The sequence below is a fragment of the Balaenoptera ricei genome, chromosome 10 (genome assembly GCF_028023285.1).
Source record: "Balaenoptera ricei isolate mBalRic1 chromosome 10, mBalRic1.hap2, whole genome shotgun sequence".
Taxonomy (NCBI): domain Eukaryota; kingdom Metazoa; phylum Chordata; class Mammalia; order Artiodactyla; family Balaenopteridae; genus Balaenoptera; species Balaenoptera ricei.
This window is the reverse complement of record NC_082648.1, coordinates 95,465,299-95,537,106: the sequence shown is the minus strand read 5'-3', so window position 1 is coordinate 95,537,106 and position 71,808 is coordinate 95,465,299. Positions and strand designations below refer to the sequence as shown.

Sequence of the window (71,808 nt, the reverse complement as noted above, 5' to 3'; positions counted from 1 at the left end):
AATTAAAAAAAAAAAAATTCTTTACTGTATTTGCATTTTTGTTTGTTTTCATTTTTTTATTATTTTTATTTATTTATTTATTTATTTATTTATGGCTGTGTTGGGTCTTTGTTGCTGAGCTGGGCTTTCTCTAGTTGCAGCGAGCGGGGGCTACTCTTCGTTGCGGTGCGCGGGCTTCTCGTTGCGGTGGCTTCTCTTGTTGCGGAGCACGGACTCTAGGTGCAACGGCTTCAGTAGTTGTGGCACTTGGGCTCAGTAGTGGCTCGCGGGCTCTAGAGCGTAGGCTCAGTAGTTGTGGTGCACGGGCTTAGTTGCTCCACAACATGTGGGATCTTCCCGGACCAGGGCTTGAACCCATGTCCCCTGCATTGGCAGGCGGATTCTTAACCACTTCACCACCAGGGAAGTTCCTGAATTTAAAATATTTTAAAGTTCTGTACTCTAAAATGCAGAAATCCTGAACGTACAGTTTAGGGATTATTAATAAATCTATACACTCTTATAACCATCACTAGATCAAATACAGAACATTCCCAGACCCCAGAAGGCTCCTTTGTGCCTCCACCCCGCCACTCTCTCTCAAAGATAACCATTACTCTGATTTCTCTCACTGTAAATTAGTTGTCTTTTTTTTCTTAATTGGAGTGAAATATACATAGCATAAAATTTGCCATTTTTACCACTTTGCACAGTTCAGTGGTATTAAGTGCATTCACATGGCTGGGCAACCATCACCACCATCCGTCTCCAGAACTTTTTCATCATCCCGAATTGAAAGTCTGTCCCCATTAATCAATAACTCCCCATTCCCACCTCCCCGTAGTCCCTGGCAACCATCATTCTACTTTCTGTCTCTAGGAAATTGACCATTCTTGGTACCTCATATAAGTGGAATCATACAATATTTATCCTTTTGTGACTGGCTTATTTCACTTACCATAATGTCTTCATGGTTCATCCACATTGTAGCATGTGTCAGAATTCCTTTTTTTTTAAGGCTGAATAACATTCCATAGTATGGATAGACTATGTTTTGTTTATCCAATCATCTGTCAGTGGACATCTGGGTTGTTTCTACCTTTCAGATTATTGTGAATAATGTTGCTATGAACACTGATGTACGCATATGTGTTCAAGCCCCTGCTTTCACCTCTTTTGAGAATATTCCCAGAAGTGGAATTGATGAGCATATAGTACTTTTGTTTAAATGACTGAGGAGCTACCATTCTGAATTGTGCCTGTTTTTGAACTTCACTTGTATGGGATCACTTTATGCTTAGTTGCATCTTACTTGCTTCAATTAAACAAAGTGATAGGCAAAAGCTTTCTGACTCCAGAATCGTCCACAGCCTGCTCTGTTCTGCTTATTCATTTTAACTCGCTCATGCCATGGGTAACCCCTGACTCTCAAATTCTGGTCTAAAGACCACCTGCAACTTCTGAGGTGCTGTGAAAAATGTAGATATCAGACCTCCAGATAAAATAAGAGCAAAGCAAAACCACAGATTATATCTCCCAGATACTAATCAAAATGAACATGAAAATCAGACAGAAATGTACCAGTAGCAACCAATCGAGGATGTGGAAGTGACCTTCTGCTCTGGATTTTATGACACAGAAGCAAGGAAATCTCGAAGAGGCCAGCAACCCAGCACAGGAAGCTCCTCTGGCCCTTCAGTCAGAAGCAATACTGAGAAAGAGGGTGAATCAGCAAATCTGAACAGAAATGCCCTTCAAAGTGGAGAGGAGCTGGTCAAGGGGCAAAGTAGACACCCTGCAAAAATCTGGGGAACGGCCCCCAAGGCTCCTGCATACCACCTGCACAGGATCAAAAAGAAAAATCAGGCCAGCCTCTGCTGCTCCAGTGTGACATTCCACAGTGAGTCAAACAGCCAAAGACAACACAAGATCTATGACTTCAGTTGGTGTGATGCTCTAGATATGACGAGGGTCCCTTTCACAACGAAACCCCTAGATCCTGGGTCCACTTAGTCTTTAAGAGCACTGCTGGACTCCTGAGGGGAGAAGGAATTCTCTAAGGCACCCCTTCTTTTCAAACAAAAACCAAAACAACAACAAAAATCAACAAAAATAGTGAGCTGAAACCCGAGTATTAAGCAAACTGGAAATGTGGTGTTGAATTTGCGATCAGTGCAAATGCTGATTAACTGCTCTGACCATTTGGAATGGATGCCTTGGGCTCCCAACAACAGGGGAGGCTGAACTCAAGATTCTCACCTTAAACTCAGAGCCCTGGAGGAGACCGCAATCCATTCTAGGGTAGGATAGCCTCTGCCTCCTGGCGGGAACAAATGCAAATCCCTCTGGAGGAAAGCATTCTCGGTTTCCCATCTATAAGCTCACAATCAACAATCACCAAGCTCACCAAAAGAAGCTGCAGAAGGTAAGTAGAAACAACAACAGATATAGACCCCCTAAGAAACAAAGACTTTGGAATAATCAGATATTGGACATAAAATATATGTGTAAGAAAGAGATAAAATCTGTAGTCACACACTCTCTCTCCTAACTTCCCTCCCTCTCTCTTTTCTTTCTTTTTTCATTATCCTTATTCGCTCACCGGCCCACGTGTAGCCCACCTCTGTGCTGGGCTGTTACCCTGCTCTGACATCCACTGTTACAGGGTAGAATTGGGCCCTTCAAAAAAGATATGTTGCTGTCTTAACCCCTAGTACTTCAGAATGCGACCTTCCTTGGAAATAGGGTCTTTACAGAAGTAATCAAGTGCAAACGAGGTCATTAGGGTGGACTCTCATTCAATATGACTGGCTTGCTTATAAAAGGGAAATGTGGACATAGAGATACGTGCAGAGGGAAGACGTATAGACACACAGGGAGCAGACGGCCATGTGACCGCTGTGATGCATCTCCAAGCAAAGGAACGTCAAGGATTGTCAGCCAACACTGGAAATTCGGACGAGGCAAGGAAGCATTCTCCCCCAGAGCCGTCTGAGTAAGCTCAGCCTCGCTGACACCTTGATTTTGGACTTCAAGTCTCCAGAACGGTGAGACAATAAATGTCTGTTGTTTTGAGCTACCCAGTTTTGTTACTTTGTTACTGCAGCCCTAAGAAAGGAATTCACCCTCCTTGCATGAGTCCTGGCTGCCTTCCCACCCTCATCAGGCCACCTAGTAACTTTGACTGAAAAGAAAGGAAGGGAGGGAGGGAGTCTGGAATCAGAATTTGAATACAGGCCCATCTGTCTCCAGAGGCCATGTTCTTAATTATTCCACTCTTTTTGTGCTCCAGTAGGAAAGCTAAGTAGTTGAAACAGAGATTGTGTGGCCTGCAAAGCCATATTTACTATCTGGTCCTTTATAAAAAAAAAACTTTGCCAGCCCCTTTTCTGTAGTAGATGGTCAAAGAGCATCTGATGAGAGTATGAGGGATGGAGTGGTGACTTCTGCCCAGTGAGGCAAGGGAAGGCTTCCAGGGGCAGTGACAACGGAGTGAAGGAGGATGTAAAATTTTGACATTCATTCACATATCCATCCATTCAAATAGCACTGAGCACCTGCCATGGGCTAGGTATTGAAGATGAGTAAAAGCTGTTGCCTAGCCCCATGGAGTTCAGAGTCCAGGGAGGGTCATGTGCAAACCTCTCCCTCCTATGCATTGTGAGGACCTCCCACTCACAGCGGAAGCACGTGGAAACCGGAGACGCATCTCCTAAGAGATCAGAAAAGGCTCCACAGAGGAGGTGCCCGCAGAGCTAGATCTTGGAGTTTATGGAGGCTCTTGCCAGGCAGGTTTCTTGGAGGTGAAGGCTTTTACTGATTGTCTCTGGGGTCTACTCATTGACCTGGCTCACTTAGGAGGGCACCAAGCAGTCAAAAGGGCTTCCACAAAGGACTGGGTCCACACCCGCACTTCCAAGCTCCCCGGCAATGAGTGGCACCCCAAGGTCAGAGCTAGTTAGAGGTTGAGTGGAGGCCAACACTACCTCTGATGACTTTGAGGAGAGTCAGGGATCCCAGGAGCAAACGTGAAATCCTGAACTTTCTATACCCTTTCCTCCCGCTGCACACTCCAGCTCCTGGGGCCTCGGGAAGAAAGATGACCAAGGAAAACTCAACATCGCCCCATCTCTTCACTAGGAAACTCAGTGAGAGGAGGAACCATAATGCTCCCGACCTTCTCCTGCCTCTGCCCTCCCCCAATGCCTGCAGAATATTCATTTTAGCATTGTCCACGGTCTACAGCAGTTGCTTGCATTTCTGTCTTCTTTGGAAGCCTGACAGCCAATCAGGAGCAGGGACCATACCATTTATTTCTTACCATTTATTTCTTATTCTGATGCCAAGGACTGGTAGATACCCAATTAACATCTATTGAATGGACTAGAGTGTAGTTAAATCAAACAGAGGGGACAGGATGGGATTGAATCAAATAAGAAGAGTAAAGGCACCAAAAGACGATCTCAGGAGGACATAGGTGGCCTCCCTACATCAGTCTCAAAGGTCACAGGCTCTTCCAATCGTCCTTTTTTGGGTAAGTTCTAAATTCCCTTTGTGGGTTTTGTCTGGGAATTTATCTACCACCATACTTTTAACAAAACATGTTATGGTATCTAAGTGACTTCCTTCTTCTTTCTTGAGCAACTGCAACTACCAAAACCTCAGTTCATTATCTCCTCAGTCCAGCCAGCCCCTGTCCTGAAGGTCTTTCCATAAACAATTTACATTCAGTACTTCTGACCCTCTTGCCTTCCCACCTGCTAGTAGATCTGAATTTGTGTTGTTCATTCTGCTCTGGCAAAAACTCAGCCTTCTGGAACTTTCTACCTGCCTCTCTGCCACACCCTAGTCAGGCCTTATTATGTCTCCGAGAGTTTCCCATCAGACAGTCCTGCCTTGCACCACTCTCAGTGCCAGCCCTTCCTCACAGGGCTGCCATGTTGTACAACTCCAGAAGGCACCATTCACTTGTGCTGTATGGGATTTGGAATGGTATGTCCTGAGACATTGCAACACTGTGACCCCGAGTGGTCACCAGAGTGATCTGTCACCTCCTTGCTCAAAAAAAGCATCAACCCCGGGATTTCCATTACCCAGGGCATTAACTCTGAGTCCATCGGAGTAATTTAAAACACTCCATGGATCTACCCTTCCAGACTTACATGTCACCACTTGCAACTTCCCCCCAACCAGACCGTCCTCTCTAAGTGTACTCTGAAACTCATCATTTCTAAGACCTTGAGTCATTATTTCTCACTTCTCTCTTCTGTGTTTTCAAACTGGTCCTCTAAGCCATAAACATAAACAGGCTGCTGCCAGCTTTAAAAACAACCTCCTCCTTTGCCCCAGCATCCCTCTCAATCACCATCCTTCTCTTCATTCATTTAACCAATATTTTTGAACACCCTCTGGGTGCCGACCCTTTGTTCTAGGCGCTTGGGATGTATCAGTGAACACGGCTGACAAGGGTCTCTGTCTTCGGGACCATTTTGGTCTCACAGGGGAGAGATACACTCACCAAAGATCATAAGTTAGTGAAGGATAAAGGCACGTAATATTTTTGAAGGGGATAAATGCTACCATGGGAAAAATAGGTGGAGCAGGGTAAGGGGATTGGGTGGGTGAGGGAAGAGCGGTTTGCAGCATTAAATGGGATGGTCGGGTCCACCTCCTTGGGCAGAAGAGACACTTGCCATTTCTAAAAATCTTGTCTACAATCTCCACCATCACTTCTCACCTCCCACTTACTCCTCAGCCCAGGGAAATCTGCTCCATAAACACTGCTTCTGACAAGGCCAGCAAGGCCCTCCACATTGCCAAATCCATGGTCACCTCACTGTGGAAACAGAGCTTGGACACTGTTGAACACTCAGTACCTGATGCATGTCTGTGCCTTGGCCTTGGAACACTACGCTTTTCTATTTTCTTCTATTTCTCCTTCATCATCTCTTCTTTCTCTGCCCACCCCTTAAGTGATAGCGTTTCCAAGGCCCATCCATGCCCTCGGCTCAGCTCAAGCTGCTTTCCCAAGACAGTTTCATCCATATAACATGCTGAGAAACCCAAATCTGTTTTATCCCTGAACTCTGGAGAAATCTACAGGCTCCTTTCTGTTTAGGAAAGGTGAAGCCCTTGCCCTCTTGCCGGAAACTTGCTCAGCATAACTAAGTTGCAGGAATCTGAAGCGTCCCTGGCAGAGCAGGAAGAAGGCAGTGGAGGATTTAGGTTAGAGCCCATGGTCTAGGGTAAGAGGAGGAATAGGAGAAGGCTTGTGGTGGGCTGCAGAGACCCTGTAAATATGGTCACAAGTGAAGCCCAAGTAGAGAGACCACCAGTGAGAGCTCCTTGGGGTCTGAATGGCCATTTTTGGTGGTGTGTTCTGTTCCAACCCTGGAGTCATGGTAAAGGCAGGTTGCCTAGATTGCTGTGAACCCCAGCACAGGGTGTTAGAAGAAAGAACATCCTGCTCTGTCCGCCCTTGGTTTTTGCTTTCTGTGGTTTCCCTCCGGGCAGCCATAATGAAAGAGGGAGCAGGTGTGGCAGTGTGGATATGGAACCATGTGACTTATTACGACACCAACTTGACCAGGAGGAGCAATGGGACAGTTGAACCCCAAATGCCTCTCAGACACCAAGCTCTAGTTGACTGTTTGTAGAAGACACCATTTTTTTTTGCCAAACCATGTTGACTTTCCACCTAGCCACATAAGCCCGTAATTAACAATCACCATATTCACAGAGAAATGAGCCAGAAACAAACAATAGATACTGACCCTCAAGAACCAAAGATATTGGAATAATCAGATCTTGGATATGATATATTCTTGTCCCCAGTCCCAAGTCCCAAGGAGGCAGAACTTGATTAGTCTGAGCTATGTATGGTAATTCTCCTCTTGCCAGAGATTGGCTTAGGGAAGAGGCATGTGCACTCAATCCGGCCAAAGAGTCATGAAGGGTAACCTTGCCTCCTGAGGAAAGACATCGTTCCTACCTCCTGACATTGTCCTCTGCCTGTGACGTCTGGAGCCACCCCAGCCATCATCACCCACATTCTGAGCTGTCAGAGCAGAAGCAGGGAAAGCACATGGGTTCCTGATGAGGTCGAGACCCTGCACTGACTCACATGGTACTGTCCCCCCTCCAGGCACCATGTCTTACTGCTCAGCTACTTTCAGTGGTTTTTTGGTTGCTTGCACCTGAGGGGGCCCTCTTCGCTGCACCCTTTTATATACTATATATTCTTCCCCCATTCATGGCATCCTTCTTCGCTCCACAAACCCTCCCAGATCTTCCCCCAAAGTGATGCCAACCAAGTCCTTGTGACTCAAAGTGTGGTCCCTCGACCACCAGCAGCATCACCTGGCATCTTATCAGAAAAGCAGAATCTCAAGCCTCACTGCAGATCCAGTGAACCAGAATCCATATTTTAACGAGATTCTCCAGGTGATGTGTAAGCGCATCAAAGCTTGAGGAGTAAAGAATGACTCCAGATGGTGCCTCACCTTGACTGCTTGTCTCTTTCATGTATATTTAACTTTTCTCCTTGTAATGCCGCTGTTACCACTGGCAGGGCAGCCAGAGTGGAGCTTGTTCAGGGTGGCCCTGAGTTCCTTGACTCTACCAGGCTAGGCTGGAGCTCTGTTCCAGGGCCCCTCACTCACGAGGGTAGAAGAACGTAAGCTGATCCTCAGTGATTGCTTGTTTTCTGGCCTCATTTTTTTTTTTTTTTTTTTTCCACACAAGATCTGACTGCAGAGCAAAAGCATGACTTAAACTCCTTAACTTAAGCCTGTTTAACTTACACCACTGAATTTACCTATTTAACTTGATGCTTTTCCTTGCTTTCTATCATAGACAGCTCCATTTGATCAATACCCCATGCATCCCCCTAACATTTTGGTATTTCGTGTCTGGTGCTCAGATACAACCCCATCTGTGAGCCTCAGACCTCCAGAAACTCAGCCTCCCACACAGCCTTGTGCAAAGGTGCCGTGAGACATGACTACAGGCCAGTGTCTTCCCAAGGGACACCATTTTTTAAAACTCCCTTGTTTTGAAAATGTTTCTCTGAAATTCTGTGTATTACTTTGATTTTCCTGAAGAGATTCTGGTATCTGAAGTTTTTCATGCATTCAGCTCTTTTGCATGATGCCTGAGCTGATCAGTAATAAACATTGCCATGAAGTAGCAGCTATGATCATAATTTCCTTACAATCTGAAAACAACGGGACGGACCTCCCAGGCGGTCCAGTGGTCAGGACTCCGTGCTTCCACTGCAGGGGGCATGGGTTCAATTCCTGGTCGGGGAACTAAGATCCTGCATGCCTCAAGGTGTGGCCAGAAAATATAATAAACAAAACAAAACAAAAGAAAATAACAGGAAGTTTTTCTTCTGTACAGGCAGCCAAGAAGTTATGAGGAAGTAACTGTGTGTCTGCAAGGAACTGGGGGTATCTTTTCCTTGATCACTTAGTATGTCCAGCCGAGAAACTTTGACAGGACTGCACGAGATGGGCAGCATCAAAAGCCTGCCATTCACTTTGATATGATGCCAGATATCCACTTTTTTCCATGCTTTCTTCCCCTGAAGGACAAAGCACTGCGTTGCAAATTGGCTTTCCGAACCTTAGGACCCAGCATGGCCTCGTGACTGTGGCAGTGTTGTGTGGAGGCACGGACAGTGGTCCTGGGTTCCCACGTCTCCAGAGAAGAAACAGACTCTCTCTCCCCTCCAAGGAGAAATTGAATGGGGAGGTAGGTAGACAGGTAGAAAGATATAAACTAGATGGACTTTTCCAAATTTTCCTGTGGGGATGTACTACTTTTATAATCATTTAAAAATTACAATAAAACTCAATTTTTAAATATCACCTCGGGTGGGAAGGAGATTGTTATGAGGTCAAGTGAGAACCTTCACTGAATATAATTTTATAATTTTAATTTTTGATTGTATTACCTATTCAAAATATTTACAAAAAATATAAATTCTATTCATCCTTAAAGCTCATTTCAAACCCATTTCAAACTCATTCCATTTCTCCATGAAACTTTCCTTAATTCCCCACCCAGACAGCTTTCCCCATCTTTAACCCTCACAGAAACATGGATTCTTTGGGCATGGATTCTTTGAATAAGATGTTGTCAGGCCCTTGACATCTGTCCTACATTGTGCTCTACCTCAGACGTCTCAGACTTTGAAAAGTTACACACCGGTAAAGTTTCCCATCCCAGTTTTCCCCAAATTATTATAGTGACCACCGTAGGGTTGCCAGTATTTGGGTGGAAGGGCGGTGCTAGGTACGGACATTTTCAAAAGCAGCCACGGGTCAGTCAGTTCCCTTTTTGCTCAAGGCTGCTCGTGTAGCTTGCCATCAATTCCTGATTCTTACATTGGGGGTGTTCATCTTTGTTCTAGTTCCCTTCCTGGAATGTTAGGTAAATAAAAGGAACTATGGAATTAAAAAAAGTCAAAACCACTCACCACACCACCTACCACTGTTGATTTCACTAGAGAAAGAATGTTTTTTTGTTTTTGTTTTTTTAAGGAAAGGATATAATCTCAGAATAAATAGTCATAAATTTTAAATACAATTGTTTTAATTTTCCCCATTACACTTCAGACAGGTGAAAGCTTGATCTGGGCCACAAATTTGGGAACAGTTTGTTTATTGCTCTTCCTGTGAGTGTATCTCTGCAGGTGAGTTTTGTTCTATTCCTGGATTCTCAGTTTCTCAAAGCTGCCTTGTCTGGTAGAAACAGAGCTTGGGAGAAGCCCACATTGCTTCTGCTTATTCCCACAGATGGGACTTTGCCTCATGGCCACACTCAGCTGCAAGGGAAACTGGGAAACTCAGTCTTTATTCATGGCAACTATGTATGTTAGTTTCCTAGGGTTGCGGTTACAAATGAGCACAAACTTCGTGGCTTACAATAACAGAAATCCTTTCTCTTGCAATTTCAGAGGCCAAAAGTCCAAAATTGTTGTGTCATAGAGCTGTTCTCCATCTGGAGGCTCTAGGGAGGATCCATCCTTGCCTCTTCCAGCTCCAGGCATTCCATGGCTTGTGGCTGCAAAACTCCAATCTCTGCCTCTGTCTTCATATGGTCTTCCCTTCTCTCTGTGTCTATCCTCTGCCTTCTTCTTATAAAGACACTTGTCATTGGATGTAGTGGCCACTTGGATATTCCAGGATGGTCTCCTCTCAAGATCTTTAACTTAATTACATTTGCAAAGACTCCTTTTCCAAATAAGGTCACATTCACGTGTTTTGGGGGTTGGGTTGCAGACATATCTTTTGGGGAACCCACTACACTCTGTATCCAGAACAAATTATTTTATTAGGAAAAGGGAAATACAGACACTGGGGAACAATGCGCAGTCTCTGCCCTCTGCAGGATGATGGGCATCCTCGGGAACCCATAGAGCCAAGCTTTGCAGAACTGGGAAAGTAGATGGGGACTTGCATGTGGCTGAGAATTTGAGACAGCTCTAGGGACTGGTTACACTGTCAGCTGTTCAGCAGTAGCACCTGCCACCACTGTGACCACTCCCCTCTATTTCTGCCCCCTCCCTCCTGTCCCTGCCTGTTTGCACCCTCAGCCCGACTCCCTGTGTTACTCATGGCTCCCACGGGCTCTTCCATCGCAGGGTCCCTCTCACCTGCTTTCTCTCTCTGTGTCCTAGGCTGGGCTCCCTGTTAGGCAGACTCTGAGATGGTGTTTAGCATGTTGTGGGGTGTTTATTAAGATGTGTCCTTGGGATCAAAACCTGTAAGAGGGAAGGAGAGGAAGCAGGATAGCAGCAGAAGTTGAGCTCTGAGGCTGACCCAACCACAGCCTACACATGAGTCTATATTTATTCTAACCCTGGGCCACTTCTCTTTCCATACTAAGTAAATAACCAAATGCTCTGCTCAAAAATGCCCATTGGGAGGATTTTTCATTGGTTTTTCAAGACCACTCCTCAATGGGACTGCAGTGCAACTGCCATGCCCTTTCTGCTGGTACCCTCCTGTATCAGAGTGGGACTTTAGTCACTAGTGATGAACCTACACTGACAAATCGTTATCACCCAAAGTCCATGGTGTTGTACATTCTGGGTTTGGACAAATGTCTGAAGATGTGTATCCACCATCACAGTGTCACACAGAGCGGCTGCACTGCCCGAAAACTCGTCTGTGCTCCACCTATTCGTCCCTCTCCTAACCCCTGGCCATCACTGATCTTTTTACTGTCTCCATAGTTTTTCCTTTTCCAGTATGTCATAGAGTTGGAATCACACAGTATGTAGCCTTTTCAGATCGGCTTCTTTCATTTAGTAATATGCATTTAAGTTTCTTCCATGTCTTTTCACATCTTGATAGCTCATTTTTTCTTTTAGTACTGAATGATACTCCATTGTCTGGATGTATCCCAGTTTACTTATTCATTCACTTACTGAAGAGCATCTTGATTGCTTTCAAGTTTTGGCAGCTCTAAATGAAGCTGCTATAAACATCTATATGCAGGTTTCTGTGTAAACGTAAGGTTTCAACTCCTTTGGAAGAAACCGCCTAACTGTCTCCCTAAGTGGCTGTACCATGTTGCATTCCCATTAGCAATGAATAAACATTCTTACTGCTCCACATCTTCACCAGCATTTGGTGTTGTCAGTGTTCTGGATTTTCGCCATTCTAATAGGTGTGTAATAATGTCTCATTGTTTTTTTAATTTGCATTTCCCCGATGACGTATTATTTGATGTCCGTATATCTTCTTTGATGAGGTGTCTGTTAAGGTCTTTGACCCATTTTTTAATCAGGTTGTTTATTTTCTTATTGTTGAGTTTGAAGGGTTCTTTGCGTATTTTGTATAATAGTCCTTTATCAGGTGTGTCTTTTGCAAATATTTTCTCCCACTCTGTGGCTTGTCTTTTCATCCTCTTGACATTGTCTTTCCCAGAGCAGATGTTTTTTAATTTTCCAGCTTATCAATTTTTTCGTTTATGGATTGTGCCTTTGGTGGCATCACCAAACCCAAGGTCATCTAGAATTTCTCCTGTGTTACCTTCCAGGAATTTTATAGTTTTGCATTTTATATTTAGGTCTATGATCCACTTTGAGTCAATTTTTGTGAAGGATGAAAGTCTGTGTCTAGATTCAATTTGTGCAGCGCCATTTGTGAAAAGACTATCTTTGCTCCATTGTATTGCATTTACTCCTTTGTCAGAGATCAATTGACTATATTTCCATGGATCTATTTCTACACTCTCTATTCTGCTGTATTAATCTATTTGTCTGTTCTTTCAGCAGTGCTGTGCTATCTTGATTACTGTAGTTTTTACAGTGAGTTGAAGTTGGGTAGTGTCGATCCTCCAATTTGTTCTTCTCCTTCAATATTGTGCTGACTATTCTGTGTCTTTTGCTTCTCCATATTAGCTTTAGAATCAGTTTGTTGATATCCACAAAACAACTTCCCGGGATTTTGATTGGGATTGCATTGACTCTATAGATCAAGTTGGGAAGAATTGACATCTTGACAATATTGAGTCTTTCTATCCATGAACATCTCTCTGTTTACTTTGTTCTTTGATTTTATTAATCAGAGTTTTCCTCATATAGATCTTGTACATATTTTGTTAGATTTGTATCTAAGTATTTCATTTTGGGGGTGTTAATGTAAACGATATTGTGTTTTTAATTTCAAAGTCCACATTTTCATTGCTTATATACAGGAGAGTGATTGACTTTTGACTTTTGTATATTAACCTTGTATCTTGCAACCTTGTTGTAATTGCTTATTATTTTCAGGAGATTTTTTTTGGTCAGTTCTTTTGATTTTCTACATAAATGATAATGTTATTTGCGAACAAAGACAGTTTTATTTCTTCCTTCCCAAGCTGTATACCTTTTTATTTCCTTTTCTTGTCTTATTGCATAACCTAGAACTTCCAGTGCAATGTTGGAAAGAAGTAGTGAGAGGGTATATCCTTTCCTTGTACCTGATCTTAGTGGGAAAGCTTTGAGTTTGTCACCATTAGTGTGATGTTAGCGGTAGGCTTTTGGTAGATATTCTTTATCAAGTTTAGGATCATCCTTATATATCGGACATTCCATCCAAAAACAGCAGATTACACGTTCTTCTCAAGTGCGCACGGAACATTCTCCAAGATAGATCACATCTTGGGTCACAAATCAAGCCTCAGTAAATTTAAGAAAATTGAAATCATATCAAGCATCTTTTCTGACCACAACGCTATGAGATTAGAAATGAATTACAGGGAAAAAAACGTAAAAAGGACAAACACATGGAGGCTAAACAATACGTTACTAAATAACCAAGAGATCACTGAAGAAATCAAAGAGGAAATCAAAAAATACCTAGAGACAAATGACAATGAAAACACGACGACCCAAAACCTATGGGATGCAGCAAAAGCAGTTCTAAGAGGGAAGTTTATAGCTATACAAGCCTACCTAAAGAAACAAGAAAAAGCTCAAGTAAACAATCTAACCTTACACTTAAAGAAACTAGAGAAAGAAGAACAAACAAAACCCAAAGTTAGCAGAAGGAAAGAAATCATAAAGATCAGAGCAGAAATAAATGAAATAGAAACAAAGAAAACAATAGCAAAGATCAATAAAACTAAAAGTTGGTTCTTTGAGAAGATAAACAAAATTGATAAACCATTAGCCAGACTCATCAAGAAAAAGAGGGAGAGGACTCAAATCAATAAAATCAGAAATGAAAAAGGAGAAGTTACAACAGACACTGCAGAAATACAAAGCATCCTAAGAGACTACTACAAGCAACTTTATGCCAATAAAATGGACAACCTGGAAGAAATGGACAAATTCTTAGAAAGGTATAACCTTCCAAGACTGAACCAGGAAGAAATAGAAAATATGAACAGACCAATCACAAGTAATGAAATTGAAACTGTGATTAAAAATCTTCCAACAAACAAAAGTCCAGGACCAGATGGCTTCACAGGTGAATTCTATCAAACATTTAGAGAAGAGCTAACACCCATCCTTCTCAAACTCTTCCAAAAAATTGCAGAGGAAGGAACACTCCCAAACTCATTCTATGAGGCCACCATCACCCTGATACCAAAACCAGACAAAGACACTACAAAAAAAGAAAATTACAGACCAATATCACTGATGAATATAGATGCAAAAATCCTCAACAAAATACTAGCAAACAGAATCCAACAACACATTAAAAGGATCATACACCACGATCAAGTGGGATTTATCCCAGGGATGCAAGGATTCTTCAATATACGCAAATCAATCAATGTGATACACCATATTAACAAATTGAAGAATAAAAACCATATGATCATCTCAATAGATGCAGAAAAAGCTTTTGACAAAATTCAACACCCATTTCTGATAAAAACTCTCCAGAAAGTGGGCATAGAGGGAACCTACCTCAACATAATAAAGGCCATATATGACAAACCCACAGCAAACATCATTCTCAATGGTGAAAAACTGAAAGCATTTCCTCTAAGATCAGGAACGAGACAAGGATGTCCACTCTCACCACTATTATTCAACATAGTTTTGGAAGTCCTAGCCACGGCAATCAGAGAAGAAAAAGAAATAAAAGGAATACAAATTGGAAAAGAAGAAGTAAAACTGTCACTGTTTGCGGATGACATGATACTATACATAGAGAATCCTAAAACTGCCACCAGAAAACTGCTAGAGCTAATTAATGAATATGGTAAAGTTGCAGGATACAAAATTAATGCACAGAAATCTCTTGCATTCCTATACACTAATGATGAAAAATCTGAAAGAGAAATTATGGAAACACTCCCATTTACCATTGCAACAAAAAGAATAAAATACCTAGGAATAAACCTACCTAGGGAGACAAAAGACCTGTATGCAGAAAACTATAAGACACTGATGAAAGAAATTAAAGATGATACCAACAGATGGAGAGATATACCATGTTCTTGGATTGGAAGAATCAACATTGTGAAAATGAGTATACTACCCAAAGCAATCTACAGATTCAATGCAATCCCTATCAAATTACCAATGGCATTTTTTACGGAGCTAGAACAAATCATCTTAAAATTTGTATGGAGACACAAAAGACCCCGAATAGGCAAAGCAGTCTTGAGGCAAAAAAATGGAGCTGGAGGAATCAGACTCCCTGACTTCAGACTATACTACAAAGCTACAGTAATCAAGACAATATGGTACTGGCACAAAAACAGAAACATAGATCAATGGAACAAGATAGAAAGCCCAGAGATTAACCCACGCACCTATGGTCAACTAATCTATGACAAAGGAGGCAAAGATATACAATGGAGAAAAGACAGTCTCTTCAATAAGTGGTGCTGGGAAAACTGGACAGCTACATGTAAAAGAATGAAATTAGAATACTCCCTAACACCATACACAAAAATAAACTCAAAATGGATTAGAGACCTAAATATAAGACTGGACACTATAAAACTCTTAGAGGAAAACATAGGAAGAACACTCTTTGACATAAATCACAGCAAGATCTTTTTTGATCCACCTCCTAGAGTAATGGAAATAAAAACAAAAATAAACAAGTGGGACCTAATGAAACTTCAAAGCTTTTGCACAGCAAAGGAAACCATAAACAAGACGAAAAGACAACCCTCAGAATGGGAGAAAATATTTGCAAACGAATCAACGGACAAAGGATTAATCTCCAAAATATATAAACAGCTCATTCAGCTCAATATCAAAGAAACAAACACCCCAATCCAAAAATGGGCAGAAGACCTAAATAGACATTTCTCCAAAGAAGACATACAGACGGCCACGAAGCACATGAAAAGATGCTCAACATCACTAATTATTAGAGAAATGCAAATCAAAACTACAATGAGGTATCACCTCACTCCTGTTAGAATGGGCATCATCAGAAAATCTACAAACAACAAATGCTGGAGAGGGTGTGGTGAAAAGGGAACCCTCTTGCACTGTTGGTGGGAATGTAAATCGATACAGCCACTATGGAGAACAATATGGAGGTTCCTTAAAAAACTAAAAATACAATTACCATATGACCCAGCAATCCCACTACTGGGCATATACCCAGAGAAAACCGTAATTCAAAAAGACACATGCACCCGAATGTTCATTGCAGCACTATTTACAATAGCCAGGTCATGGAAGCAACCTAAATGCCCATCAACAGACAAATGGATAAAGAAGTTGTGGTACATATATACAATGGAATATTACTCAGCCATAAAAAGGAACGAAATTGAGTCATTTGTTGAGACGTGGATGGATCTAGAGACTGTCATACAGAGTGAAGTAAGTCAGAAAGAGAAAAACAAATATCGTATATTAATGCATGTATGCGGAACCTAGAAAAATGGTACAGATGAGCCAGTTTGCAGGGCAGAAGTTGAGACACAGATGTAGAGAATGGACATATGGACACCAAGGGGGGAAAACTGCGGTGGGGTGGGGATGGTGGTGTGCTGAATTGGGCGATTGGGATTGACATGTATACACTGATGTGTATAAAACTGATGCCTAATAAGAACCTGCAGTATAAAAAAACAAACAAAACAACTAATACTAAACTTTCATTGGGTTATTTGTATGGAAACATGTTAATATAAATGTTTCAGACATTACATGAAATTTCTAAAAATCTTATATTTGTATTTGTATGGAAATATGTATGGAAATATGTTAATATAAATGTTTCAGACATTACATGAAATTTCTAAAAATCATATTTGTATTTGTATGGAAATATGTATGGAAATATGTTAATATAAATGTTTCAGACATTACATGAAATTTCTAAAAATCTTATATTTGTACTTGTATGGAAATATGTATGGAAATATGTTAATATAAATGTTTCAGACATTACATGAAATTTCTAAAAATCTTATATGTTCTGGTATAATGTTATAAGTAATAATCCTATTTATTACTTTAAAATGTATATCTCAGAAATAACTAATTTTCTTGTCAACTGCATTATTATGAACTGTCATCAAATCTTTAACCGTGGTCATTTTTAAGTCTTTTGTCATTTACAGACAGTTCTGGGTGTACTCTGATGATTTTGCAAATATGTTCCTATAAAAGGGTTTCATCTTCAAGAAATACATGGAAAAGACTCTGACAAGTACAGGTTTCTGGTAACGGACTGTACTGCTGAACTGAATGAATAAGCATTTTCAGAACTCTAATGAAAAACTGATGAACTCATAAAAGTGCTAACAAAAATCAAGATGAAAAAAAAAAAATTAATTACATGGGACTGAGTGAACTGATGAGGATGAGTATAATTTTTGTGACTTTCTGTCTGAATTTAAAAAAAAAAAAAAAAAAAATTCCACAAGGACTCAGAGGCAAAGAATATACAAATCAATTTTCACTGCAAAGTAAAGGAGCTGTTACAGTGGAGGATTACTGGACTGAATGTCAATACTATGACATAGTATGAGTGTGTTTCATGTTTGGTAATTGCAATCATTGTTGCTTTTGTTGTGGTCATCCATGTACAATGCTTGGTGTCAGTCGATTTATCTCTTGTAAAAATAAAATACAGTGTGTGTGTGTGTGAAAAAAAAATAAATAAATAAATAAATGAAGAAGGGGAAAAAAAAAAAAAAAAAAAAGTTTAGGATCATCTTGAGCTTTTTAGGTTAGAGACTCTGTCATGGGGAGGAATGTAGGATTTCAGCTGTCAGGCATAAGTGAGCCCTGGATTTCAGAAACAAGGCTGGACCCAGAGATGAGAACAGAGCCTCAAGGAGGGTTGGGGAACAGCTGTGACCCTGTTCATTCCTCCTCTTATGGGTTAGGAATGGTTCTAGGGCTGAGGATGGATCTGAACCTCCAGCTGGGGAGTGAAGAGGTTCAGCCTTGGGGAAAGGAGGAACTGGGACTATCTCTGAGACCACTGTCCTGTGAGGTTAAAGGCCATGCTCCAGGTGAGAATGCAGGGACCCCTGGGAGGCATCTTGGGGAGAGGCCTAGACAAACAGATCCTGTGAGTGTGACACAAGGCATGAAGCTGCCTCTGATCGAGGGCATTCTGGAGGCAGAAGTCTGATGGAACAGTCAGGAGAGGTGGGTGTGGACTGCTGGGCTCAGAGATGGCAGCCTAGGCTGGGATCCTGCACAGCCTTGGGGAACATGGGCCACTGGCACTGGTTGAGGTAGCCAACAGAGGAATGGGAGGGAGTTCAAGGCTCACATGGCCTCCTTTTCCCATCCTGGGGACCGCCATCCAACCCCACCATTGGCAGGGACCTGCCCAAGACTCAGGGAGCGCTTAGACTCTGTTTCTAGATTCAGACACATCTTCCCCGGGGTCCTGCATGAGATTCTGCTTCTCTCTAGACTGTGGTGTTAGTCTTATCTCTAGATTGCTCTCTCTGTTGCATAATTTGATTCTGTTGAATTGATGGTTTCTTGAGTATGACAGAGGAAATGGTAAGCATGTGTTTTGGGGTGATTAGCATGGGAATGGGGGAGCTGACAGGACACATGGGTTCCCTCACACCAGACGGTCTCAGGCAAGGGGGGAGCTGTTGGAGTTTGGTGGGAAGGCAGATGAGGAGAGCTGAGTAGATTCAGACTGCATGGGCTCGTCAGCCCTGGGGTACAAGGCCAACAGGGCCTCTCCCATCTGGGTGCTGCCCCAAGACCTGACCCCTAGCTCTGATCCTTCCTCCCAGCCTGGCCAATGGGGTGGCTTTCCCTGCAGTTGGTTCTCCTGTAGGCTTCAGAAATTCTCTGCATCACTGTCTCTCTTCAAGGGGCCACTCCCTCTGCAGCCCCCTTCTCCCTCAACACCCACTAGGGCAGGAGGCCTCAAAACTGCCATAAGGGCGTTCCACATTCTTAGGATTTTGTTTCCCTGCTGATTACAAGATAAAACTTGACGAGGCTAATAAATCTGGCTCATTGAGGGAAGTCACAAAGGTTCTGGAACTTCCATGGACATTCCTCTGCACAGAATTGCCAGTGGTGCTCAGTGATGTTATCTCGGCTTTGATAGCCTTGCGGAAGGTCCCTTGTCCTTTCGTTTTTAGGAGGAGAAACCCCACCCAGCCTCAACGCTGCCTGAGAGAGGGCCCTGAGGAGGCTTTCATTCCCAACTTGGCCCTGAACTATCAAGAATGGAAGAGAGGTCAGCTGTCTGGTGGCCCCACGCCAGCTGGAACTGCTTACCATCTTCCCCAAGAGACCATCAGGGCCAGGCCCAGCACATTGCCTTTCTGATTCACCCCAGTCACTGCCAGAATTCCAGGCTCCCAAGGCTTCCCCTGTGACCCAGAAATTCATTCCCAAGTTCTCTGTATGCTTCCTAATTGAACCCCTTGTCTGATCCCTCAGCCTTTCCAAACCCTACCCTGCACTCCTGGGAACTCCTGGTCTAGCAACAGCTCGGGCTCTCTTCTCTGACTGTTCCCTTAATTCCTGTTAAGGGTTGAATTGTATCCCCCACCCCCCACCCCCATTCATATGCTGAAGTCCTAACCACCAGGACCTCAGAATGTGCCCTTATTTGGAGATAGAGTCTTTACAGAGGTAATCAAGTTAAAATGAGGTCATTAGGGGTCAAAGGAGGTCAAAATGGACCCCTAAGGCAATAGAACTGGTATCCTCATAAAAAGAGGAAATTTGGAAACAGGCATGCATACAGAAAGAACGCTCTGTGAATGTAAACACTGCCATCGACAAGCCAAGGAGAGAGGCCAGGGACAGATCCTTCCTTCACAGTCCTTAGAAGGAAACAGCCCTGCCAATAACTTGACTTTAGGCTTCTGGCCTCCAGAGCTAAGACAGATTTTGTTGGTTGAGCCACTCAATCTATGCTACTGTGTTAAGGCAGTCCCGGCAAACTATGATACCCGTCTAGCTCTGACACAAGCCTGCCCTCCCCTGAGGACATTTGCTTCCTCTACAGCTCTCTCCAGCAGAGGATTTTTTCTCCCATTCCTGTCTTCTAAAATCCCCAGCTCATTTGAAGTTCACGGCATCAGACTCTACTCAGCTTCCTTCCATGTTGCTGGTATCTGCTGACGCTACAGTGGACCCCTGTCAGTCACTGATGGCTTGAGGACCTGGTTTGCTGTCTCCTTCCCTCCACTCCTTAGGGCATCATTTCCAAGATCCAATCCATCCAGTACCTCAGCCTCTTGGTCACTCATCACATGAGTGGCAGAGCTGTGGTTCAGAGCCTGTTTCTTTCTACAATCCCACAGCCAACAGGTGAAGTACCTGGAATCTGGAGTCCATCTACCTGGGGTTGATTTCCGTCCCTGCCACCTAGAGCTGTGAGTCCTTGGGCACATCTTCTAACCTCTCTGTGTATCAATGTCTTTGTTTATAAAGTAAAGATAAGACTGGTGTCTTCTTTATGAAGCTGTTTTGAGGACTAAATTAGAACATTCAACTAAGAAACTATGTGGCACGTAAAAAACACATAATAAATGAATAGTATTAGTATTAGTATTAATATAGCCTGGAAATAAGAGCAGTCTAGCTGGTTGAACTTTGTATCCCAAGAGGATGACAGCAGAGTGAGAGGACAAGCTGAGGAATTGTTTACTTAATTACCTTATATGCTATATACTTTATATACTGACTACTTTATATACTAATGGTAGAATCAGGTCTGGAATACAGACTTTCTAAGTCCCAGAAAATGACAATGCAATAAATAAAATTAATTTATACTTATTGTATAAGTCAAGGTCCGATCCAGAGACAGAAATTACATATTTAACTTTACTGTGTAGCAGAAACGAACACAACATTGTAAATCAACTATACGTCGATAAAATAAACTTTATTTTTATTTATTTTTCTTACTTTTTAATTAATTTTTATTGGAGTATAGTTGCTTTACAATGTTTAAAATAAATTTTAAAAAAAGAAATTACACGATTTATTTGACCAGAGAGAATCTGACATAAATAATTGTTAAGTATAAAGTTGTTAACTTGGTAACTAAAAGGTTAAAAAGAGAGAGCGAGAACTTTAAGGTATCATGGAGGTAGCAACTGCAGAATGTAGCTACCAGCCCAAGGGCTGGGGGAAAAAAGGGAAGAGCTTGGAATTATAAAAACGTAGAAATTGAGAGAAGGGACCCCATTCAGGTGAAGCTCAGACGTCTGAAGATGGGACATTGTTCAGCTGGTGCCAGTGTCTTGGGAGGTGGGGAGCAGAGTTGCCCAATGAAGCTGGTACTGCCAGTGCTGGAAAAACCACAAAATGGAGAGGAAAGAATTGCCACTGCTGGGGTGAGGTAGAGTTCCCAGAGTGAGGCTCATTAGAACAGCTAGGAGGCAGGAAGGAGCAAGTCCTTTCTTCCTCCTCCAGCCTCAAAACATCTCTCTTGGGTCCCCATTAACAGACACTAAGAGGGTACCAGCTGAAAAAAACAGAAATGTGGTTGGGGAGTCCCAGGCTCAGAATGGCAACAAAGCAGAGAACGGACGGACCGATTTGGAGCTGAGAGACAATAGCTTAATAACCAGCACAGGCAGGTTATCAATATGGGAGGAAAATAAGGAAATGTGTGTGGCAGGGTGGGTTGGGAAGGGGCTGGGTTGTCCAATCAAAAGGTGAATATCATATTAATGTCAATAAATTGTGCACTTATAATGGCAAGTTATGTCCTATATATTTTATATATTTATTGTATATTTGAAGGAGATACAATTTTTTAAAATCTTCCCTACCTGCCCCCCCCCCCCCAAAAAAAAACCAACACTGAATGCCTATGGCTAAGTTGATCAGGGAATCCCTTGTTTTTTTATTTTATTTTATTTTTTTAATTTTACTTATTTTTAAAATTTTTATTTTATATTGGAGTAGAGTTGATTAACAACGTTGTGTTACTTTCAGGTGTACAGCAAAGTGATTCAGTTATACATGTACATGTATCTATTCTTTTTCAAATTCTTTCCCCATTTAGGTTATTACAGAGTACTGAGCAGAGTTCCCTGTGCTAGATAGTAGATCCTTGTTGGTTATCTATGCCATTGTTTTTTTCTCAGAGCCGCTGAGTGACATTCGTCCAGAATTTAAAAAGCAGATCACACCTCCCAGAGCTGAACTGTACAATTGCACAGTGATAAGATGTGGCCAGCCACCTTCCAAGACAGCAAGAAAGTGACAAACTGAGGGCAAAAGTTTACAAAACATGCTAGACACAGAGCTGATCTCCATAGGAAGAGAGATATTACAAATACCTAAGAAAAATATGAGCATACCAACTAACAATAATTCATAAAGGAAGAAATGCAAATACCCCATAAATGTGAAAAAATGTTTAACCAAGAAGATGCAACTCCATACCATTTTCTCGATAAGAATGACAAAGATTGAACGGAATAGTAACATACAGTGTTTGCAAAAGTCGGTAAAAGAAGAGGAACTCAAATTCTCACGCACTACTGGTGAGAGTGTAAATTGTTTTAAACTTTCAATGGGGCTACTTGTTAATAAGTATCAATAGCTTTAAATCAAAATACTTATATCCCTTCACCCAGCTATTTCACTTCTGGGAATTTATTTGAAGGAGCTACTTAGAGAGAAGTGCATGGATCTGTACCAAGAAGTGCTTTGAAGTGCTTTTTATAGCAAAAAAAGAAAACAAAAAAGTAAACCACCTAAATATTAAATGAGAATATTAGGTCAATCAATTATGGTGCCTACTCATCCATAAAAATATGTTCTCAATGTACTGTTAAGTGAAAATGCTGGTTGAAAAATAATACTTTTTGTCCTCAAATTATAAATCATGTATTTTTGCAAACATAAAAGGAAATATAAAAATATAAAAGGAAAAGACTGGAAGGGCATACATCAAAAAATGTCAAAAGTTTTTTTCTCTGGCTAGGACTATGGGTGATTTTTGTTTACTTCTTTTGCTTAGCTGTAGTTTCTAATTTCTCAACATGTATTTTTTTTTAATTTTTTGTTTTTATTATTTATTTTTGGCTGCGTTGGGTCTTCGTTGCTGCACACGGGCTTTCTCTAGTTGAGGCGAGCAGGGGCTACCCTTCCTTGCAGTGCATGGGCTCTCATTGCGGTGGCTTCTCTTGTTGCGGAGCACGGGATCTAGGCGCACGGGCTTCAGTGGTTGTGGCTCGAGGGCTCTAGAGCGCAGGCTCAGTCATTGTGGCACACGGGCTTAGTTGCTCCACGGCATGTGGGATCTTCCCTGACCAGGGCTCGAACCCATGTCCCCTCCATTGGCAGGCAGATTCTTAACCGCTGCGCCACCAGGGAAGCCCTCAACATGTATTATTTATGAACAGGGCAGGAAAAGATAAGCAAAAGCTTACTGGTCACTGAAACTGCTAATGTATCTAAAGACAGCTGGGCCCATCAGGAAGGAGGTGTAGAGCCCTTGGCAGGGCAGACAGACAAGGGCAGCTATGGAGTCCAAAACTATTCAAGTCCTATTCAGAGGATGGGACCCTGGGGAAACTAAGGCACAGATCTCTCCTGTGAGATGAACACCATCAGCCATCACGCTAAATCATTAAACATGCTAATCACCCACTTATCTCCCCATTCCAGGCCTTGAGGATTAGAATTCATCTCCCTAGGATGGCTCGGAGAGAGTCTCTCCGTACCTCTGTTTCCTCGTTTCCAAACTGGGGATAGAGATTGCAAGTGTTTCGTGCCCCTGCAATTATATTTCTTGCTGTAAATTGATAAGCCGAGGTGACGAGGAGGGGGAAGGGAGCGTGGTCTGGCCTGAAGCTTCTGGCTCTCAGGGCCACTGCTCTCTGCCCTGACCCGGGAGGCCACCACGTGGGCTAGTTAATGGACGACCTCGGGCCCCTAGGAAGTAGCGAGTTCCAGCCACTGCCTGGAGTTGTCATCAAAGACAAGTTTATTCCCCAAGGTAATGTAACCTCATCCTCTAAGAAAGAGAACAAATTCTCAGAACTCTAAGACAGAAAGAAACACTGGATCACAAAGGAGAAACGTTCTTCCCCTGGAGCCATTTGTTCCCCAGCTTGAGACTGGGGGCAAAACTCCTAACAGCCCTCTATATCTCCAATGCTTGAACTTCATGGGGTGTCACAAAGAGGGAAGGTGCTGATGGATGGTAAGCGCTTAGATCAGCATCAGGCACATAGTAAAAGTTCAATAAATGCTCATTGTGATCATTATTTCTCCAGTTTCTTTCTGTTCCTACAACAGACCCATGTGCCACCAGAAGGGCCACCTGGCTTCTGGGTGTCTGCATGCAGAGATCAGGAGAAGTATTTGGAGATAAGTTTATTCTCTGACACACTACTGAAAGGCCAGGGGTCGAGATATTCTTTAAATTTCATGATCTTCAAATGCAACAACTCCAAGGAACAACTGGAGGAAGCCCTTTTGCGATGTCATTCCCCAAGAGAGCACATTTGGTGTGGATTTGAAGTCAGTAGCCTCATCTACCTAACCAAGGAGATTCTGACACTAGACCAGAGGTAAAAACAAAATCTCGAACTTGTTCCAAACACGGCAAACATCCACAACTCAACATTAGAGGAATTACAGTGGACCTCTCTCTAACCCCATCATGATGTCAAGAAACCCAGGAATGGTGCAGTCCTTGAGTTTGACGGGAGAAAATATGATGTTTCAAAAATTAAGGGAAAATATTGGAAGGAAATGAAACATTCAAAGAACTGGATTCCAAAAATAAAGGCAGATGCTCTCATGGTACGATCAGGAGTGTTTAAAGGAATGAGACAGACTGCCTGGGTCCAAATCCTACTGTCAGCGGGACTTCAGACAAGTTACTCAGTCTCTCCATACCTCTGTTTCCTCGTTTCTGAACTGGGGATGCTATTTTCCTTTTTACACAGGACCACTTTGAAAGTTCAGTGGGATGGTCCATGGAATGTGCTTCGAGCTGGCCCTGGGCAGAAGTACGTGCTCAATATATGATCCTGGATGTCTTTGTTTTTGTTTTATATTTTTTGTTTCTCTGTCTTTCTTCTTCCTTCCTTTTCTGTAGGTCACATTCTAGAATTTTCTCTAATTTAATTTTGATTTGTCTATACTGTTTTTGAGTGTATATCTTAGTACAGCCTTTTTAAAATTGAAGTATAGTTGATTTACAATGTTGTTTTAGTTTCTGGTGTACAGCAAAGTGATTCAGTTACATATATATATATATATATATATATATATATATATATATACACACACACACATATATATATTCTTTTTCATATTCTTTTCCATTGTGGTTTATTATAGGATATTGAATATAGTTCCCTGTGCTATACAGTAGGACCTTGTTGTTTATCTATTTTATATACAGTAGTTTGTATCTGCTAGTCCGAAAGTCCTAATTTATCCCTCCCCCACTCCTTTTCCCCTTTGGTAACCGTAAATTTGTTTTCTATGTCTGTGAGTCTGCTTCTGTTTTGTAAATAAGTTCACTTGTATCATATTTTAGATTCCACATATAAGTGATATCAAATGGTATTTGTCTTTCTCTGTCTGATTTACTTCACTTAGTGTGATAATCTCTAGGTCCAAATCCTGGATGTTTTTGACTGGGAGCAATTTTACCTCTTCTATATGGTCAGATTAATTAAGTCAAGCAAATCATTTGCTATTCCTCAAGTATATTTTAATCTTTGAACCATTCACCTGATAGAAGTGGATACTTTCAGTGCATAGAAAAAATATTTTACTAATTTTTATTTACTTATTACCAAAAAAAAATTATATTTTTCCAAAAGAACTTTACTTTTCCCCTTTGGCAAGAGATCTTAACACTTTCCAGCTGTTGATATTTTCTGACTTGCAGACTTTAGTTGACTTCCTTTACATCTTTCCTTAACTCTGCAGGACAGGTGCCAACAGCCTTGACGAGATATTCAGAGGAAAGTCTGGCTTCATCTGGCTTCATCCTCTGGCCACCCATTCACAGAAGGCTGGCAGCAGTGGCTTCTACCAGATGACCTCTGCTTTCCCTGGGACAAAGGGGCAGGTAGCACCAATGATGGGCCATCACCAGGTATCTTTTGGCTTCAGGTTGCAGAAATGTTTTGTCCTTTTTGTACGACTTTGATCTCATCCGTCCCACGTTGGTTTGCTTTTGGGAAGCCTCTGCCCCACCCGCCTCTTCCAAACACCACCCTGATCTTCAGAGGTTCTGTGACTCAGTCATGGGGATTCCAGGATTCCAGTCGCCCAGGTTTCTGAGGTTATAAGACTTCAGCATCCACAAGCGCTAACGTTGCTTCTGAAAGGTACCAGTTTCCAAACAGGAAGGACATAAGCCCCGGACCAACGTCACCAAACACCCCAACGGGTGTTATTTGGGTCCAAGTGTACACTGTTTAATGTCAAATGGGTGAAAAAGTCAAACCAGCCTTACCGGAAACCTCCTGATGTATTCTGGACAGGCATGAGAGGAAAAGGACGTGGCTCATAAAAGTCCACTTAACAGTAATAACCACGTCACCAGCACAGTGCTTGCATGGTTTCGTGTTTATAAGGGCATCTTTCTTCCTTGAGCGAATTGTCATAGGACGGGGTAGGTGGAGTGGGGTGGGAAAATATGATCAAAGTACCTGCGATTCCCTCCAGACTCCAGCCAGCCTGCACTGCACCCCAGTTCCCCGCTGGACCATGGGCCCCAGCTCAAATGCTCAGAGTTTGTGTTAAAGCTCAGTGACTTCTTTTTAGGTGGTCTTCTTTTTATTAAGTCTGCATTTTTTTGGGTGGGTGCTGTATGCCAGGGAATGTAGAAGATATATTTCCTTATTTTCACAAACCCTATGACAAAGGGAGGTACTATTATCGTGAGCCCATTTTATACAGGAGGAAACTGAGTCTCTTACCCAAGTTACCCAGCTAGGAGGTGATGGAGACAGGACCCATGTTTTCACTCACTGAGCCAGGCGCCTCCCCTGCTTTCACTCTCTTCACAGCCTCCCCCCAGCTGGCAGCTGCTTCACTTTCCTCCCCCTCCCCCTCTGCCCTTCCCAGTTGGCCCCCCTGCCTTCCTTTTGTCCATTCCTTGTTGCTCCTAAAGACAAAACTCCAAACCAAGGCTATTTTGAGGGTTTACTGCACCAGCTTCCGGGGAAATGGAACATTAGCCAGAATTTCAGAGGAAAGTCCCAAAGTCTACAGCCTGGGAAGAGGGTTCCAAGTCTCTCACCACAACAGTGCTTACTTGGATTCCTGCCTTGGTCTTTCTTCTCCAAGGCCAGGCTCACCAATCCACAACCTCATCCCGGAAAACCCCATTTCTATCACGTCCGTCAGCCAGAAGAGTCGAGAAAACATATTAAGGTCACATTCACGGACTGCAGCCTTGGGCACTGCAAAGAATAGAAGTCACTCCCTCCCAGAAAATCAGCATCCTCCAATGATCATAGAGACAGGAAGTGTCAGCCCTCAGTCCTGCCGTGCCCATTCTGGAGCCGGCAGAGAAAGAATTGACCAGTGTCACTTCATGTCCAAAAATGTACAAAATGACCCAAGGGAGGGAGCCAATGCTCTCTTAGCAAGATGGATCAAATAATTAATTAACACAAAATGAACCCAAAGTTCTGAAGACTGGAGAATACGAATCTCCCATGGAAACTGACTTTTAAACTGTTTTTTAATTGAAGTATAGTTGATTTACAATGTTGTGTGAGTTTCAGGTGTACAGCAAAGTTTCAGGTGAATATATATATTCTTTTTCAGATTTGTTTCCCTTAGAGGTTATTTCAAAATATTGAGTATTGTTCCCTGTGCTCTACAGTAGGTCCTTGTTGGTTCCCTATTTTATATATAGTAGTGTGTATATGTTAATCCCAACCTCCTAATTTATCCCTCCCCCTCTTAAATTTTTAACCTCTAGTATATCCTTAATGCCTTAGTGATACATAGAAAAGAACATGTGTAACATGTATGTAAGCTACAAAGTATAACAAACAGCTGTGAACCTACCACTCACACCCTGAGTACTACAACACATTACCCACCATCTGTATCCAACTGTCTTCCTCCCCTACGTATTCCCTACCTCCCTCCCGGAAGCAACTGCTATCCTGAATTTTGTGTTTGCTATTTTTTCTTCATAGTTTTTGAGCTTTATAAAAATAGAATCCTATCTTCTGCGACTTGATTTTTTTCATTCAGTTATGCTTCTAAAAATCATTTGTGTTCTTGTGTGTTTCACCATTGTGCTCTAATCAATGAATGAACCTACTGTTCTCTGGACGAGTGTTTGGATGGATAACCTTTGTTGGGGGTTATTGCAAAGAGAGCTGCCGTCTCCTGGTCCCATGCAAGAGTTCATTCTTGGGTCATAAAATACACAAATGTTCAACTCTCCAAAATAATGGAAAATGGTTTTCCAAAGAAACTGAATTATAATTTACTTTACTTTACTCTTATTATGACTGAGCATCTTTTCATATATTCATTCGCCCTTTATTTTCTCCTCCCTGGTGGAATACATATTCATGTTTGTCGCTCATTTTAAATATTATAGAATTGTTTGTATTTTTCTTTTCTAGATGTGGGAATTCTTTAATATTTTAGATACTAATCTTTTGTCATTTATATATCTTGCAAATATCTTTTAGTTTTTGGCTTATCTTTTCCCATGTATCTTTTGATGAACAGAACTTTGTATGTTTAACGTAGTCAAATGTATTAATATTTATTTTTGTTTTATTTAAGAATTTCTTCCCTACTCCAAGATTAGATAGGCAGTATTCTATACATCTTCTCAAAGCATTGCTTTTCTTTCCTACGACCTAATATATCCAAAACTGCCTTTGGGAATTGTTTGACTTAGGGATTCAGTCTCATTTTTGGGGGGTTCCATACGGTTGAACAATTTGCCCAAGTACCATTCTTTGATTTTCTTCCTCCTTTCCCCTACAGATCTGCAAAGCTACTTCTATCACATATCAAATACCATGTATGCATGGTATTCCTGGGCTCTCTGTTCTGCTCCGTTGCTAGATTGTCAATCCCTGCCCCAATATCACACCATTTTCTTTTCCATTGCTTTACAATAAGTCTTGCTCTCCAGAGGGCATGCCTCGTCACTTTATTTTCTTCAGGAGTACATTGACTATTCCAAGTCCTTTACTCTTCTCATATCAATTCTGGAATAAGTTTATGAAACTCTAAACAAAAAAAACAAAACCAAAAAAATTATTGGAGTGTATTTTCTCATTGGATTAAACTCGTGGATCCCTGTGGGTGAGTGGGGAGAACTGACATCCCTGCAGACAGAGCCTGCTTCAGCATTTGTGAATGTTGATTTACCAGCAACATTCTAAACCTTGGCAATTATGTAAATGACATTCTTAAGACTGAACACTTTCAAGAGTGAAGGAGTCTTAGGCTCTGTGATTGTAGCAAGCACAGAGTCGGAAAAAAATATGTTTAACCTTGCTCAAAAATTCTTTGTACACGGGCTGTAATACACAAATCCCACTAGGGAGAAATAAAAACTGAAACACTGCTTTTCATTAGAAGTTCAGGAAGGGGGTGTGCATAGCAGTTTTCCAGGAAGAATGATAACATCTCACCAGTGGTTTTGTTTGTTTGTTTGTTTTCCCCCATCCCTGCACTGAATATGTACCACTGGCACAAAGCAGTTGCTCATCGATCAGAAGATAGTTCTCTGGTCACCCATGCTGTCTGGTTTGTCTGGACAGCGCTTCTTATTTGAACTAAAAAGACGTTGGCTGCTGCTTCACATTTGCTTTCTAAAAGTCTCTTGCAAAATGTCTCTTCTGGCCCATGCTAACCTGGATCCACGCAGGGAAGGAAATTCTTGGAAATACAGCTCCAGCTTAGCTAAGTCAACACAAGTCCAAAAATTATGTTCACCTTTTTGTTTATCATTTGTTCTTGCATCTCAGACTATCCCTCTAGGGCCATTTTCCTTCTTCTCGAAGCATGTACTTTAAAGATACTTTTAGTTCAGGTATCTTTTTTTTTTTTTTTTATTGAAGTATAGTTGACTTACAATGTTGTGTTAACTTCTGATGTACAGCATAGTTCAGGTATCTCGATGGCAGATTCTCAGTTTGTATCCATACTTGACTTCATTTCACCTTCATTACTGAAAGAGAGTTTTACTGAGCATAGAATTCTAGATTGAAAGTTATTTTGTCTCCAAAATCTGAAGGTACAATTTTATTGGCTTTGGCTTCCATTGATGTTGTTGAAAAGTCCGCTTCTCATTCTAATTGTTGTTATTTTGTAGTGATCGCCACTTTCTCTGACTGCTTTTAAGATCTTCCCTTGCACTTCCATGTTCTGTAGTTTTGAAATATTGTAGCCAGATGTGACCACTTTTAATTTATCCTGCTTATCCAGACATGCTTCTTGTATCCATAGGTTTAAGTTTTTCATCAGTTTTGAAATACTGCATCTGCCATCTATTTAAATGTTGCCTCTTTGCCAGTCTCTGTATTTCCTCTTTCTGAGATTCTGATTTTTTAAAAAAATCTCATTCTATTGTTCCTATCGCTTAACTCCATTTTCATACTCTCCAACTACTTGTCTCTCTGTGTTATATTCTGGGTAATTTCTGATTTTACCTTTCAATTCACTAATTTTCTCATCACCTGTGTGTAATATATAATACTATCCAACTCATCCACTGGGTTTTCTGTTTCAACAGATGTACACACACACATACTCCTATACATAGGTATATGTACAAGTACAATATATATGCCATCTTTCTTTTGCAAATCTGCCTGGTCATTCACTTTAGCTCATTCATTTTTATGATTTAATCCTTCATTTCTTTAAACATTTTAGTCACGCAGTTCAATAATCTGTAGACCCTGGGGGTCTAAAGCTATTATTTATTGTCACTGCCTATTGTCACTCACAGAGATTCAGTGATCTTTGACTAGGAGCTTTTTGCTTCATCTTTTTTTTAAAAAAATAAATTTATTTATTTTTTTTTTGGCTGCGTTGGGTCTTTGTTGCTGCGCGCGGGCTTCCTCTAGTTGCGCTGAAGGGGGGCTACCCTTCATTGCGGTGAGCAGGCTTCTCATTGCGGTGGCTTCTCTTGTTGCGGAGCACGGGCTCTAGGTGCGCGGGCTTCAGCAGTTGTGGTGCATGGGCTCAGTAGTTGTGGCTCGGCACTAGAACACAGGCTCAGTAGTTGTGGCGCATGGGCTTAGTTGTTCTGCGGCATGTGGGATCTTCCCTGACCAGAGCTTGAACCCATGTCCCCTGCATTGGCAGGAGGATTCTTAACCACTGTGCCACCAGGGAAGTCCCCATCTTTTTTTAAAAATTATTATTTACTTACATATTTATTTATTTTGGCTGTGCCAGGTCTTAATTGCAGCACGCAGGATCTTTAGTCGTGGTGTGCGGGATCCTCTGTAGCTGTGGTGCGGGGAATTCTTAGTTGCGGTATGCAGACTCTTAGTTGCGGTATGCAGACTCTTAGTTGTGGTATGCATGCAGGATCTAGTTCCCTGACCAGGGATCGAACCCGGGCCCCCTGCATTGGGAGCGCAGAATCTTATCCACTGGACCACCAGGGAAGTCCCCTTTTCGCTTCATGTTAATCTGAGTGACTCCTGTTAGCCTCAACTGGGGACACTTTACTCCAGAGCGGACTTTCTTCTGCTTCTGCTTGGAGGCGGGGACACCACTCTCTCAGGGTCACTTCAGCCCTTATCCCCAGGCCTTGACCTAGCCCAAGAGCCCCTGGTCCAGGCTCCCCATGTCACGGCCTCCCCTGGGGCTCAGCATTCTAAGAGCAGCACTGCCTTTGCATTCCAGAACAACCTCCCAGATGCTGTGGGTTCTGGCCCCAGCTCTCATCATGGGATTTTTTTTCAGTGGGGGTGGGTGGTGGGGTGGGAGGGTCATTGGAGAACCCCGCTACTTCTTATCGGGCTCATGATTCTTTGAAGAGTGTGTGCTATCTAGGGTCTCGATGCTTTGCAGCAGCAGGGTCCCTCAGCGGGTCTGGTCAGGCAACATGTTAGAAGTCAAACAATTGAATTTGCCAGTACATACTTTGCATGGTCTGTTTAATGATTCTTAAACAGATGTTTTCTAGTGCATTCTTACGATTGAATTGTACTCCCGCAAAAGATATGAATCCCCAGTGACTCAGAATGTGACCTTACATGGAGATAGGGTCTGGACAGAGGTTATTAAGTCAAAATAAAATGATCAGGGTAGGCTGTAATCCAATATGACTGTTGTCCTTATAAAAAGGGGAAATTTGGACACAGAGACAGTCACTCACAGAGGCAAGAAAAATGCGAAGACACACATGAAGATGGAGGATTAGAGTGAGGTGTCTACACGCTAAGGGATGGCAAAGAACGCCAGAAAACTACCAGCAGCTAAGAAGAGGCAAAGAAGGATTTCCCAACAGGCTTCACTGGAAGCATGGCCCTGCAGACACCTTGATTTCAGTCTTCTAGCCTCTAGAACTGTGAGACAATAAATTTCTGTTGTGAAAGCCATCCGTGTGTTGTTATTTATGTATTTACTTATTTTATTTTTGGCCTCGCTGGGCGGCATGTGGGATCTTAGTTCCCCGACCAGGGATCGAACCTGTGCCCCCTGCAGTGCAAGCGTGGAGTCTTAACCACTGGACCGCCAGGGAAGTCGCTGTGGTACTTTGTTATGGCGGCCCCAGCACACAGATGTAGGGGCCGTGATGGCCTGGAATAGCGCTTCCACAACACAGGGCTGTGGAGATGAGAGGCGCTGGCAGCCTGCCCTTTCCGGGGCTGAAATGGCAAAAGACGGGGAGCTGAGGGGCGAGGGGTCCCCCATCTTCTTGGCTGCATCCACTCAGAATCGTGCATCTGGAGCAGAGTTTCCATCACATGAAGCAGGGGATGGGGAAGGGAGGGGATCACATTGAGGCTCATATGCCACAGACTCATTGTTCTTACTGAGATTTAGCAGGCTTTTCTAGAATAAATGCTTCTCCACTTGCTGTATGCCCTCAGAACAATTTCTAGAAACTTTCAATGGTTGGTTTTTAGTATTTTTCATCAGTTCAGTGTTTGTTTCACTGGGGAGGGGCGTCCACCAAGCTCCTCCTGCAGCCATTCTGGAGGTGATAGCTATTGCCATTTTAGCTGCTTAGGAGAGAAAAAGCTTATCCAGCTCACAGAGGAAGAGCCCGTCATTCTGCTTCCTCTTCCTCCCTAGTGGGGCCAGGGTCTTCTCTCCGCTCACCCCCTACTTACAATGGAGACCACCAACACCACGACCCAGGTCTCTGCCCCCTCTGCAGAGCAGCAGGAATAAGAGGGCAGAGGAAACCCTCGACCCTGGTCATGCAGAGGGCTTGGTGTTGGCCTGACCCAGAGGGCTCCCGGGGGAGTATGACTTCCGTGAGGCAGGCGGCCACTCCTGGGAAAAGGCGTAAAAGGGAGTGACCAGAAGGGACGCGAGTGTTGCTGGGTTTCTCCACACCTGGGCACAGGGCGAGGGAACGGGGCAGCTGGATCAGTGGCCCAAAGCCAGGGCCCCCTCCCGTATATAAATGACCCCTCAGGGATGCTCATGAATGGGTATTTTCCTCCCTCTGCTCTCTTTCCTCAAAAGACACTATCTTCCTCAGTCCAGCACTTTGAGATGAAATGGTTTATTTAATTCAGAAACCAAATGTAGAGATGGTACAAGCCAAGACCAGTGGGTCCATCTGATTCAGAACCAGGAAGTCTGTCCCGTGCTCCCAGCCTTTCTTGGTCCTAATCCTCTCCGAGGGCTCTTTGCTAGGTGTCCCCTCACTGCCCCAGGGATGCCACTGGCTCAGGGGACCGTGTTGTAGACCTTGTAGTTGTCCTGCTGGGTGATATGCAGCTTCCAGGGGAAGAGGTGCTTCTGGGAGGGGAGACCTTGGGCCCACTTCACCATGAGCCTCACATCCTCGTCTGATAGCAGCCGAACCAGATCACCCTCGGCATCCTGATAATTGAGGGCGATGTCCTCCCTCCGGAACTCCCTCCTGGGTGGGAGAGATCAGGGTTCAGGAAAGGTCCAGTGGCCTTAGGCCTAAGCGTGGGGGCAGGGAGAGGGGACGGAGGGAGTTTTAGGGCCGGGATCTAAAAATCAGAAGGGGTCAGAGCTGGACACCAGCCCTATCATCCGAGTGGTCCAACCTCCTACTATACAGATGGGGAAACTGAGATCTCGAGGGGAGAATGGGACTTTCACAACAAATTAGTGGCGCAGCTTGAAATGTCTTGTGCATAAATGTGCTGAAGACTTAAGAACTGTCATAGGGAAGAAGAGTGGGTTTTGCCGGGTGCAGAGTAGAGCAGAAAAAAGCCCCTGTGACAGCCCCTGTGTGTGGCTATGAACCTTTTAAGGATTGGAACCGTCTGACCTGGGGTGCAGGTAGATGGGTGAAAAGCCATCCAGTTTTCCACAGGTAATCTGATAAAATGGGTCAGAAGCCCTATCAGACTTGCAAACACCTTGATCTCCAAATCTCACTTCTAGAAAATCATCCTAAGGAAATAATCAGGCAAGTCACCAAATATGTGAATCCCAGCACTATTCACGGTAGTAAAAAAGTGGAAGATAACTTAAATGGCCAACAGAAGGGGATGGCTACGTTAGTTATGGTGCATCCACAGAATGATGCTGTGTAGCCAATTAAATAATATTTAAGGGGGAGTGGGGTGCAGGTGGGGTGTGCGCTGAAGACATCTGAATGCATATCAGATAATGAGAGGAGGAAAATATGAGGGGATTTCACCTCTTTATATTTTCTGGGATTTCTGACATTCTTTTTTAAAAAATAATGAATTGATATTGCTTTTACAGTCAGGAATATAACAATGTTATTTCCATTCTGTAAAATGACTGTTCATAACTCAACTGGATCTTGGGAGGTGGTGGTTCCCTGAGGGTGGAGGGTCCAAGTCCAAGGTTTTGAACCTAGAGAGACTTTAGCAAATCCAGGCCCACAAACTGTAAGCCCCTTTACCTCTCTGCAGCCCCCCACTCATCTCTAATGTGGACAGGCGATACCCACCCTTCAGGGCTGGGCTGTGGATAAAACAAGAAGGCGAAATAGATGCAAAACGCCCAGCCCCTGAATGCACTGTTTCCCCTTCTGTTCTCTCCTCCAGGGTGTCTGATGCCCCCAGTGCCTCCCACTCCAGCCCCTCACCTCATGAGATCCAGCAAGTCCTTGAAGAGTGGGGTGCTCTTGAGGTCTTCCTCCACTGCAATGTCCCTAAGGGGACAAGGGGCAGGGGTGGGGAGGCAGCAGGCTGGAAGGGGGACAGGGGGATGAGGCTGGCCAGGTCACGGTGGACCTTGACATCCTGTGACAGACTTTTGGCTTATCTGGAGGGCGCTGGGAGCCCCTGCGGGCTTTTAAGTGTGTGTGTTTGGTGGGGGGACATGCGATCTGGTTTGGGTCTTAGAGCCCAGAGTGTGATATGGAGGTGGGGGAGGGGGGAGGGGCAGGGAGGCTGGACAGGCCCCTCCCTCCCAGCAGGGCCACTAACTTGATGGTGCTGATGGTGTCTTCATAGTAGTAGCAGCGTAGCCAGTTGGTGGGGTCATCCTCCTCCGGGAAGTCCTTGAGGATCTTCACAAAGGATACCGGGAAGATGCCTGTGGTTCCCCGGACAGTGCCCTGCGAGGGGGGAGGGGGAGAAGGCACTGCCCTGTCCGGTACCAGCAGAGGCAGCGGGGCCATGCCCCGGGGACCCGCCCCTTTATAATGACAGGACAGGCGGACGAGCTCTGGGTCCCCTTAGGCAGAGGGAGGAGAAAAAGTGGGTAAGGTCACCAAGCTGTTCACCCCAAGGCATCCATTTTAGAACAAGTTAAGACCTGAATTTATCTGGAAAGCTGCTTTCACCTCATTCATTTATTCACTCAGTCATTCATTCAAAGGCTTCTTGAGTGCCAGCTACGGAACAGGCTCTGGGCACTCAGAAGAGATGAAAATCCCTGCCCTCCCTCCTGGAGCTTCCACTGTGATGGAGGGCGACAGACAATGCACAGGTAAACAGGTGAACCTCACGGGGACTCAGGTGGTGGTAGGCGTTCAGGAAGAAAATTGGGGGCGGGGGAGGGAGGAGGGAGGGGTGGGGCCCATTCACTCATTTGTCCACGGATTCCACCTGCTCTAGACCAGACAGCCAGAAATCTCCCTCCAGCCAGGCCTCTCTCCTAAACTCCATCCAAGACCCAGCCACTGCCTGTGCTTTGTCACCTGTTCTCTTAATCTTCGCAACACTATGGAAGACATATTGTTTCTGTCCCCTTTTACAGACATATAAACTGAGGCTGAAGTACTACCCTCGCTCTTCCCCTAACCCTCCCTTCCATCTGAGGCCAGAAGTCGGCCAGCATACTGACTCATAGAACTTTCTAGAAAACAAGAAGTCAACAAACATTTCCTGTTTCTGGAGAATGACCCAGCAATACTCCTCAGCTGTAACAGCTTGTTGACTGCCTGAGACAGAGCTCCGGGACTGGCGTAAAATCAAAACCGCCAAGTTGCGAGACCAACGGTTGGTCTACACTCCTCTCCAGACCCTGGATGCCAGGGACCCTCCCCTTCCCTCAATGGTTCCAGGACCCCCGGGGGCTGGCCCTGCCTCCTGTGCCATGACCTCCTTCACACCCCACCCCCCAGGAGCCCCGAGAAAAGAGAGTCTTTCATAACTATAGGACTTAATCCAAAAGGCTGGCACCAGGCCAGGGCCTCCCACCCGGTGACCCCCACCCCCCATCTCCAATCGTGCTATGAACCCTTGTATAGATCACGCTTGCCGCGTGCAGGGACAAAGCATGGCCAAGATGCCACACACCCAGGCTCCCTATGGGCCGAGCCCTGAACAACTGCGCCTCCTTCAACCCTTCCCGGAAACCTGTGAAGAAACGGCCACTGTTAGTTATCTCCATTTATGGGAAAGGAAACCACAGGGTTGAGTAAGTTTCCCAAAGTTGCAAAGCTAGTTAAAAACAGAGCTAGGATGTCACGCCAGACTCTGGAGCTCAAGTCTCCCTCATCACCTTCACTCACTCCTTGCGTGGTGAGTAACGTTACCCCAGATTACAGACAGTGCGTCTCAACTGGGCGTGATTCTGCCCCCCAGGGCCAGAGGTCTGGGGACACATTTGATTGTTGCAGCTGGAGGGGTGCTACTGGCATCTAGTGGATGGAGGCCAAGGACGCCGCTAAACACCCTGCAGTACACAGGTCAGCCCACCAACAGAGAACTGCCTGGCCCCAAATGCCAATAGTGAACAGGCTGAGATACCCTGTTATAGACCAAGAAATTCAACTCAGAAGGTTAACTGACTTGCTTAAAGAGACCGTTGGTTGGGGTCAGTACCAAAGGCAAGTGTAGGCTCAGAATCTGCTGCTGCAGCCACACACAACTGTATTTCCTCAGGCTTCCCCGATCCACCTGCCCAGATCTCCAGGACTATCTTTGGACAGCATCTCTTCCCTAGGGCCTTCGCAGATCCCTCCGTGTTCTCTGATCCCCTCACAGACTTGAAGTGACCTCACCTCCAACTTAACTTCCACCTCACCTCCAGCCTCACCTCCATCCTCACCTCCAACCTCACCTCCATCCTCACCTCCATCCTCACCTCCATCCTCACTTCCAATCTTACCTCCAGCCAGTCTTTATTGATCCGACTGAGAAGGAAGATCACATCTCCAACTTTGAAATTCAGCTCCAGTTTGCTGTTCCCAGTGAAGTCAAACAGGGCCTGGGGAGAAGGTGGAGTAAGCAGGGAGGAAGGAAACATTCACTGAGTTCCTACTAAAGTGCTTTACATACTTCAGTGTCCCATTTAACAGATGAGGAAACTGAGGCTCAGGGAGGATAAGTGACTTGTCTGAGGCCACTCTATTTGTTAGCGGAGGAGCCAGGTTTAGAACCCATGTCCTCCTGACTCCAGAATGGTGCTTCTTCCAGGTCTGCCAGGGTAAGCATGAGAGGGAAGGGGCCAAACTCCGTGGACTGGGCAACTCCCCATCCCCCAGGCCTCACTGGGGACTCCAGTGCCCCCATAACCCCCAGGGCATTGACCACACTGGTTTTGAAATGCCCATTTCTAAGGGTGCATCCCTGGGGAGCTGTGAGCCCCTTGAGGACAGGGCCTGGCCTGAGTCATCTCTGAAACTTCAGTCCCCAAGGCAGGGCTGACCCAGAAGAGCTTGCTGAATGAATGATGGATGGATGGATTCCCCTTTGCCTCTGTGTGCTCCTCACATGCCCTCCCCTCAGCTGGCTGGGAGTCCTCAGGTGTCCAAGGCCCCGGCTGTGGGTCCTTCCACCCCCCCCCCCCCAATACCCAGCCCCATCCTGGGCACACAGCGGGCGCCAGCAGGACGGACTCAGTGGCTGAAGGGTGGAGCGAGGTTGCTGCCCAGTGGTGAGGTACCTCTGCTCGTGGAGCTGCCATACGGTCAAAGCCGGCGCCTTGTGGGGAGGCGCTCTTTCTGTGGAGAGAGAAGAGGGGCTTGTCACCTTTCCTGCTTCTGTGCCCGGAGGAGACCCTCAGCAGAGGCAGGAAAGGTAGGGGAGGGAGAGGGTGTTAAAGATGCAGCTACAATTGCTCCTCTGGACCAGCACACTCCCCACAGCTTTCACCGCCCGGGAGGAGGGATTGCATCCCCCTCTGTGGACCAGGAGGCATAGGCTCAGATATACATTTGCTTAGTGCCATAGCTTGCCAACCCTTTCACATTACTCCCACACTCAACCCCTAATTTTCCAGCTGAGGAAATGGGCTTCAAGAAGTGCTGAGCTCCACTCCAGGACACAGGGCTGCTGTGGGGCACAGCTGGAATTCAGAGCACACCTGCCTGGGTGCACAGGGGAGATGGCCAGGCACCACACAGAGAGGACACTCAGAGATACTGGCCAGAGGGAGGAGGGCGGAGTTGTGTGGGAGGGCGGGGCTCAGGAGCCCTGTCCTGGAATTCTTAGCAGCAGCAGCCAAAGCAGCAGCAGCAGCCTCTTGTTTGGAAGCCCAGCCCTATTTCGGTGGCTTGGATTTTTGAAGACTTTTTCCAGCTTAGGAGGGGCTGGAGGGAGCTGCGGGCCCTTTGGAATAAGGGAGTGAGCAGCAGCGCCCCCTGGGGGCCAGTGTGACACACCAGGAGCCACAGCCGGCCCCATGGAACTAAAACTAACCAGGGACAAGGCATCCCAGGAGATCCTGGGAGGAGTGTTTGCAGACAGAACGATTCCTCCTCCCTTCCCCACTCCCTACTCTCCCCAGGCACCCAAAGCCCTCGGACCATCCCCAGTGGTTGCTGAGGCGCCAAGCTCTCCCCCATCAATGGCCCACCAGCCCCTGCCCTCCAGCCCTTACTGTCAAACACACTTTCTGTCCTCTAGGCACTACGCTTGATTTTCCAAGCTCACCTAACAAGCCAAACCACCCTGGAGTGCTTAGGTGTAGACCTGGTCTCTACTCCTTGCTTCTTTCAGGGAAAATAAGGGCCTTTGCAGCAGAGGCCTCTGGGACAGAGCGCCTGATTAGGAGCAAGCGGCCCAGGGCTCTAGCTGATGGGGGCGCAGGGACCGGTCACTTACACTTTCCGGGTGCGCGGGCGGAGCCGGCGGAGCGCCTGGGGCACCTGCTCCGCGTCATAGGACGACTGGTAGAAGAAGATCCGGACGTCCTCATCCATCAGCACCCAGATGGGCAGGCTGAGGAGGTGCTGCGTTTGGGGAGGGTGCAGGACAGGCGGGGTGGTCAGCAGAAAGCTTTCAACATCCCAGCCCAGCTGCCCCATCCCCGCCCCCCATGCTGCGCCCGCCTCTCTCCACTAACGGTTCTCTGCCTGATAACAAGTAAGACGTATTTTAAAATCTCAGTAGGCTGAGGGTAGCACGTCACAAGATTTGCCCCTGGGTTCAAGGTCAGGACGGGGCCAACTTGCTCAAGAACAGTTCATTTGGAAAAGACCCAAAGGCCTTCAGACACGACGGTAATGGTGACGACAGGTCACGTGACGTGGTGGTGACTGTCCTGGCACTGCACTGATGGCCCCACGGTGTGACCTCGCTCCACCTAACAGTAACCTGGGAGCGAGGGTCCGAAAGGTGAAGGGACCTGCCCAGGGCCACGCGGCCTAGCGAGTGACACCCAGAGCCATCTGCCACCAAGTCTCATCCCTTAGATCAAAACGAGACAATGGTGGGGGAAGTATTCCCCAGATAACCCAAATTAACAACAGTTAGTGGAATTCCAGCCTAAAAAGATGCTTCCTGATACTTCATCTCATATCACAGTTGGGGAAACTGAGGCTCAGAGTGAGAAAGTGCCCGGGCCGTTGGGCAGAGCTAGGAAGTGGTGGGGTCGGGACTCTCAATCAGATGCTGGTTACACCCACCACAATGCAACGACCCTCAGGCTGTGAGGATGCAGAGCGCCCAGGACCTGCCAGGGTCATCCCCCCAAGCTGCCCACTGCACGGGTCCCCAGGAGCACTGTGATTGGCTTTGAGTGCTACAGCTCCAGAGGCACCCAGACCCCCTCAGAGAATTCCGTGGGGGCAGCGGTTTGGGGAGGGGCCGGGAACTCCACTCCAGAGGAACTGGGAACGCAGAGCCTGGAAAAGACACGGTTGTCCTATAGGGAGGGCAGGGGGCCAGCCCAGAGATGGGTTCAAGGGCACAGAGAGAGAGAGCCAGGCGATGCCCGGGATAGAATTCCAGCTCTGCCACTCATCTGGGTGACCTGGAGCAAGGGTGCCTCTGTATGTTCATTAATACAATGGAGGTGATATTATTTCCCCCGTGGAATTGTGTAAAGATTCAATAAGTGAATACGTGCAGAACACTTAGAACAGCATCGGGCATCTAGCAAGGGCCCTACTCAAGTCGGATATTATTATTGTTGCTGTTACTTTTATTACAATACAGCACAGTGGGTAAGAGCACAACCCTGGAGTCACAGAGATGTGGGTTCAAATCCCATCCTACCTACCTAACTGCTCTGTGACACTGAGTGAGTGACTCTACCTCTCTGTGCCTCCATTTCCTCACTTTAAAATAGGGATAAGAGTATTGAACCCATAGGTTATTGAGGGAATTAAATAAGCCTATTTATTTATCCAGTAAATGTATATCAAGAGCCTCCTTGTTGCCAGTCAGAGCTCTCCACATAGTTCTAGGCAATTGTCATTACCACGTGAGCCCTATTCTTCATGAGGACAGAGGTGAGACCGGTGGGTAGAAGTCACAGGGAGTCGGGCTTTTCTAACAGCTGTCCAACAATGGAAGAGCAGCCTGGGTCAGGGGAGAGTGGTAGTGAGCTCCCCGTCTCTGAATGTTTCAAGCCCAGGGTGAGGTTACCATAGCACTGATTGACCTCTGAGCTTCGAGGAACCCACTCAGACACAGACAGGCAGAGATGAGAGCCTTCAGGCTGCTGGTTGCCAAGACCAGGCGTGGATGGAAGAGCTCCAGCTCCACAGCCCCTCCTCCCTCCTTCCAGCCCCGCTGGAGTAGAGTGGAGCCGCCAGCTGCCCAGAAGGAGCAGCTGTCACAGCGCCCCCTGGAGGGGAGATGCCTCCAGTACTGGAGCCCACGGGCTTTCCCACCCTACCCCTCCTCTGCCCAGAGCCCAGGATTCCTGCAGCCACTGGGGAGGGCAGACCGGCCACCTCCTCCCTCCCCCACCCCCTTTATACTCCTCCTGCCCCCTCATTCCACTAGGAGTCATGCTCTCTCACATTCTGGAAGCAGGTTCACAGTTTACAAAGCACCTTCCCGTCCTTTTCTCAATAGATCCCAACATCACTCCCCTCCTGTGAGACTGGAGAGCTGGGGGCACGGCTCCATTTCATAGGTGAGAAAACCAAGTCCTAGACAGAATGAGCAAATAGCCCTAAATCACCTGCTCAGTGTCAGAGCAAAGACCAGAGCACTTAGCTTGGTGCTCTTTTCCCATAAGAGTAGAACAGGGAGGCCTCACTGTCTGTGAGGATGCCTCTGGGCTATGAAGAGGGCTTCTCTCCCCAGTTTCCTAAGGTTGCCATCAAGCCAAGGTTTGCACGCCTCTAGTGACAGGGTGCTCACTACCTCATGAGGAAAACTATCCCTCTCTTGCCCAGCTCTAATTGGTGGAAGGCCTTTCCTGACCAGCCTGGCTCTCTGCCTTTAAGATGTTCCTTCCTCTGTGCTCCCGTCTTCTAAGGAGGTAGACAGTTCACGGGTTGGGGAATACACAAGGGCATCCATCCAAGGCCCCTGGATGCAACTAAAATCCAGCCTGTGGCCTGTTCGTACAAAGGTGCTACGTGAGAAAGCCAGGGCCTTGGTCCGCCGTGCCCTTGTTATACAGACCGTACCCCTTAATGGTTTCATGACCCACCTGTCTGTATTCCCCCTGGACAGTGGGGACCCTGGGGCAGGCACTGGATCCTATTCTCCTCTGTACCAGGACACCCGGCACAGCCATTAGATTTGTCAGTTCAAAGTGTGGCTCTCTGAACTTTCTCCATTGCTCCTGTCCCATCCCCCAGAACCCTGAGAACACATCCTGTTTCTCTCCCTAGGCTTGGCCTTTAAGGATTGAAGATGGGGACCATCGGAGCAGGAGAGCCAGCCCTAGTTCCCAAAGCCATGCCCAGGGATGGTACCTGGGCCCCGCCCAGTCCTCAGCATCCTGGGCCCTCCCAGGGGCCACCTGGCCGGGCCCCTCTGTTACCTTCATATAGGCGTTGAGGGCAGGTATCCGCATCTCGGCGATCTCCTGTTTCACACCCATGTAGACTTTGGCTGAGGAAACACAAAGAGCTGTCCTGGGAATCTGACCCAAGAGTGTGGTCTCTGGGCCCAGAGCTGCCCACCCGGGCCAGGAACCCTCCACACTGGCTCAGCGCTTTTCCCCCTCCTCTTCCCACGGCGCTGCGGTGGCCACCATCCAACGTGCGTTCTCTGAGTTGTACTATCACCAGCTGATATTTTTCTTGTTTTAATTGTTTATGTATTGGCTGTTCCTACACACACACACACACACACACACACACACACATACACACACACACACACACACACATACACACACACAATTCTTCGCTCTGAGAGAACAGGATCTTTGCAATGCTCACAGCTGTATTCTCATCACCCTGGCTGCACATTTGTGTCACCTGAGAAGCATTTAAAATCTCCTTGCATAGGACTCACTTCAGAACAATTAAATCAGAATCTCTGGGAGTGGGACTCGGGCATCAGGATTCTTTAAATCTCAAGGTACTTCCAATATGCCACCAAGGTTAAGAACCATGGTGTAGAATCATGCCCAAATCAATAAATATTTGTGCAGTGGATGGGGGAATCATGCCTCACAAGCAAGGCAGAGTGTTTGTGGGAAAAGGGAAAGCGATGACGGCTGACCAAAGACAAATGTCCTCTCCAGGAGCCTCAGGTGGGAGTCCTGGGAGAACTGCCCACCCAGAGAGCCCCCCAGAAAGCGAATGTGAGACGGGTCTGCTTCCTGCTGCCCACTGCCTGTGAGACACACTGGCTGGTGTCTGGCGGTGTAAGGAGGGTAGCGTCTGAGGTCTGGGGTAGAGAGAGACATTGGGGAATTAGTAGCAAGAAAAGGGCAGTTAAAATCGCAGGCACGGGTCAGATTGCCTAGGGGGGAGTGAGAAGACAAAACTGAGGATGACGGTACAGAGGATGCCCGCTTTCCAAGGAGCACCAGAGGAGGCAGATTCTCTACGGAGATGGAGGAGCAGCAGTGAGGTAGGAAGGGAGTTGGGAGATGCTGGCAGCACAGAAGTGTGGAAAGAGCTTCCTGGAGAAAAAGAGGGACAAGGAAGATGAGGCCTGAGCTGTACCCACGGATCAGAGTTAATGGGTCACGGGCCACTGTCCCGAGGGGAATTCAGTGCAGAAAAAAGAGCTGAAACCAGGCTGCTGGGTTGAGCAGAGGATGGAAGATGAGAAGGTGAGACAGCAAGTGAAGATTTATCACCGAAGGAAGGAGAGATCTTTGAGGGCCCTCGGGGCTCAGGGAGGCTTGTGGCCAGAATGCCCACTTAGGGCACGTGTTTGTTTAAAGATGGAAGAGAACCGAGCCCTCCCGTGGTGAAGCTTGGCAGAGAATCAGAAGATAAAGGAGAAGGTGAGCCTACAGGGAACGCGTGGGACAAGGTGTCAGGGAGGAGAGGTCAGCCGAGAGCAAGAGGGACCCCTCCTCCCTGCTGCTCAGAGATGGGGAGGGGCGGGGCGGGGCCAGGGAGTGGGCGAACCCCTGGGAGACAGTTTCCTCCCTGGGGCTGGATGCTGGACACTGGATGCAGGGAACCTCGGGCCCTGGCTGAGGCAGAGAGGAAAGCAAGCTGGAGGCAGGGTTTGGAGCTTGAGGAAGGGAAGGTCAGGAAGTGGCATGTTTGCTGTTGAGGGGGGCGGTGCTCGGATGCAGCCTGCAGGTGTGCAGGGCACAGCCAAGACCACTCCGTGTACCCGAAACCCCACTCTGATGGGGTTTTCTCCTGCTGGGCTCACGCAGGCTGGCCTTGAGAAGCCAGAGGTTTGGGCGTGTCCAAGGTGAGGACCGAGCAGGGGAGGAAGGTCAGGAGACAAGGGGTGAGGGGACTGTCCGAAAGCAGAGGTGCACACCCACAGCGTCCCAGCAGAGCTGGGAAGGAGGGGGAGCCACGGGGAACTGGGGAGTTAGAGGGCAGTTCCCCCGCAGGGGACAGAGGGAGGGCTGGAAGATGAGCCTCTGTTTCACGTGGGAGACACGGGGATTCCTCTCTCGCAGAGGAGAGGCCCGGGCTGATGCGCTCCGAAGCTGGTGGTGGATAGCTGAAGCAGGGCGGCCGTAAGGGTCATCGGAGAGCAGGAGGTCAAGGGCTATGAGCCCGGAGAGCTACAGGTGGCAGCCCGTGGCTGGCAGGAGGGGGGCCGTGGACTAAGTGAACGGTTTTCACTAAAATAGAACGGTTTGTGCTAAAATAGAAGCACCGAACAGCGCCCACAGAGCTGGGAGGAGAGGCTGGCAGGCGCCGCTCCATCCTGGGGCAGCCCGTTGGTGGCCTACCTGGGAGCGTGGGGAGGACGCAGGTGTAGGGGCTGGCCTTGCTCTCCGGCCCGAAGCGCTCCTCCAGCTTGCTCTGCAAGGCGTAGAACTGGCGGTAGCGGCGGTAGATGAGGTACTTAGACCCCCCTTTCGTCTTCACCTCGATGACAAAAACCTAAGGAGGAAAGAGGCCAGGAAGTGGGGCCTCGCAAGCCAGGGGGTGGGGCCTCGTAGGCCAGGGGGTGGGACTTTGCAGACCAGGGGGTGGGGCTTCGACGACCAGGGGGTGGGGCATCGCAGGCCAGGGGGTGGGCCTTTGTAGACCAGGGGGTGGGGCTTCGAAGACCAGGGGGTGGGGCATCGCAGGCGAGGGCCAGAGCCGGGGAGAGGTCCACAGGTCCTAGGGTTAGAGCAGAATTTCTCGACTTGGTATCACATGTGAGGCCAGGTAATTCTCTGTCGTGGGGACTGGCCGGTGCACCGCACTGCGTGAAGCAGCATCCCCGGACTCCAGGCAGTAGACGCTCTGCCCCAGGCTGTGATAATCAAACCTGTCTCAAGATATTTACTGCCAAGCTTCCCTTGGAGGGCAGAATCGCCCTGTTGAGAAGCCCTGGGATAGAGGTGAAGAGAGGAGAGCGCTGGAGGCTCAGAGGTCAGGGGGTGAAGGTCCAGGGGTCTCTCTTACAAAGTGGCTGGTGAAGCCTTTCTTCTCCTCGATGTCGGCGATGTTGGCTGAGGTGGCAATGTCGTCAGGAAGCTGGTCGAAGTCGCTGAGGGAGGCGGGAGGAGGAGAAATCCTGGTTATCACCCTGCTGTGTTGGGTGGCCTCTGGGGGTGAGGCCCTGTGCAAAGTGAACCCGTGTACCCGCATTCCCCCGTTCAACACCCCTCCTGTGCCAGGCAGCGACACAGACCAGACCTTGACAGTGAAGGCATTTGGAATCGGAGCCATATATCAGCAGCCCTAGTAGAGTCTAGCAAATCACTTTGGGGCTGCGTTATTCATCCGGGAACAGGGAATCAAGTACCCCTGCCTATCAGACCCTGTTCTAGGCCCTGGATCACAGGGGTAAACAAAGTCAACACACACCTCCCAGAGAGAATGGCTCATTATACCCAGGTTGGGAAAATCCTCACAGAGGAGGTGACATTGGAGCCAGGTCTAGAAGGCTGAATAAGATTCCACCAGGTAGGACCGGGGAGGGGGAAGGGCCTTCCAGGCAGAAGGAACAGCACATGCTAAGGGTCTGAGGCCCGAGGAGTGGTTCCAGGTCTAGTGTGGCTGGAGTCTGGTGTGATCAGAGACTGAATAGGCGGATGAGGCCAGGTTGAGGAGGGTCTCCAGTGCTGAGCTAAGGAGTTTTATAGGCAACAGGGAGCCATGTAAAGCTTCAGAAGAGAGTGAAAACACAATAGGACCCTGGCTTTAGGAGACCAACTGGGGTAGCTGCATGGAGAGGAAAAGGAGGGCCAAGACTGAAGGGACAGAGCACCACTGGGACACCCTGAAGTGGTCTAGCTGAGAGATGATGTGGCCCTGAGCCAGACAGTGGGGACAGGAGGAGAGGACAGACACAAGGGACACCACCCTTGGCAGACACTGTTCCCTTTTTGTGTCCCCTGCTTCTTCCTGCTAATCAAGCTCCAATTTTTTTCAGGGTGGCAATGCCTAGCCCCAAGGTGATAGATCACTACTGGTCTGAGCCAAACATGCTAATCCCGTTGCTGTTTCCCAGACCCCCTTGCAGCTAGGAGCAGCCATATGAGCAGTTCTGGCCAATGAAACCTAAGAGGAAACCTAGAGCCTGTAGGAGCCTCTAGGAGAGTGTTTGCTTCAAGATCCAGAGGATTGGACAAGGCTAGCATGGTCTCCTCCCCTTTCCCCCTCTGCCTGCCTGGAAAGCAGGTGAGACATCTGGACCTGCAGCAGCTACATTGCATCCCTGAGGCAAAAACATGAGACTGATCACAGGAATCTCTGGAACGCTGGTCCTGAAGTCACTGAGCTGCAGAACCAGCTGTGGCCCTTGTCTGGACTTCTCATTATGTGAAAACATAAACCCCTGTTTGTTTCAGCCACTATCAGTTCCTCTGTTCTCTGCAGCCTTTTGCATATCCGACAGACACACTACTACTTTGTGAGTCATTCCAGAGTTACGACCAGCAGGGTTTGGAGACCGTTTGGATGCGGAGGTGAAAGAAAGGGCAGTGTCAGGAGTGACACCTACATGTCACCCATATTCTGACCAGGATGGGTGGGACGGGGGGAGCCTGGTTGATGGGCTCAGTGTGGGGCATGCTAATCTGAGAGGTCCCTTGGGCACACAGGTCGAGGTCTGGCAAAAGGTGGTGTGTGGCTCTGGAGTTCAGCGGGGGTGGGGCTGGGGGCTTCTCCACTGGAGCGGGAGTGGCAAAAACCATCTGCCCTGTGACTGGTGGTTAAGACCCCCAGGGAAGAGCAATCACTGAGCAGAGGAGGGGGCTGAGAGGGACAGATGGAGGAAGAGAAAAGGGACCGCCAAGGAGATGGAGAAGGAACAGCTAGGTGTCGCTGAGTCCAGCCGCTTGTGGACAGATGAGGAAATAAGAAGCAATCAGCAATCCTGTTCCTGTTGCGGCGATTGGGAAACAGAGTGGGAGTTGGGGGCAGGGCTGCCCTGTCCGAGCCTCAGAGCTGGCTGGGACCTCAGTCGAGATTGGTTTCAAAGTCTACACACCCAGTCCCCGCCCTTGCTGGTCCCCACGTGACCTGGGCTGCTTGGGATCTCAGGCTACCTCAGGACTCTGGAGGCTGGCGGGGAGGTGACTCAGGGTGGCAGAGGGCGGGAAGAGGAAATCCCCAGCACTGCCAGAGCAATTTGGTGGCGGCTGGCAACCTCCCCGCTCACTTTCCACACACGGTCCTGTGGTAACACCCATGGGAGAAGCTTCCTCCTCTACCTTCTCCCCTGAGACTGTGCATTTCCTGGGTATTTCACCTGCAATAGGATGGGAGTGGGGCAGGAAGAAACCCGAGAGGTAGAAATGGCCCTTTGCGGGGAATCAGGAGGGTTGGGTAATAGTAACTACAGCTAACGATTTCCTGAGCACACCGACCACCAGGTGCCCTTCTAAGACAGCGTCACCTTTTTCCAGACAAGGAAACCGGGGCACAGAGAAGTTAACGAACTTGCCCAAGTAAGTAAAGAAGCTGGGATTTGGCTCCAGAATTTTGGTCCCAAACACTGCTGCACTGGCCCTGGTCTGAAAGCTCCCAGCAGCTTGTTGTGTGAACTCAGATAAACCCCAGCCCCTCCCAGCCTCAGTCACCCCATCCAAAATAATAATGATAACACTGTTAGAACCTACTGTAGCTCAGACCCTGTTCTAAGAACATTAGGACATGGCCTTTGCCTTCCTGGGTCTCATAGTTGAGTGGAGGACCTGGACAAATAATTACATAATTTCAGTGGTCCTAGAGGCTGTGAAGGAAAAGCCCATGATGTTTCGAGCTGCAGCAGGGGCCTGGCCATTATTATATTCCCTCAACGAATTGGTAGTAGTGGGCAAAAAAGCTTGGCAAGCAGACAATTCTAAGATGAGGGTGACGTTTATCAGAGAGAGAGAAGCAGGTGTCCTGTGTATGTAGGAGGGCAAGGTGCGCTCAGATCGAGGATGGTCAGGGAGGGCTTCCCAGAAGAAGTGGCACCAGGTCAGGGGGAGAAGTAAAGAGGACCTGGCCCCAGGATGACAGGCAAGGGAAAGAGCGAGTGCAAAGACCCCAGCCATGCAAGAGGAGGCAAGTTATGAGGGACGAAGCCAGCGAGACAGGCAGGGCCTGCTCATGAAGGGCCCTTGAGCCTCACCCTTTGGTGGTGGGGCAAGGAAGGGGTTACATCGGGAGACCTGTGTGTCATGGGGCGGGAGAGCACAGGTGAAAGATGAAGATGTGAATTCCCGCTCTGCCATCACCAAGGTCAGTAGGCTTGGGGAGACTCCTCTCTGCACTCTGGCCTCTCCCCGACTCCAAAATGGGGACCATGGAAGTATTTACATCCCTGGAGGGTTCAGAGGTCACATCTGTAACAAGCACAGCTGGAGAATCCCCACGAGAGCAGGGACCCTGCTCACTGCTGCATCCCCAGGGCCCAGAACAGCCCCGGCACATAGTAGGTGCTCAGGGAGACACAAGGCCACTCCCTGTGTCTGTCTTTCAGCAAGTCCGCTTTGGGCCACATGGAAATAGTCTGGCTGCCAGGGGGTTCGGTGCGGAGAGCTGAGCCTGGAAGTTGCTGCATCAGGGCGACACCAGGGGTGCAACAAACCCGGCTGCAAGTCCCACTAGAATAGCGGCCCCCTAGACACCTCAGCCGGGACCCCTCTGAGCTGAAGTCAACTCAGGGCCCCTAGATTCATATCGTTCACGAGAAGTCCATTTTGGGGGCCTGCACGGGGAGGGCTGAGTAAGGGGTGGAAAGACCCTGAGGCAGCAACTAGTTCAGGTTTTGTGCTGCCTGCACACAGCAGGTGCTCAAAACATGTCTGTGGGAAGCAAACTCCCTCCCCCCATGGCAGTCCTTTCCATCTTTAGACGTCTTGGGTCTTAGAAAGTCCTGCTGCCAGAAATCTACTGGCCTCCCATCACATCCTCCGCTTCGGCCTCAAGCATCAGGGGCTTACTTTCAAGCAGGCATCCAGGTGCAGGGAGGCTGAGAGACCCCGGGGCCTGGCTCTACAGCCCCATGAAGGAGGGGAGCAGGGCGCCTTTCCTCCGTGGAGGGCCAAGGACATCTGCAAAGGGACGGGGAGTGGGAGGGAGGGGACACACTGTCCGGCTGGCCAGCTCTGGGCATCCTCTCTCTGACCCACATGCTCTGAGAAATAGGAAGTGCCACCAGCCTCAAACAGCAGCTGTTTTCCGAAGGTTTGGGTTTGCATGCCAGGCCCAGTCTCCAGTGAGGACTCGTGGGCTGGAAGGGCTGGGATCTGGCGGGAGAACCTCACCCCAGCCCCGAGCACCAACCTCTGTGGCTCTCAAAGGCCATTCTTGAACCACCCTCCAAGCATTTGCTTCTGCTGCCCCTCCCGCCATACACACAAGCCTTCCTTCTGACATTCTCAACCTTCAGGAATTCCATCCTGGGTTCCACTTCTAGCCACAGACACCACCACAGGCCCTCTGCTGCCCACTTCTGCTGCCCAGACCAGCCTGACCCATCTCCAGTGACCCTCGGAGCCACCTCTACACTGTTACCACACTCTTTTTCTGATGTCACCTGCTGTTCCAATCCAGGAGGGCAGGAGCCAAGCCCTGTGTCCTGAGGTCCCCCCAGAGCTCGGAGCACAGGCCTGGCTACTGAGGAAACATTCAGAAAGTGCCTCCTGAGAAACGAGGCGAGGCCCTGACAAGGCTGTGCTCTGAGCCCCAGCCTTGCCATTCATTCCATGTGACCCCGAGTAAGTACTTTATTCTCCTTGGGGCTCAGTTTTCTCACCCATACAGTGACAGGATTGGACCAGAAGGCTCTAAGAACACTTTCCAGCTCAGTGGTCCATTCATTCCTTTATTCCTTCATTCATTCACTCACCAGCATTTACTGAGCACTTAGTCTGTGCTGGCATTGTTCAAATCCTGGGGATATAGCAGTGATCAAAAGAGATAAATACCCTATGGAACTTGCTTCTAATTGGGGAGCCAGTGATAAAGAAAACCAACGAGGGAGTATAGACTATTATGCCTGTAATGTAAGGACTACACAGGAAAAGGAAACAGGGCAAGTGTTGAGAGGGGGCTATCAAGGAAAGCTTCTCGGAGGAGGTGATATTTGAGATAAGCCCTGGAAAAGAGCCAGATTCTACGCCTCTGTCTGAACAGAAAATGAAAAGCCATTACTGAACAGTGTGGAGCAGCAAGGCCCAGCCTGGGCCCCAGGACACCTGAGTTCCCCTCCAGACTCTACCACCCACTCCTGCGTGACCCTGGGAAAGTCACTCCCCCTCTCTGAGCCTCAGTGTCTTCATCCGTGCCTGAGGGAGGTGAGCCATGACTTGGAGTTTCCTTAAAACAGTTCTCAGAGTCTGCATTTCTGAGTATTTGGGTTCTGACTCAGCTCCAGCCTCTCAACTTTCGACGTTGATAAGGGGCTGCAGGAGGGCAGGCCTCCATCCCCCAAAGCCTGCCAGGAAGAGTGAGGAGCCCCCGGGAGGGCAGCGCCCCTGCACTCACCTCTCAGCCCGCAGCTGCTGGGCCACAGCCATGGCTGTCAGTGGTCCAGGGGCGGGGGTGGCGGAGGTTCTCTCCCAGCCAGGCCCAGGATGAGTTTGCCCCTCACTTCCCTCCAGCCACCTTGCGTCTCGGCTGTGGTCCCAGGAGTCCTCAGGAGCCACCTTTAGGGAGGCCCCAGCCTGGCTTCTCTCAACTCTAGAAGAGGCTCCTCCCCCAGGCCCTCTGGGGCTGGCCCGTGGCCCACACTTCCTCTTCCCCACCTCCCAGCTGTACCACAAGTGGGGAAGTGCACACCCGCTGATGCTGGGTATGCAGGAGTGCACTGATATGGAGGGTGTCGGGGACTTCCTCGATGTCAGTTCTTGGGGCCAGGCCTCAGCTGGGAATCAGAGACCCCCTCTCCATCAGAGATCGGGTCCCAGTGCTGGCTCAGCCACCATGGGGACTTATAACCTTGGGGAGTCACTTCACATCCACTGACTCATCAAATCCAACCTGCACCCCTTCACTGTTGAGACTTTACCCAACCTATTCTCTAGGCCTGGAGTGCTGACGTCCACCTTGCCTGCCTTCCCAAAGGCCCAGCTCAGAAGCCACTTCCTCCAGGAAGCCTCCCTGGTTCCCTCAACGAAGTTAGTGCTCACAGGTGCTTGTGTCATATTAGAGTGTGAAGGTTGGTTTATGCTTCCGTCTTCCCCTTTTCCTGGAGCTCTGGGCTGTACTTTCCTCATCCCTAGCTCCCCGGGCCTACATGGGCCTGCCATAGCCAATCCTCCCTACAGGGCTGCCATCCAGAGTGAGCTTCACAGTACAAACCTGATCACACCATTCCCAGCTTAAACTTTAACTGCTTCACCCTGCACTTAGGAGAAAGTCCAAACTTCTAGTCCTGTCTGCCTCCAAAGTTCTGAACACCCTACTGGCTTCCCCAGCCCCCTCTCCCGGGCTGTTTCCTTCCCACACTGGCCTCTAGTCCATTTCTAGAATGTTCCAAGATGTCTTCTCCTCTGGGCCTTTGTGCATGCTGTTCCCCTGCTAGAATGCTCTTCCCTGTCTCATTTAGGGCTCGACTTGGAAGTCACCTCTTTAGGGAGACCTTTCCTGAACCCTCACCCTAAATATGCAACACTCTCTGATATATTCTCTCCCAGATCCCTGTACTTTTGCTTTAGAGCATTTGGAACTATTGTAACTTCATATTTGTTTGTGTATTTATATGTTTGACCACTGTCTTCCCAGCTAGCGCAGTGCCTAGCACATTGCAAGTGCTTACCCAATATTCAGGAAATGAACGCAATGCTTCTAGTTGGTGATTCTGTGGCCCCTCTAACATGTCTGGCTATTGGATTCCGAGGGAGCTCACCCTAGAAGTTCACAGCCACACCCAGGAACCCCCAACTGGTCACATACACACACACACACACAATCATATTTACATTCATATAAACTCATGCATCACAGATGCAAAGTAGAAAGGCAGCAGGAAGAGGATATAGATGATGGGGAAACCGTGCCTTGTGCAATCACAGAATGGGCCCTTCTGACTCCCTCTGCCCCAAACCCATGCTGAATTAAGACCCCCCAGGACTGGGACAGGGTTCTGCGGGTTCAAAGCCGGCTGGGTGGAGCCTGGAACCAGGATTTCCCACTGCAGTTCCTTTGTTATTTCCCAGACACAGGGACTGGTAATACGAGCCATTCTCAGGATCCCAAGGGCTGTCTGGCTCCAAGAATGCAGGGCAGCTGGGAGCCTCAAACCCTTCCTCTGAACCTCATCCCGCTCTACGTAGCCGCCCCAAGGGAACTTCTGCCCCAAATAGAGTTCAGGGTGGAGGCAGAGTCCCCAGGAGGAAATATGCTCTGGGCCCAGTACTACAGTCCTGACCCAGTGAGGATCTGCCTCCCTCTCTTCAGGGCCAAGGGCTCGTCTGAAACCAAGATCCTTTATGGACTCCTTGGGAGGCAGAGACTGCTTTGGAGAAGGACAGAAGAGAAGACAAGAAAGGAGAAAAATGGAGAGAGATACCCAATCAACAACTATTTACCAAGAAAGGCATTTAGAATATAGATATAAACTAACATCGCAGGGTGAACACAAGTTGAAGTTTCCCATCCTACTCCAGGCATATAAAAACTGCTAGATAATATATTTTTAAGTATTTTAAACATAGAGAGTCCAGCTCAAAAGCAAGAAAGTGTAATTTTCAGATTTTAAGAGAGGGGAGACCTATACCAGTGAGAGGCACGCCACACCCAATGGGAAAACCAAGGGTGGAAATGGGTTCATAGGGCTGAGATTTTAATGCCTAATCTGGGACTAGGTCCAGGCTATAGGTCCTGCTCTGTTGGCAGGAAGTCAAATCTGCGCTCCCAGTGTGAAACTGAGTGTCAGAACCGATTAAAGGAATAGAACGTCTCAGCTATCAGCCTGGGGTCACTGCAGGAATTGAAATACTCTCCCAGGCCATGGGTGGAATGAGAGAGACATACACCAGATCAGAGCGTCAAGCCTGAAACGTGCACTGATCTAAGATCTAAGCTGCCCACAAGGTATAGAATTCCCAAGCTGAAGCATTACATCAAAATACTTTGGAGGGGCTTCCCTGGTGGCGCAGTGGTTGAGAATCTGCCTGCCAATGCAGGGGACACGGGTTCGAGCCCTGGTCTGGGAAGATCCCACATGCCACGGAGCAACTGGGCCCGTGAGCCACAACTACTGAGCCTGCGCGTCTGGAGCCTGTGCTCCACAACAAGAGAGGCCGCGATAGTGAGAGGCCCATGCACCGCGATGAAGAGTGGCCCCCGCTCGCCGCAACTGGAGAAAGCTCTCGCACAGAAACGAAGACCCAACACAGCCATAAATAAATAAATAAATAAATAAATAAATAAATTTATTTTAAAAAAAAACCAAAAACTTTGGAATCCGTGAGCCTGCAGAGCAATAACAAAACTGCCCTGTGGGCTCACAGACCAAAATTACAAATTGTGGAAAGAACCTCTCCACTATGAAAGATAGCTTATAGACCGAACGTACAGAAGAATTCACACCCAAAGAGCTAGAAATAATACAAACAATGACTCCGACCCAGTCACTGGTGTCTCAGCGTTCTGCTCATCTGGAGGATGAAACAACTAAATGAGCAGTAACAGGACAGGGTTACTTGTGAAGGATGTGGCCATTGTCTGTGAGTTCCAAGAGGTGCAAGCACTGAGCCGTGGCTGGGGACCAGGAGGACATTGGCCTAGAGTTGGTCAGGAAAGACAGGAAGTGACAACAATTTTAGTCAGAAAGTTTGATCCAGCACTGGCATGTGATTGTGTGTATCATCATATGTGTATACTTAAAAACACATATTGTATATAAACGTGTTTATAAACACACACGAGTCTGTGTAGACAAGTGTGTGTTTGTGCTGTGTCTATCCAAGCATGCGATGTGTGGAGTAGTGACATTGTAAGTCTGAGGATATATTTATTTATTTACTAAAAAAATTTTTATTGTGGTTGATTTACAATGTTGTGTTAGTTTCTGGTATACAGCAAAGTGATTCCATTTTATATATATACATATATATTCTTTTTCAGATTCTTTTCCATTATAGGCTATTACAAGGTATTGAATATAGTTCCCTGTGCTATACAGTAGGACCTTGTTGTTTATCTATTTTATATATAGTAGTGCATATATGTTAATCCCAAGCTCCTAATTTACCCTCCCCTTCCCCTTTGGTAACCATAAGTTTGTCTTCTGTGTCTGTGAGTCTATTTCTGTTTTGGAAATAAGTTCATTTGTACCATTTTTTTAGAGTCCACATATAAGTGATATCATATGATATTTGTCTTTCTTTGCCTGACTTACTTCACTTAGCATGATAATCTCTAGGTCCATCCATATTGCTGCAAATGGCATTATTTCATGCTTTTTATGGCTTAGTAATATTCCATTGTGTATATATCCCACACCTTCATTATCCGTTCATCTGTCGATGGACATTTAGGTGGCTGCCATGTCTTGGCTATTGTAAATAGTGCTGCTATGAACAGTGGGGTGCATGTATCTTTTCAAGTTAGAGTTTCCATCTTTTCCGGATATATGCCCAGGAGTGGGATTGCTGGATCATATGGTAACTCTATTTTCAGTCATTTAGGGAACCTCCATACTGTCCTCCATAGTGGCTGCAGAGAGGATATATTTAAATGCTGGAATCTAAGTGGGCACAAAATGACCATAAACATGAATACATTTACAGCATGTGAACCTGGGTGAGCTAATATGTCCTTTTTCATCCTTTCTTTACTCATCTGTAAAATAGGCTTACCGAATGGGGTTGTAGTAAGAATTAACAAGAAAAAATGTGTGAAAAGTACCTAGATGTGGGAATTTCTCAATCTTATTCAAAGTTTTCAATGTGTACGTGTGTGTGTGTGTGTATGTGTACGTGTGTGTGTGTGTATGTGTGTGTAGGGTAGAACAAGCCCTCAAATTCACCTTCCCAGGTTTCTCAAGGTCTTCCCTCCCCATCCCCGGCCCCCTCCACCCCCAGAAACCTCCCGTGGCCCTGACTCAACCACTGGGCAGCTGCCTCTGCCTCGGCGGGTGGGGGGCAGGGACAAGGATGTCCGGGGAAGGGCCAGGGGCCTGCGGTGGGCCAGCTCTTTCCCTCCCCAACTCCTTCTCTCCCTGTCTTCTGTCCCTGCCCGTGGGTCTGCTGAATATGGGTATTTTCCCTGGCTCCTCACATACAGAACACTGCTGCTAATTTTTTTTTTTTTAATTTTTTTTTTATTTATGGCTGTGTTGGGTCTTCATTTCTGTGTGAGGGCTTTCTCTAGTTGTGGCAAGTGGGGGCCACTCTTCATCGCGGTGCGCGGGCCTCTCACTATCGCAACCTCTCTTGTTGTGGAGCACAGGCTCCAGACGCGCAGGCTCAGTAGTTGTGGCTCACGGGTCCAGTTGCTCCGTGGCATGTGGGATCTTCCCAGACCAGGGCTCGAACCGGTGTCCCCTGCATTGACAGGCAGATTCTCAACCACTGCGCCACCAGGGAAGCCCACAATGCTGCTAATTTTATGCCCGAGCTCTGACACTGTGTAATTTGAGGCCAGACATCGTCAGCAGCGGGCTCCGGCCCTGCTGCTGCGGTTCCCGTGTCCCTCCACCCCTACCATCGGTCTTCTGCTGCTCCTACTGCTGTAGGGGGAGAACGAGGCAGAGGAATAGCCAGGAAGGGGAGCCAAACCCTTCACACATTCCAGCAAGCACATCTGTATCCAGCCTTTCTGGGTAGATACAAAGAAATGCCTGAAGTGACCTCCTGCGTCTCGAGAACTGACTTGTGATAACCTCCCCCTCCCCCTCCCCCCGCCACAGCCTGTGAGTAAAACTCACACACAAGTCATCTAGCTGTCCAAATTGGTACCTCCCAGTCCAGGCAGCAAAGCTCACATATTTTATTCACAGAAGCATGCACGCCGGCCCTCCCTTCCCGCCAGGTTACTTTGAAGGTACACCCAAACCTAACAGCTCAGAGGTTTGAAGCAGAGAATCAGGTGGAAGAAGACTGCTGGGGGCAGTCGGAAGCAAATGACAGTAAAGTGACATTTTGACAGTGGCAAAGAGGATGGAATATGAAAAATAAATAGGCTCAAGGACCAAATGCCGGGGGCCACCCAGAGAAGGGGCATCGCTGCATTATGAAGGTTTACTAATGTCCATTCATAACCACGTCTCCAAGGAAAGTTTCAATACACTCAGAACATACCTGAGGGATTGCCAGAGCCTGAATGAGGGCTGGATCTAAATGTCACAAAATGCACAGCCTTTTTCAAACCTTACTCATTCGGGTGCTGTGGGTATGCAAGATAAAATGAGGAAACCTACCTCTGAGTAGCCATTTTTCAGGGCTAAGAGCTCCAGCTGCAGGAAAGGGAGCATGGTAATGGTCAGGGGCTGGGGAGGAGGTAAGCAGCTTCCGCAGAACCAGGAGATGCTCCCAGAAGCTCATCATGGGAACTCAGTAACTGCCTGCTGCCAGAATCAGTGACTCTCCTGGGGAAGAGAAGAAAAATCTCAGATCAGACTGAACAAGAGTCCTGGGGATCCCTCATGCCCTGAATTCCCCAACCCTGACCCACATGTGTCTCTTTATAGTTTATGAGGGGAGCTTCACTGGACCTCCTCCCTGAGCCATAAAGAGCCACCCTGGCAGGCCCTCAAGAGCAGTATTTGAAGACAGAGAGTGTGTGGGTGAGGCCAATTAAACAGCAAGCTCCCTGAAGGCAGGGTGCCCTGCCCTCCTCTGTGACGCACCAGCAGCAGAGCTGGGTCTGGAACTCAGGTGCCCTGGCTCTGGCACACACGAGCTCTGTGACCTCTCTGACCATCAGTTTCCTTGTTCATTTTTCTAAATGGAGATAATATTTGCTTCATAGCAATTTTGCCTTATTCATTTGTTCAAAATGTAGTGAGCACCTTCTACATCCCAGACACCTACTGTGTGCTAAGTTCCATTGTTTTTGTGATAAATACCTTCTGGAAGTGTGTTAGATAAGGTGGTGAATGCCAGGTACTCAGTACAATGCCTGGCCCGTGGAAGGTGGGTAGTAAATCATTGATGTTGATGTTATTATTGATGATCATTTCCTTAGTATGTCTTGGTCCCTTCTTGGTCTATCTCTCCCTGCACACCTTACCCTCCTCTGACTTAAAACTTATCACATCAAATTCTATTTTTTCCCCATATATGTCATCCACTATCACTGCACTTGAGTTGTGGAAACGGCTCTGCACCTAATCAAAATATTTACGGAAATAGACCACCAGGGGGCGCTGCGACCGAGAAGCCCAGTTCCCACTCTGCAGCGCTACCTAGAGGAAGAATGTCGTAAACCGCAAGAGAAGGACCGGTCCGACCAGAGGGTCAAATGTGTGAGATAGCCTGGCAGAGCGCTGCCTGCTGGATCTCACAGCCCTCTCCAGACGGCCTCATCAGTCAGAATCTGAGCAGGATTCATGAGAAGATGCTCCCTGAGGCTTAAGGATCCTGAATCTCCTCTCCTTTGATCATAAGTATGATAACGGCCAAGACGCTCTGAGTTTACTGTTTAACCCTCCACCATAAAATTGCAGGAGTGGGGCTTCCCTGGTGGTGCAGTGGTTAAGAATCCGCCTGCCAATGCAGGGCACACCGGTTCGAGCCCTGGTCTGGGAGGATCCCGCCTGCCGCGAAGTGGCTAGGCCCGTGCACCACAGCTACTGAGCCTGCGCTCTAGAGCCTGTGAGCCACAACTACTGAGCCCACATGCCACAGCTACTGAAGCCTGTGCACCTAGAGCACGTGCTCTGCAGCAAGAGAAGCCACGGCGGTGAGAAGCCCGTGCACCCAGTGAAGAGTGGCCCCCCGCTCGCCACCACTAGAGAAAGCCCACGTGCAGCAAGGAAGACCCCACACAGCCAAAAAAAAAAATTGCAGTACAGGAAAAATTACAGGAGTATATGAGTCAGCACTTGCAAAGCCCTTCCAACAGCATCTGGCTCATAGCCCAGCTCTGTACATGTTGGCTCTGATTATTGTTACTTAATCCTCACACCAACTCCCATAAAATAGGTCATATTTTTATCCCCACTCTGAAAATGAGGAAACCGAGGCTCTATGGGATTAGGAGACTGAACCAAAGTGACCTAGTGGGTGAGTGGCAAAGTAAGATTTTGACCTTAAATCTGGCTGACTCCAAACCCACACTGTTAATAACTGTGCTCTACTGGCCCATTCATTCATTTATTCATTCCACAATCATTTAGCGTCCACTCTTCACAGGTAGAAAGGATACGGAGATGAATCTGGCACAGGTGCTGCCTTCACGGAGCTCACACTCCTATTGAAGTACACATGTAAATATGCATGCATGCATACACACGTGCACATGCACGCACACGCATGCATATGCACGGGCATGCATGCACCTGCACACACATGAACATACACAGATGTGTGTGCACACGCACACATGGAGACACACACACACGCATGCATGCATGCCCACACATTAACACGTGCATACAGAACAAAGCACAATATGGGGAGAAACCAGGAGATACACGTTAAGAATCCAGTTTCCCTGATTCCATACCCAATGCTGTCTTCAGCCCCCAGGGGGTTGCAAACACAAATGTCTCCAGGGACCTGGCAGGTATCCTCAGTTTCTGATGGAGCCAGGGTGGAAAGGCAAGGGGGTGGGCAAGCTGTGGCTTAGGGTCTGCCTTCCATGCCATCACCTTCTGGCACAGAACTCCAAAAGACTCCAAGAAGTCTAAATTTGAACCTGGGCTTCCAGCTTGCCATGAAGGTTTACTTGTCAAGGTAGAAGGGCAGAATTGTTTTATTTGCAGTTTGTTGGCTCGTTCTGCAGCTTTATGTATTTAGACACATGGTACCTGGGCCTCCATTTGTCCTACTGCTCCAGTGCCCGTAGTGTTGGGGTCAGTAAGTAGGGCAGAGGGACTTGTAGGCCACAGTAATCCTCTGGATTTCATTCAAAGGGGAGAGAGAATCCATGAGAGTGTTTAAAAAAAAAGAGTGATGTAATCTGATTAACTTTTTAAAAAAATTTATTTATTTATGGCTGCATTGGGTCTTCGTTGCTGCGTGCGGGCTCTCTCCAGCTGTGGCGAGCGGGGGCCACTCTTCCTTGCGGTGCAAGGGCCTCTCATTGCAGTGGCCTCATGGGCTCTAGGCACGCGGGCTTCAGTAGTTGTGGCACATGGGCTCAGGAGTTGTGGCTCACAGGCTCAATAGTTGTAGCGCACGGGCTTAGTTGCTCCACGGCATGTGGTATCTTCCCCGGATCAGGGTTCGAACCCGTGTCCCCTGCATTGGCAGGCGACTCCCAACCACTGCTCCACCAGGGAAGCCCTGATTAATGTTTAAAAGATCCCTTTGTCTGCTACTTGGACGGTGGCTCACGGGAGGTGGCCTTGGAAGTAAACAGACTATGTGCCCCCTTCTAACAGCATTGTTTTTAAGAATTGGCTTTATCAAGGTATAATTTACATACGATAAAACTCACCAACTTAAAGTGTAATTCAATGGGTTTTGACAATTATGTAACCACCACGTCACAATATAGGAGATTTCCACTATTCCTAAAAGGTCCCCTAAAAGATCGTGCCCCTTTGCCATCAATCTCCTCCTTTCCCCACCCCAGGCCCCGGCAACCACTGATCTGTTTTCTATCATTCTATGTTGCCATTTCTCAAATTTCATACAAATGGAATTAATTATAGAGTATGTAGTCTTTTGTGTCTGGCTTTTTTCACATGGTATAATTCATCAGAGTTGGTGTGTACATCAGTAATTTATTCTTTTTATCGCCAAGTAGCAGTCTATTGTACGAAGATACCACAATTTGGTATCCATTCACAAGTTGACGGACATCAGTGCTGTTTCCAAGTTTGGGGTTATCTAAACAAAGCCGCTACAAACATTCACGTACAAAGGCTTGTGTGGACGTGAGTTTTCAACTCTCTTGGGTAAATAGCTAAGAGGGAGATGCTGGGTCGTATGGTAGGTGCATATTTAACCTTCTAAGAAAAACCATTTTAGAAAGTGGTTGCAGCATTTCGCATTCCCGACAGCCAGCCAACAGGAGGCATATATGTTCAACGTTCCAGATCCACCGTGGCTCAGAGACAGGGGCACAGGGTCTGTAAAGACTAGGGGTCTAAATGCATCCATAGCCTGTGGGCTAGTTATTATCTCCTCTTAGCTCCAAACTTACCCTTCTATGCTCAGCTTTCTTGAGCTGGGGTTGGGTCTCCAAACCACATTTCTGCTTTGCCAACTGATTCCCAGTAGTCTCTGCCACTAGGGGGCACTAGAGGGAGGCCGGAAGGATGGAGAGTAGGAAGGTATTTACTCCTTTATATTCGTTCACTGTACCCAGCGGTGCTGCCCTGGAAGCCGTAGGTGGTCCCAGTAACAATCGATTCTAGTTTCTAGTTTTTTCCACATTCCCAGTATGAGGCTCACCTCACCCCTTCCTCAGCGATCTGAAGTTCTGAGTCCCAGCTCCCTGAGGTCTCTCCTCCAAGTTTCTAAGGCACCAGCACCAGCTGGGCAAAAACACCCCCTCCACCATCTCCCTCCTCCAAGCTTCTAGGTTGTGACAACCCTACTCTCTTTCTCCTGTTCCCACGGCCGTAGGAAGCAGTTACTCTCTGGTCACCTCAGTGTCCCCTTTTGCCTTTTCAGTCTTCTGAGATCTGTTCAACCAATCCCCTATATTAAATTCTCACTGCTAAAATAATTTGTCTGCTGTTTCCCCAACACCCAGCCAGCCTCGCAGGCCACAAGTCTAGCTCCCAGCTAGAATGTCCCCAGGGAAGCAGGATGGTCAGGCAGGAGGAGCCTTGTGCAGGGAACAGAAGGACGGGCCCTTGGACAGCTCACCTAACCACTCTGACCATCAGTTTCTTTATCTGTAAAAAGCACCGAGCTAGAGCCTGATCTAATTGAGGGCTCAATAAGTATTTGAGGAAGGAAGTGGGGGAAGGAGGCATTTTGTAGTGTTACAGACGCCTGCTCAGTTTGGGCATGTTACAAATTTTATTCCAATATCTTACAGGGAATGCAAATTCCTCTCCCTCCTCACTCTGTGCTTTTGTTCTTGACTAGAGAATGCTCTAGAATCCATGTTCCCCTTCTTCCTTCGGTAATAAAGTCCAAAGGAAGTTAGGCTGGACTCATGTCCCCCTGGTAAAGGTACCATTTCCCAATCTACCTTGTAGCTACATGTGACCACGTGACCAAGGGCTGGTCAGTGGGATGGGAGGGGAAGCTATGGGCATGAGTTCCGGGCTGTGCCCTCAAAGGAAGAAGGCGTATCCTCCACTTCCCTCCTCCCCTTCCTGCTTGCTGGAGAGGCCCAGGGTAGCAAATGGTTGAACAACAAAGGCGAGGGAGCTTGGGTCTTTGACCAATGCTGTACAACTCACATTCAGCCTGTTCATGAGAAAGAACGAAATCTCTATTGTGTTCAAGCCACTGATATTTTGACCTTCGTTTACAGCAGCTGAGCCTGTGTCCTACTTCATGCATTAGAGCAGTGCTGGCAAACGTGATTTGTGAAGGGCCAGGTAGTAAATATTTTAAGCTTTGCAGGGCGCCATTCTCGGTCAGTCATAACTACTGGATTCTGCTGTCATAAACAATAAATAATTGAATGGGTGTGGCTGGCTTCCAATACAACTTTATTTACAAAAATAGGCCACAGATGCGGCCCTTGGTCCGTACTTTGCAGATCCCTGCACCAGACTTAAGAGCCAAGAGTCTCCCTGATAACAGTTCACAGAGACTCTACTAAGAGCTGAGGAGAGCTCAGGTGGGGATGAGGCCGAGCAGCTGCCCAAGTGCTTGCCCTGCCCCCCACCCAAGGTCGCCTCCTTCCTGGGGATCTACTTCTGCTTCTTGGTGCCACTATGATGCCACTGCCTTTAATTAAAACTCTGCCCCAGGAAAGAAGGGCTCCTCTGACTGTGGTCTGTACAGCCTAGCGATGTTGGTAATTGATGTTTTTTAATGATTCCATTTATTTTTTCACATTTTTTTATTGAGGTAGAGTTGATTTATAATATTATATAAGTTTCAGGTGTACAACATAGTGATCCGTGATTTTTAAAGGTTATCCTCCATTTATAGTTATTATAAATCATTGGCTATATTCCCTGTGCTGTACAATATACTTGTGTAGCTTATTTATTTTATACATAGTAGTAGGTACCACTTCATACTCTATCCGTATCTTGCCCCTCCCCCTTCCCTCTAACTTGACTTTCTTGAAGGCACCAAAAGGGGATCCTCCCTCGCCCAGGCTCTCCCTCCAGCCCCAGCACCCAGGGCATGTTTTCCTCCTGTTTCCTGCCTTTTCTGTATCCTACAGATCAACTTGGCTTCTCTCCATGCCTTCTCCCCACTTTCCTCCCACTGCTGTGATTCTAGGGCTTTACCTCATCCTTTTAACTCTCTGTATCACCTAAGCTGGTCAAAGACTTTCCCTGAAGGCTGGGAGGCCTCTCTCTCTAGCTCCTGGGAGTTGGGGGTCTCTATCAGATCGTCTTCTCGACTTTCCACCTCTTCCTGCTGAGGATTATGTACCATGAGCACATTCAGGTCAAGGACTGTGTCATATTCATCTATGAATCTCCAATGTCCAAAGCAGGGTCAACAGGAGTTGGTGGGAGAGAGGAGGTGAAGAAGGGGGCACAGCAGGTGAGGGGCTTGCAGCCGGCTGGGACTGGGCTTCCGGTCCCAGGAACTCCCCTCTCCCTGGGCCAGGCTGGGACCCTGGTGACCGAGGTAATGCATTTCCTCTGCCTCATGGCTCTGCCTTCAGTGTTAAAGGAAGCGCTTCCTCTCTCCTAGCCCACAACATGCAAGAGCTTCCCAGAGTGCCCCGCTGCCCTGGAAATGTACACACAGGAATCGGACAGCTTTGCAACATGAGGTCCTAGAAATTCTGTAGCCGCCCTTCCATCTTCTCCCCCTTTGGCAATCTGCTCCCACCCCTGAGTCCCTGGGACCTCCTGCCAGGGTGGCCGGAGCTGCTCTCAGTGCATCCACTCCAGGCCTTACATAGGGCCCCTTCTCCATCCTTGGCCTCTTCTGATGCCCATGAAGCAGGCTTGGTTCCCTGGCACCGCCTCTCCAGCATCTCCTCCTCGTCTGGGGGCTCCATCCCAGACTCCTCACCATCTGCTTCCTCAGCCCCCTTCTCACCCTTCACACTGTCTCTGGCTGTGGGTTCCATCCACTCCCCGGCCTCATTCCCCTCCTCTCCCAACTCCAGCCTACACTGCAGGTTGGTCCCTGAGCATGTATAAAGCTTCTCTGCTTGACCAACTCCCACTTCTCCTGAAAGACTCTATGTACCATCTACAGGAAAGGTGTCGCAAGGATTAGAAACGTGGTATCTCCTGGCACACAGTAGGTGCTTGAGATGAGGAGGTTAGGATTGTTATGTGTGGGGGACCCTAGAGCCCTGGGGGTGCTGACATCAAGCATGGTTACTGCTTTCATCAGATCCCAGCGTGGGCGTTACCTTCATAATGACATCTGATGCTCTGACCACTCCAACCAGTGTAGTGGTGAGAGAAGGGGTCACCCTTTCCCCATTTCACTTAATAGCAGGATCTAGACCTTCTCCAGCCCCCAACCCTGATTCTTTCCAAGAGTCCACTTCTCCTAGAAAGAGGAGGAAGAGGGGCCTTATCTCTACTACTCAGCAGCCATACCCTTCCACCCCTACCCCAGCCCCCTTGGGCCCTGCAGTGTCCCATGTGGGGCATGGGTCTGCCCCTCATTCCCCCCAAACCGCATTTACAGGCTTCCATGGAAGGGTGAAAGGTGTGGGCTTGACCAGAGGGGTGAGAGGCTCCTCGCTGGCTCTCTGTCTTGGGCCAGATGCATGGCCCACTGCAGGAATCTTCTCCCATGTATGATCCTTCCTTTCCGACTCTCCTCCCTACCCAGTGGCTCTGATTCCACCTGTTACTTCTTTTCACTGATGTGTCACCATTTGAACAAAAGATGCAGACACTTATTTCACAACAAGGAAGAAGATTTTGAAGGATGCATTGGAGGTTAATGCTCTGAGTCCTTGCATACCTGAAAAGGTCTTCATCCCATCCTCATGCTTGATTGGGCTTAGCTGGGTATAGACTTGTTTGTTGAAAATCATTTTCAGCAGAATATCAAAGGCAGTTTTCCATTGTTTTCTAGCATCCTGTGTAGGTCTCGGGAAAAACAGAAATACCAACTCCATTCTTATTTTGGTTTCAATGTGTTAAAACTTTTTTTAGATTTTGGAAGCTTTTGGGACCATCTCTTTATCTCTGGTCTTCTGAGGTTACATGGTGATGTTTGTGGTGTGGATTATTTCTTGTTCATTTTACTAGTTCCCAGTAAACCTTCTCAATCTGGAAACTCACAATCTTCAGTTTGTGGAAATTTTGTTTCTTTGATAATTTTCTTTGCTCTCTCTCTCTGTCTTTAATTCTTCTAAGTCAAATGTTAGACCTCCTGAGTTGTTTTTCTAAGTCTGTTTTTCCCCCTCATATTTTCCATCTCCATTTCTTCCTGTTATACCCAAAAGATATTTCTGTGACTTATCTTCCAAAGTTGCTACTGAAATATTTATTTTGGCTACCTTATGTTAAATTTCAAGATCTCTCTCTTGTTCTCTGATTGTTCAGTAGTTTCCTATTCTTGTTTTATGAATTGTATCCATCAGCTTTTGCTGTGTAACAAACAACCACAAAAATCTCCGTGGCACATAACAATAAGCAATTTATTTTTGCTTATACATCTGTGGCTTGACTGGAGTCATTCTGATCCAATGAATCATTCTTTTTTTTTTTTTTTTTTGGCCACGCTTGTGGGATCTTAGTTCCTCAACCAGGGATCAAGCCTGGGCCTCAGCAGTGAAAGTGTGAAGTCCTAACCGCTGGACTTCCAGGGAATTCCCCAATGATTTGTTCTTGAGTCCCATCTAGTGGGACAGTGTTTCTTCCAGTTTCTTTTTCTTTTACCATTTTAGTTTGGTATCTCTGTTTCACATGGGTGGTTTTCCTCATGTGTCTAATGCTCTTTGGTTATTCATTAGTATTTAAGACAAATGCACTAATAAGGCTGCTCAGAAGCTCTGCAAGGGTGGGTGATGGCATGTGGATTGACAGGTGTCTATTTGGGTGCCGGGGCAGGGAGGCAGCTATGTTGTTGGGAACCCTCACAAAGATAGCCTGTATAGGTCTGTTTCTCTAGTCAATTTTCCAGTACTTGTCTTGCAGCTGACCTTCTACGATTGCAATGTAGGAGTGGGCAAGTGTGGACTGGGGGTGAGAGTTTCGGAAGGATGTCCTGACCATTCAGAATGTAAATTTCCGATTAATACCATTTTCAGCCCTGGGTCTTGTCCCTGTCCCCTGTCATGCTGGTGGCTTTGGTGTCCTGAGAGTCTCCCCTCCACCATCTCCAGAGAATAAACCTCTTGCAGGAGGCTCAAGGGTAAGCCCCTGCCTACTGGCTCTCAACTCGCCCCATCATCCCCTCCACCTGTGTCCCTAAAGTCCCGGTCCTTGTTGGGGTTCTGGAGGCTCACTCGTTTTCTTCTCACTGGAGTCCCCTTCTGTGTGCTCTGGTTTCTGCTGCCTTCTAAATATGTTACCATCATTCCAAACAAATCCCTCTTCTAAAAGTGTGTTGCAATCTCTCATCTCTTAATGCACCCTTTCTATTCCCTTTGTCCTTGTGGGATTATACTGTTTATATTTTTTTCTCTATAATGACAGCTCATGCTCAAGAGGGAGGAGAATCCAACACTGCTACCTTTTTTCTACAAAGTAGTTTATTGCTTTTTGTGTTTATAAACATCTTTCATCCAGACTTTGCCCAGGGGGCCTCTCTAGTAACAACACAAAAATTAATCAAGGTATTTTCCTGAACTAAGAAGTCATCATCTGCTACCAACTCCTCCAGGAATGAAGCATAACAGGTATTTTAAAAATTGGCAATGCATATTTTTTTTCTTTCATTTGCATTATTCCTCTCATTTCATAGATGAGGAAACTGCAGTTTGGAGAGGGGAATGAATTGCCCAGGTCACAGAGCTGAGCTGGGACTTGAGTTCCATCCTTCTCATTTCAGAGTGCCTGCTGCTTCCCCTACACCACACGGCCTGGGGCCCAGAGCGCTCCTTGATGGAGAACACAGATGCAGGGGCCACACACAGACCAGGTGCTTTACCTGGCTCATTCAGCACTGCTGGCTGCAACGGTCCACGTTTATACACAAGGAAACTGAGACTCGCCAGAGTGACACACTTCACATCCCCAAAGGGCAGTTCCCCTCCACGAAGGGCTGACTTCAACCATTTTCTGATGCTTCTCTTGCAGACATTTCTAACTTTGTCACAAATTCAAAGATGGTTTCCCGACAGACCTAGCTTAGGCATCCACCAAGCATCGGGTGCCATGGAGACCGTGAAGCAACAGAACCATAGGAGAGGGTTTTCCCTTTGGAGACTGTCATCTGCCCTGGCCCGAGGAGACCCAGAGGCCTGGAGAGGCTGAGTACCTGGTACAAGGTCACTGGCTCCCATCAGTCCAAGAGCTCTCAATTCTCACCATATGAGAGAAAACACCCTTCGTTCTTAAATGTGGTGACTAAACTGTGTCTCAAAAGCTAATCCAATTTGCAGACCTATTTGGATGGAGGTCTCAGGTGGTGAATCATTATTTTGCATGCCCCCCTGCTGTTTGTGTAGCATGTGCTGGGGAAGGGTGAGGGGAGCAGGCTGGGAGCTCCCTGGCGCCCATCCTGAGTGGGTGGCCCCAGGGCCGAGGGACTTTTAGGCTAAAGAACCAGGCCAGATGGGTGTCCACAGTGCCATGTGGGGAGGGAGGATTTCCAGGCCCTGCGGACAAACTCTGGGAAAAAAATGGGTCACCCTAATGCTGTACAGTCTTCAAAATAGAAGTCTCCAAATAGTAATCGGCTGGAGGTGGCCACAGAGCAATTAGGCAAGGAAGCTGGGGAGAGGGGAGGAAACAGGGCCAGGGATGGGGAAGGAGCTTTCCAGAGAAGCAGGCACAGCTGTGCCACTGTCAAAATATTGATATGCTTCTACACCAGTCAGTTAAAAAGCACTGCTCCTTGGTGCCTGTGCACCGCCCCCCTTCCCAACACTCCCCCCGGACTTCTGGAGCCTCCTCACAATGCAGCAACTAAAGGGTTAATGCCTGGTATATCAGGTGGCCTCCAGGACACTGCTTCGGACCAGACAATTGTGGTGACAGATTTTGAAGAGGACCCCTGAAAAAATAATGACATTAACTGACACGGATGCCACGCTGGCTTAGGGCATTCACTCTCTGCGTTAGCCCACGGGCACATCCATGGATCAAGGAGCCTCTGCTGTGTGCCAGGCCCTGTGCTGGGCCCTGGGGAATCAGGCAGGATGCAGGTGCAGCTCAAAGTCAAGTGAGGTTCAGAGACCTGGGAGTTGGTTCATTTGGCTGCAAATAGAGCAGAAGCGGAGAGAGAGGAGAGGCGAGGCGGAGAGGTCAGCAGGGGACAGACCAAGGAGGGCTTTAAAAGCCAAACGAAGGAGACTGAACTTTATCCAGCAGCCCAGGAACAGCTGGGGAGGGATCTGAGCAGGGAAGGGACCGGATGGGATTTGCGTTTTACCTAGAACATCAAGGAAGCCAAGGGAAAGATGTGTGGGAGCAGGGCAAGACGAGAAGCTGGAAGACTGGGCAGTAGACTGAGTCTGTATCTAGGGGAGGGTCTGAGGAGAAGGACAGACAGAAGGCAGGATCACAACATCCTTGGCTGATTCCATACAGCCACACTGTGTATGGAGCAAGGTTCAATATCATCCCCATTTGAAAGGTTGGGAATGTTGAGGCTGCAGAACAATAAAAGTAGCCCACCTATATTGAGTGCTTACTGTGTGTTCTAGCACTGCTCTAGGGGCTTTACATGTAAAGTACCAATAAGTTATCTATTCCTATGATACCCATTTTACAGATGAGGAAACCAAGGCAAAGAGTCAGTAACTGGTTCAAGGTCATGCTGCTAGGAGGCAATGTGAGAAGAGGAGAAAACTCAGAAAGAGACTCATGCTGGCTTTGAAGAGACGTAAATTCATTCTGTGTGTCGTTAAGAGGAAATTCCAGGTAGGATAGAAGGAAATGCCAGCTCCATATAAAGCATTTTCTAACAGGCCAGACTGCCTTGTGAAGCAGTAAGCTTTTGGTCAATGGCAGTCTGCTAGTGCAGTGGGGGGTCCCTGTAGGGAGAAACACCTGGAGCAGAGGGACATCCTAAGAGGGGGCTCTGGATCCAGATGAACTGGGTTCAAATCCTAGCATGCTACCTTCCAGCTGAGTGACTTTAGAAAGTTACTTAGCCTCATTGTGACTCAGTTTCATCATCTATAAAATGGGGCTAAGAGTAGTGTCTGTCTCCTAGGGTGGTTAAATGAGTTAATACATGAATTAACTCACCATTATCAGCACCCTCATCACCTGAAAACGAGCCCCTCTAAAACCAACTTCCCTTCCCGAGTTTATGATTGCTGTCTCTATCCAAACCCTTTCTTGCTCCCTCTGACCTCAATCTTATGCGAACTGAACACTAATCAACCAGAGTCAGATGACTAAAATTGCTGTTGTTAAGATCATTAATGACTAAAACTGTTGTTGTTGATAACATCGTCGATGTACTAAAATTGCTGTTGTAGACATCATCATTAACATACAAACTCAGGTTGTTTGTCCAGGGAAAGATGGGTTCACAGGCCCTGAGCCATGGACCACCTGGCCAGAGAATCGTAAACTGGAGAAATCCTGACTCCCGAGACTATAATTAAGAACTGTCAGAAGATGACGATTCATCCCAGCTTCTTTGTTCTTCTCCTTTAAAAATACCCCCAACTCAAAGACCAAGTTGGAGGGGATCTGAGACTTGTCTCCTACTCCTTTGCTTGGCGCCCTGCAATAAACCCTTACTTTGCTGCAAACACCCACTGTCAGTGTTTGGCTTTCTGCATCTCGGGCACAAGAGCCCTTGCTTGGTATCCACACCCCAGGATTGCGGGGTGGCAAATGGCACTGAGCCCAGGGAAGTAGGCCAAGAGCTAGTTAGTGAGGGACCCAGGAAAAGCAAGCTTTCTCTGGATTCTCTTGAGTGACAGGCTGCAAGCAGGTTCCAAACACCAGATAATGAGCTGAGCAAGACGTGCCTAAATTCATGTCCTCTTTGTGTTTACTTCTCAACTGCTCTCCCTTAGGGTTCAGGGAAGTCTTTTGACAGTTTCAGGATGATTCTGCCTGAATTCCAAGGATAAATGTAGGAAGGAGTTTGTGTCCCTGGTTGTGTTGGAACATTAAGGGATCACAGCATCCCCTTCCCAGCCCTTGAGGCCAGAGTGAAGGTGATGACAGATCCAGACTCCAGGGAAGACCCTGTCCAATGCCTGTGAGGAAATTGGACTTTCTGTGCTCCACCTTCATCTCCTTATGTTCACACTCTTCCTGTCAGGGTTGTAAAAGTAGAAAACCAAAACCAGGAGGAAGGAGACAGCTCAGTAAGTCCTATGAGAAGATCCGTCTCATGTCTTCACTGTGAAGAATTCTTTCTCATGCAAAATGGACAAAAATGCAAAAAAGACAGCTTGATTCTCTTGCTCCTCCTCCTTCTTCTCCTTCCTCTTCTTCTTCTTCTTCTTTTTTCCCAAGACTGGGGTCTAAAGAATGGCTACTGCCCCAAATCAAATCTACCTGGTGCATCACCCAGGGTCCAGCCAAACAGGAGAAATCACACCAGTTATTTTAATAGAGAGAATTTACTAGAGGGAATCGTTTAGACAGGTCTTACAACCTAGAGGTTCAGAGAAGGGACCCTGGAGAACTGAGATCTGAACCACTGAGAAGGGACACTAGCCAGCTGGCTCTGGGATCTGAAGGAAATGCAGTAGGGCTAGTTTTGGGTGCTGGAAAAACTGGAGATGGTAACAAGTGCTGCCGCGGAGAGGAAGGGCCATTGCTAAGCTGCAGATGTGAGGCCAGGTGATGCTCACGAGAACGGCAAGCAGAAGGGAAAACCCAAGGCCCTTCTACCTCCACGAGCCCGCAGCCTCCCTCTAGCGCCCACTAGTGGCAGAGCCCTACACGAGGCAGCTGGCAACACAGAACTGGATTTGCAGAATCCCAGCCCCAGCACCACAGAGTGGGACATAGAAAAGGGTGGGTTTGGGCCTGAGATGATAGCTTAATAACCAGACTACCTTCACCACTGGGGACTTGCAAAGAAATGGGCCACAGGCCTCGGAGCAACTCCCAAAGCACCATTTAGAGGGATAAAAACTCTCTTAGAAATAAATTCTGATTTATCTAACATTTATTGATCACCTACTATGTGCCAAGCACGGTGCTGGGTGCTCTGGGGAGGCTTGGAACCAAAAAGATCTTCAGGGTTGAATGCTCACATGCTGACTCTTTATCAAGAAAAATTACAAGGCAAAAGCTGGCTCTACTAGGAGCTGCTGGACGAGTCACAACATTGACCTCTATTTTCTTGATCATCCAAGGCAGATGGAGTGATCACCTTACGTGTAGACCTTATGGCATAATTAGGAGAATTGCATGAGCTAAGAAAGGTAAAGTGCCCACACTCAGGAGCCTCAGATTAGCCTTCCTTTTTTCCCTCCTTTACATTCACCTCATCTTGGTCCCTCCTCTGCTCCTGGCCTTCTTTTTTTCCTGTTCCACCACCACGACCACCACCACCACCATCATCATCACCATCATCACCTGCAATTGGCCCCTCTCACTTAGATGCTGCACGCATTATTTTATTTACTCCTCACAACCATCCTATAAAGTGAGTAACATTATTATCCGTATCTTATAGACAAAGAGCCTGAGTCCCCGAGAAGTAAAATCATTTGCCCAAAGTCACAATACAAAATAGGAAGTATCCCTCCCCTTTTACAAATGAAACCAGTGAGGTCCAAAAAAAATGAAACGACTTACCCAGAGTCATCCCAT

At 47.2% G+C, this 71,808-nt stretch overlaps 1 protein-coding gene across 1 annotated transcript; it reads right to left on the bottom strand.

The window, feature by feature from the left end:
* Positions 1-33,638: 33,638 nt before the first annotated feature.
* On the bottom strand, positions 33,639-51,379 carry NCF4 (neutrophil cytosolic factor 4). The gene is made up of 10 exons (XM_059934834.1): positions 51,201-51,379; positions 45,681-45,765; positions 45,014-45,167; positions 42,668-42,738; positions 39,544-39,671; positions 38,384-38,441; positions 37,607-37,705; positions 35,476-35,606; positions 35,133-35,198; positions 33,639-33,959 (listed from the first exon to the last, which is right to left on the bottom strand). The coding sequence occupies exons 1-10, from the start codon at positions 51,230-51,232 to the stop codon at positions 33,764-33,766; spliced, it is 1,020 nt and encodes a 339-aa protein (XP_059790817.1). The 5' UTR covers positions 51,233-51,379; the 3' UTR covers positions 33,639-33,763.
* Between the last annotated feature and the right edge of the window lie 20,429 nt (positions 51,380-71,808).

Coding starts and splice junctions, on each gene's coding strand:
- NCF4 (XM_059934834.1), bottom strand. CDS start 51,232: ATGGCTGTGGCCCAGCAGCTGCGGGCTGAGAG. Junction 45,168..45,680: donor AAGGCTTCACCAGCCACTTT/GTAAGAGAGACC, acceptor TTTCCTCCTTAG/GTTTTTGTCATCGAGGTGAA. Junction 33,960..35,132: donor GACTTGCTGGATCTCATGAG/GTGAGGGGCTGG, acceptor TCTCCCACCCAG/GAGGGAGTTCCGGAGGGAGG.